At 37.8% G+C, this 72,089-nt stretch overlaps 2 non-coding genes across 2 annotated transcripts; one reads left to right on the top strand and one right to left on the bottom strand.

Annotated features, from left to right (window-relative positions):
- Positions 1-14,711: 14,711 nt before the first annotated feature.
- Positions 14,712-14,818, top strand: LOC141694124 (small nucleolar RNA R71). The gene has a single exon (XR_012563452.1). It is a non-coding gene; the product is annotated as a small nucleolar RNA R71 (small nucleolar RNA).
- Positions 14,819-39,207: 24,389 nt separating this feature from the next.
- LOC141694281 (small nucleolar RNA R71) lies at positions 39,208-39,314 on the bottom strand. The gene has a single exon (XR_012563601.1). It is a non-coding gene; the product is annotated as a small nucleolar RNA R71 (small nucleolar RNA).
- Between the last annotated feature and the right edge of the window lie 32,775 nt (positions 39,315-72,089).

The raw sequence follows: 72,089 nt of genomic DNA on the forward strand, positions 1-72,089 counted from the left end.
ATATTATTATAAAAGCCCAATCAAAGGAGATCTCGGCCTCGTCAGCACTGGTCCCGGACACGTTTAACCCGCTCATAATAGCAACATAATAGCAACGGTCCCATATTATCCAAAATTGCATGAAAACATCTCAGACGTTCATGTGTTGAGCATAATGACCACACGAAAAAGCAAGGTCACCGCCTCCGGTCCAGTTGTAGTCATCATCGCCCCGCCGAGGGATGAAGATATTGAGGAGATGGAAGAAGGGCTCCCCATAACCCGTACTTCATCTCAAGCCCTCTAACCAGAAGATCAAAGGCTGACAATTGAAAATGCAACTCACAAATATGCTGAAACCTCTGCAAACCCTTGGGGGGACATGACCCCGTAACAGATCCAAGTTGCCATAAACTTGTGGAAAGAGAAAAATCAGCCAGAACCTAAAACCCACCCCAGGGATCAAGAAGAGCACTTTGGAGAAACCCGCGGCTCGGTCCTGGATCGGATTGCCAAGAACATGAAAAGACCAGCTGATGATGCCCAGGAAGAGATTCAGAGGGCATCACTCTGGGATCGAATCCGAAGAGAGGAGAAGGCTAAAGCCAAAGCAGCAATTGAGAAAAGAATCCAAAAAGAGGAAGCAAAACTGAAAAGAAAAGCCCATAAAATCCATGTCTCCTCAGATTCTGAGCCTGAAAAGGAATCCAAGTAAGAACAGATGGTTCGGGCACTACGAGACTTGAAGAGAAAAGTTGAAGGTAAGATGGAGGTCGGGGCGGCAGCCACACCTTTTACAAGAAAGCTGGAATCCACTCCAAGGGTATCCGGACTCAAGCATTTTAATTTTGACTCGTTCGATGGGCTTGCTGACCCCGAGGAGCATCTAAACTATTTCGAGAAAATCTCAAAAATCTATGACTACAGTGACCTTACGATGTGTCGCTTCTTTGCTTCAACACTGAAAGGCGAGGATCAAAAGTGGTTCAGCAGGATACCATCCTGGAGTTTAGATTCATGGAAAGACTTCCGGGAGATATTCCTAAAGAGATTCTGAGCCAATCGTATGAACGAGTTACAGATGTGCCATTTGGAAATAATTCAAAAAAGGAGCAAAGAATCGCTCCCCGAATTCATCAAAAGATTCTAAAGAAGCTTTCAACCAACTCTCCAATCTGAAAGAAAATGAGGCAGTTCATATCTTTCGGAGAAACCTACACCCGGTCTGATGTGAAGGTTATATCAAAGACTTGATCCACAGAGAGCCCCAGAGTCTTGCATCTGCCTATGCCTTGGGCTCAAAATTCATAAAGGAGAATGATTTCCTCGTATCAATGAAGATGAATAGAAGGATCAATGATGATGATGAGTACCCGGAGAGACGCTCATCATATAGAAGAGATAAAAGATTCAAGGTTGACAGATAGGCTAACTACATCCAACACTCCCAGGAAACCCCACCCCGGTGTGGTTGCTCAGGACCTAAAAAGAATGACAGGAAACTAAGAGCCAAAAGGGAGCTAAAGTCAGAGACCGAGTGGACGCCTCTCAACATGCCCCGGACTGATATCTTGAGAAAAGTAAAAGGAAAACTCTTTTACTACCCCCCCCCCCCCCCGAAAACCCTTCTCGCACCCCAGGAGAACATGGCAAGAGATAAACACTGTGGGTACCAAAAAAACCACAGACACATAACCAAAAATTATTTCTCCTTCAAGATGTTCATTGAAGATCAGATCAAGAAAGGAAATATGAACCAGTACGTGTAGAGGAAGCCCAATGACGACAAAGCCCCGAGAGGTGGTAATCACGTGGTCAACATCATCATTGGACGCACTACATCCCCGTCCTGGAGCCTAGATATGGACAGTGATGTCATGATGATCCATCCCTTTGAAGATGAACCAATCCTACTTCTCCAACTCCGATTATGAGGGACTGGATCCCGAACACAATCAAGCATTGGTAGTGACTCTAGATGTGGCAGAAAACAAAGTAAAAAGGATTCCGGTCGACAACGGATCTTCTACAAACATCATCTTCGAACACACACGCAACAGGATGAAACTGAGCCACCTGCGTATGGACCCCTTTCTTGAAGTCCCCCTCTACAGATTTGGAAATTCCATGATCCCCATCCGAGGTGTAATTTATTTTCCTATCACATTCGGAACTTCCCCACGGCAAGTCTCTCATATCATGAAATTATATGTAATAAGAGCGGCATCATGTTACAACATGATCTTGGGAAGACACACCATCACTAAGCTCTGTGTCATCCCATCAACTATTCATCTAAAACACAAGTTCCCCACCCCGAGCGGGGTTGGTGAGCTCAAATGAGATAGAGATATTGTGAGCAGGTGATACTGGAAGACCCTGGTAATGGCAGAAACCGAATCTGAGAACAGAAAAAAGTTCATGTCCCTACCCAAGGGTCAAAATCGAAAGAAACACCGGGAACATCTCAGTAAAAGACCAAAGTTGGATTTAAATGTTATAAAAGATTAGGGCTATAGCGTAACCAACGCAGATGCCCAGATACAAAAGTTTATGGATACAAAAGAGAAAACCAAGGTCCAGAACGCCAGCATGCAATTGATGAGGAAATAAAGAAACTCTTGAAGGCAGACATCGTCTGTGAAATTAACTATCCGGATTGGCTTGCCAATGTGGTCCTGGTCAAAAAGGGGAGCGTGAACTGGAGGATGTGTGTTGATTAAGAAAGATTAAATTCTTCATGCCCAAAATGAAATAGATATGTCCTAAGTCCAATCATGTATGAGGATTTTGGAATAACTTTTATGTAATCTGTTTTGATTTCATTGATATTAATAAAAGACATGTTTTGTTTTTATTGCGGGCTCTATCTATTTTAAGTGTTTAAATAAGATATACCACATTTTAGAGTAAAGCTTTTTATGGATTGTGATGAGATCATAATAATGAGACCTAAAAGATGATAACTCTAAACTTAAATAGTTCCTGGTCGTAGGATTACTAACTGGTAATTAATAATCCGTAAAGATCGGTATATACTATGCTTGCTTCATTATGAAGGATGTCTGTTCTCATAGACATTTGTGTGGTGACACTATAGCTAGTATGTAGGTGCTTATTATAGAATAAGTTCACTAAACATGACTCACACAGCTGAATAACTGATGGAGTTCACTCACGTGTCAGCAGTTGTTCACATAGTGATAGTTGTACAAGTATCCTTAGACTTGAGGTCATCATAGCCATCTTGTGTACACTGAACTATGCTTTGGTTTAGTTCTTAGTCTCTAGGGACAATTATAAGGGCTCTACTGGGTATAGGAATTTGTACACGAAGATAGTGTATAATCAATAAAGGATCTACCCCTTCCAGTGAAGGAAGAGAATGTTCAATGCTGATCCACTTATGCTAGTTCAGAAATCTCTGGCCAGAGTGAATGAAATTAGAAAGGAGTTTCTAATTTACATTAAATAGAACTAAGCATAGTGAATGGGAAAGCAAGTGATTAAATAAGATAGGTTTGACACAAGTTCCATGCCTTATATTTAATCATGACATTACAGGGTAGAATGAATTGATTGTACGGTAACTACTCACTGAATAGGTTCTTGGTATTCTAAGCAGTGAATTCGTATTATCCGGATAGTCGCGATATGCTGAGAAGTATCCCTCACGATGTAGAATAAATATGATTAATTAATTAATCATATTTAATGAATTAGAGAATTTATATAAATAACGATAAAATAGTTTTCTTATTATTTATTTCTACTACCGGCTTAATATTGAACCTACAGGGTCACACCATAAAAGAGAATGATTTAATGGTGGAGGAATTAATTAATAATGGCAGATAATTATTTATTTATTAAATAAATAATTAATTGGCAAATTTAATAATTGATTAAATGAGATTTAATTGATTATAAATTAATTAAGAAAAGGTTCTTAATATTATTAATTAAGAATTTAATTTTTGGAAATTAAATCAAGTGAGAGAATTATTTCTAAAGTGTTTAGAAAAAGGATTAATAATTAAAAAGTGTTTTAATTATCAGTGAGAATAATAAAGGGTTAATAATAATAATATTTTATGGGAAAATTTTCAGCTGAAAATTTTGCCTATAAATATACTATTATAAACCCTATTTTTGTCTCAACCTAAAAAGTTTTCAAAAAACCTAATTCTCTCCACCTCCTCTTCCTTCATTATATCGATTTTTTGGTGGATACCGGTGGAGTGCTTCACACTTGAGGAGCAGCTGCTAGGGATCTCCGCTCGTTATTCTTGGATCACTTTTAAAGGTTAGAATCGATCCCATATGTTTTAATCACGATTTTTTGCATATTATATGGAAATCTAGTATCCTTATGCATGAAGATAATCAATTTTATATGTGTAAAAATGTTTTAACATGCTTCCGTGATAGATAAAATCCTACAATAGTATCAGAGCATAGGTTGTATGCATATAGATCTGTGATAAAAATTTCAGAATTTTATGTGCTTGTATGAATTAATTATGATTTTTACAAGTTATACCATGGATTAATTATGATTGATTAGAAATTGTTTCTCAGAATTATTTTGACTGTAGATCTGGGTTCTACAAGTGTTGTAGATTAATTATTTTTACAAGTTTTTCATAATTTTATGATGAATGGATTAATTATTATGAATTTTTGAAGTTGTTTTATTTAAATTCGTAATTATATATATATATAAAATCTGTTATGTGTATATATATTTTTTTTGATTGCTGTTGTTTAAAGAAAAGGACAGTACTTGTGTACTGTTATGGTGGTGGCACGGGATCAGAGAAAAGTCAGCAGAAATTAGTACGGCGGCGACTGTTCAGAACAGGGGGAGAAGCACGCGTCTGACATGCGCGCGTGGGGCACACACGCTCGTGTGTCACGCGCGGCGCGTGTCAGACACGCGCGGGTCAATGGTCAGCCTTGTACTGACGTCATGCTGACATCATCAGATGACGTCATGCTGACGTCAGCTTAGGGTTTAGGGCGCGTGTGCGCGTGGGGGCGCGTGGGCGACAGTCTGACACGCGCCTGACAGTGCGTGTGCGCGTGGCGGCGCGTGGGTTTTCTTCTCGGGCTGCGTGTGGGCGCGTGCTTGGTCAGAATGAGGCGTGCTTGGTGACGTTGGATTCGTCTTTTCGAGACGCATCTAATGGTATATTATATGATATTTTATGAAATTGTTTCGAACTATTTATAGCTAACAGTAGTGTTTTAAAGCTGTTTGACTATTTTAATTGCTTTTAAATGCCTCATGTGATATATATAGATGTATAATGCTTAGACCAATATGCTACATGATGTAACATGCCTACCTTTACGTTTATTCATGCTTATATATGTGATATATGCTTAGTTATCATGCGATGATAGATTTAGGTGAACTTAATTAACATAAGGCGTTTGTTGGACAATCTAGTATAGTGAAATTGTTTCTTAACCTTTATATAAATATTATCAATACGATCATGAGATTCTTGTGTTTATGAAACACATAATTGAATATGAATTTTCAGTATTGAGAGAAAGGATGATTCTGTCAACAACAGATTTCTATCTGTAAGAAAGGGTTATTAAGTGATGCCTCTTGACAATGCTCCACCCGATCTGGGAATCATCTGATTATCGATTATTGATTTGAAATATTTAATTTAAAATGAATAATCTCTTTATAATATGATTATGATTGTAACTGTTAGGGCGAAATCACGCACTAATATTCATGCAAGTATACGCGTTCGCAAGTAATATAGAATACTTTCTAGTTCGTTCCCTCATATACTCAGACTAAGTTATTGTCTAATTTAACTCACTCACCAATGTATGATTACTTCTCAATGTTAAGATAATAACACTTAAAATTGTTGATTAAATATTAACTATAATTAACTACTTAATTAACCACTTAACTAACACTGTAATTTATCAATAATAAAATACTCATGAGATCACAACTTCATTATTACTTCCTTCTATAGCCATAGTTATTACCTTTAGCATGTGACAGTGATGATATTAATCGAATAACACAAAACTGATAAAAGCCAACTTTCATTGTACTAATACCATTCTACCAAACATCCACAATTAAGATAGAAATTGAATAGTCATCAATTATGTTGAGTTCCTATATGTCTACAGAAATTGACAACACAACGATTTAAGCACAAGTTATTCCTTTTGATTACATAGGGCAAATAAAACTGTTAGAGTTACCCACTAATCATGCACAACGTACATGAACCTATGCTAGCATGGCAAGTTCTAAATCTCAAGATCCACTGTCGCTTCACAAGAGATTAACACCCTATCTTATATGTTCGCGACGCACATAAGACGAATACGCACAACCAATACTAGATATCATGCAATCATCACACACTAAAGTATTAAACAATTAACTAAAGAATTCCATAATAAATCTGTTCCAACCCCATGATCACGATTAGCCCATAATAGAACTTATCGCCATCATGGGTTCATATGAAATCATGATAAACGAACACAAGAAAATAACAACTAAACTAATTATATTAAAACAGAGTACGTCACAAGAGTAAATAAGTCAAAGCAAGAAAACTAGCATCCAACGTTACAACGAAACAAGAATCACAAGAATATATGCTTCCTCTTCGTTGCTGTGTGCTAAATCGGTCTTCTTCCTTATCTCCTTCGCTTCTTGCAAAACACAATCTAAAACATAATCCCCTCTTAATACTCTGTGAAAAACGTCTCAAATCTACTTATATAATAGTCCCATAAAACTCAGATTACATAGAAGTTGGAAGCCAAACAGAAGTAGAAGTCTAAAACAATATATTATTTTCCCCGACCCTGCGCGGCCGCTCAGCATTTCTGCGCGGGCGCGCAAGGCTGCTGCGCGGCCGCTCAGCATTGCTGCGCGGGCGCGCAGGACCCTACTGGAAAATTTCCAGGTTTGCTCCGTTTCTTCGCCGTAATCTGCCCGTTCTTTTCCTCTCGCAATGGTGAACACATGCCAAGGCTTATTCTTGATGATTCCTCCTCCGAAATGCAACTAATACCCTGAAATGCATAAACACTAGAAAAATGCATCAAATACACAAAATACTTGATTTCAAGACACCAATTTAAGCCATTTTAAGACGTTCTAAGTGGTATAAAATGCCACTTATCACACCCCCAAACTTAAATCGATGCTTGTCCTCAAGCGTCACAGACTCAAAAACAAATAAAAATATGCATGAATGCAATCTATATGAAAATGCAACGATCCCCCTTTCTACAATTAACCAACCAAATTGTCACGTCTCAACGAATGCAGTTAGACACTAAAGATCAAGAAACTCATGCAAACGGACATACCGCCAGAAATGTGGTGTGTGCAAATGCTTAACAGATATGCTTCGGAACTAGACCAATTACTATGACTAGACTTTCCTCAAGGCAATCCTACGATTATACAAAGAATAAAAATTCTAGGCACAAAGTGATATACAACACTACAAGAACTTTAGAGCTTACTACGGAATCGTGCTTTTTATTTACAACGCAAATGCTTATTTGACCGTGCAGTGAGTGAGGTCCACAAAAGACTTATACAATGGTATCCATGTAACGAGCGTTAGGTTAGCGGATCCCAGACTCTAAAAGCCTTAGGTCACTAGGCACAAAGTCCCCTAAGAACTTAATAACTCGAATACCAAAGAGCCCACTCTTGATCAATTACGCAATTTTTTTTTTTTTTAACTCTGAGCAAGTGCGTTTCGCTCCATCTTGCTCAACCCTAGACTACTCGCATAACATGCGAGCCGGCTACTAGCCATTTGACGCCTAGCCACAACTAGCAACAAATTCCATTTTTACTCCATTTTTTTTCTTTTTCATGCCTTTACCACTAAGAACCTATTATCAAATTCTAAGCATAATAAATAGATTATCCTCAAAAATAATCAGATCATAACAACAATCTAGTCCTTCAGCATTCTCTAAGACTTAGTGACAATACAAGTGCTTCTAGCATGCATATCAACCTACACAACTTAATATCACTTTAATGCTATCACTACACTCGCATCAATATCACAATTCAGTCGATAAATCATTGCAAAAGGGATCATGGTATATGCATGAGCTATATGATATGACAACAAATAAAGCTATATAAAAAAAACTATATGGCAAAAATTATGCAACTATATGAACTAACTATCATGAATATGCAACTATATGACACACACAAAATATTCCTTAACTACCACCCCCAAACTTAAAATCTTCACTGTCCCCAGTGAAGGTAGTAGAAAGGAACACAGGGTATACCTACTCGGAGTCATCATCATCATCACCCTCAGTGGGTGGAGTATCAGGCGGCGGGTATGCAGAGTCCTCACCAAAAACTGGTCACTGGATATCAGCTCCAAGGCCTCGAAAAGCAGTACCTAACGCAAGGGTGAGCTCCTAAGCAAACCTGCTCTGCGTCTCATACATGGCATCCATCCACCGTGAAAGCCTCCTATACTGGGCATCACCCATCCCAGCACCCTCCTGAGCTCTCAAAGAACTAGCCTCACCACGCCCTGGCCTGGCCATAGTAGCACCTCGTGCTGGACGCCCTCGTGGAAGATGATAACCCAGCCCATGCTCCTCAGGCTCACCACCGGTCCACTCCTGCATCCCATTCAGAGTGCCAGAATCTATAGGAGCTGCTGGCAACTGCAACTGCTCATGAGCCGGCCAGTTCACTCCTACTGCACGGCATAGCTTTGTAACCGTGGATGCATAAGCGATGTTCATATGCTTTGCTCCCCTCAAAAACTTCAGAATTCCTTGGTAGATAAACTCACCAAGGTCCACATAGTATTCCTCATTCAGAATTCCCCACAACAACTGTGCTCTCTCAACTGTGACCTCGTGTGCATGTGAAGAAGGCAAAATATTAGCACATATAAATGCGTTCCATGCACGGGCATACCTGTTCATGGCGATCGCCGGAAAGTGACGATACTCATTATTGGCTGGACTGCGGTTCCAAACTGTGCCCGGTCGACAGAGAGTCGCACAAATCAAATCCAAGTCAAAATCCTCAGCAGTCTTTTCATTCCAGTTCTCCTCCTCGGGCTTCCTCTCTCGCTGTCCAATCACTCGGCAAATCGCCGCAGGATGATAATCAACCGTCAGCCCCCGAACTACAGAAAACCCATTCTTTTCAGCCTTCGCGTTCGCGTAGAACTCGCGAACAACACTCATCGGTACTGCTTCGGGTGACTCACAAAAAGCTATCCACCCCATCTCTGCAATCATGGGCAACAACTCACCATCCCTCCCTGATGGTAAAAACCCCCTCTCCTTCAGAATCGGCTTCCCCAACAGCCTAGTGTACTCCTCCTCCGCGGCTCTGTCAGTTAACCGAGGCCTCGCAGCAGTACCCCTTGATGAATCAGTAGTAGGAACTGTGCTGCTGCTGTCAATAGTGCGTGCTCTCTTGGGTGCCATTGATTTGTGAATAGAAGTGTGTAAGAACTGATTTTTGATGTTTATGAGAGGGTTTAAGTGTAGGAAGTTGTGGGAGATATGTAGGATATGTGTATGTATATATAGGGTGTGGAGTAGTTTAAATTAGATTAGGAGTGGGGTTGAGGGATAAAATCATGGGGTAATGGGAAAAGAATTCGTGGGTTTATGGGCTGTAATGGGTTTTTGTGTTTTTTTTTTTTCTGAACTGTAAAAAATTTCTGGAACTCGACCCCTGCGCGGCCGCTCAGCATTTCTGCGCGGGCGCGCAGCAAGCTGCGCGGCCGCTCAGCATAGCTGCGCGGGCGAGCAGAGGGTCTCTGGAAATTTTTTTTTCAGCCCCTGTTTTCTGATTTTTTTATGTTTTTGGATAGGTTATTAACTTCTAAGGGTTCCTGTAACAACAATTCATGGGTTGCCTCCCATGCAGCGCTTCTTTTTCGTCATTAGCTTGACGTTCCGTTCCTTTCTCACGTAGTCAACAAAATGGCACTAACCACCTCTCGGTTTGCCATGTCCCCATAGTAGTGCTTCAACCGCTGACCGTTAACCTTGAATGCTTGGTCCGAATCATTCTCAAAAATTTCCACCGCTCCATGTGGAAACACAGTTTTGACAATAAAAGGTCCAGACCACCTTGATTTCAACTTCCCAGGAAAAAGTCGGAGCCGAGAGTTGAATAACAGAACTTGTTGCCCTGGCACAAACAACTTAGGATGTAGCTTCCTATCGTGCCACCTTTTCACCTTTTCCTTATACATTTTGTTATTCTCGTACGCTTGAAGTCGAAATTCATCAAGTTCATTAAGCTGAAGCATTCTTTTCTTACCAGCTGCATCTAAATCCAGGTTCAATTTCTTCAATGCCCAGTAGGCCTTATGCTCAAGCTCCGCCGGTAGATGACATCCCTTACCGTACACCAACTGAAACGGTGACATCCCAAGTGGAGTTTTGTATGCTGTTCTGTAAGCCCAAACAGCTTCATCGAGCTTTAAAGACCAATCCTTCCTTGATGGACAAACAACCTTCTCTAGAATGCGCTTTATCTCTTTGTTAGACACTTCCGCTTGACCATTTGTTTGCGGATGATAGGCAGTAGCTACTCGATGATTCACATTATAACGCTGCATCATAGAAGTGAACTTACGGTTGCAAAAATGCGATCCTTCATCACTTATGATTACCCGAGGTGTTCCAAACCTTGTGAAAATTTGCTTATGAAGAAAATTTAGCACTGCCTTTGCATCATTTGTTGGTAAAGCTTTAACTTCGACCCATTTTGAGACATAATCGACTGCCAGCAAAATGTACTGATTATTGCAAGATGAGATAAAAGGCCCCATGAAATCGATTCCCCATACATCAAAGACCTCGACTTCAAGCATCACATTTAATGGCATCTCATCCTTCCTTGACAAATTTCCCACTCTTTGGCAACGATCACACCTTAAAACAAACTGATGAGCATCCTTGAACAAGGTGGGCCAGAAAAAACCTGCTTGCAGAATACGAGCTGCCGTTTTCTCACCTCCATAGTGTCCACCATAAACCGTGGAATGGCAGTCTCGTAATATCCCCTCCGTCTCACAGAACGGGATACATCTCCTGATGATCTGGTCAGCTCCCTGTCTAAACAAATATGGTTCATCCCACATATATCACTTCACCTCATGCAGAAACTTCTTCTTTTGCGTGGATGTCAAATTGGGAGGCATTATATTGCTGACAAGATAGTTTACAATATCTGCAAACCATGGTTCTTCCTCCTGAATTGCAAACAACTGCTCATCCGGAAAAGATTCATTGATTAACGTCCTATCTTGTGAAGTAGAATCAGGATTCTCCAACCTAGAGAGATGGTCAGCTACTTGATTCTCGGTACCTTTTCTATCTTTGATCTCTAACTCAAATTCCTGAAGTAAAAGCACCCAACGAATGAGTCTCGGCTTTGAATCCTTCTTAGAAACCAGATAGCGAATAGCTGCATGATCAGTGAATACTGTCACTTTCGTACCAAGCAGATAAGATCGAAATTTCTCAAAGCCAAAGACTATAGCCAAAAGCTCCTTCTCAGTAGTGGTGTAGTTCAATTGGGCCCCATTTAAAGTCTTACTCGCATAGTAGACCACATGGAAGAGATTTTTCTTGCGCTGTCCCAGAACTGCACCTACCGCATAGTCACTCGCATCACACATCATCTCAAACGGTTCTGTCCAATCTGGTGCTGTAATAACTGGTGCCGTGATCAAACTCTCCTTGGGAGTCTCGAATGCTGCCAAACATTCATCATCAAATTTGAAAGGCACATCTTTCTCAAGTAAATTGCACAACGGCTTAGATATCTTTGAAAAGTCCTTGATGAATCGCCGATAAAAACCCGCATGACCGAGAAAACTACGGATTCCTTTCACTGAATTAGGTGGGGGAAGATTTTCAATGACTCCCACCTTGGCCTTGTCCACCTCCAGACCTTTGCTAGAGACCTTATGCCCAAGGATAATGCCTTCACGCACCATAAATGACATTTCTCCCAATTAAGCACCAAATTAGTTTCCACGCATCTTTTGAGTACGGCGCGCAGATTATTCAAGCATTCATCATATGAGTGTCCAAAGACGGAGAAGTCATCCATGAACACTTCGACGTTATTTCCAATCATGTCAGAGAATATAGCCATCATACATCTCTGAAAGGTGGCCGGGGCGCCACATAACCCAAACGAAACTCTACGAAAAGCAAATGTGCCAAATGGACAAGTGAAGGTAGTCTTTTCCTGATCCTTTGGTGCAATACAAATCTGATTATACCCGGAATACCCATCCAGAAGACAAAAATACTCATGTCCCGCCAATCTGTCAAGCATTTGATCAATGAATGGGAGAGGGAAGTGATCCTTTCTTGTGGCTTTGTTCAATTTTCTATAATCCATGCATACTCTTCATCCTGTAACTGTTCGAGTAGGGATGAGCTCATTCTTTTCATTTGCGACCACAGTGATACCTCCCTTCTTAGGAACACATTGTACAGGGCTCACCCACGAGCTGTCAGAAATAGGATAAATGATGCCTGCATCTAGCCATTTCAGAATTTCTTTCTTCACCACCTCCTTCATGATTGGGTTCAGTCTTCGCTGTTGTTCCACAGTTGGCTTACTACCTTCCTCTAACAGAATTTTATGCATACAATATGAGGGACTTATCCCCTTGATGTCTGCTATAGTCCATCCTATAGCCGATTTGAATTCTCTCAAAATCCTTAAGAGCTTGTCTTCCTCACTACTTGAAAGGTCAGCTGAAATAATAACAGGTAACGTAGATGAATCACCTAAAAAGGCATACCTCAAGTGTTCAGGTAATGGTTTGAGCTCTAAGGTAGGCGCTTCCTCTATTGATGGTTTGAGCTTCCCTTCAGCGTTCTTGAGGTCAGAAGTACCAAGAGATTCAAATGGTATATCTAGCTTTCGCTTCCAGGGAGAAGCGTTCAGATATTGTAATTGCTCGTTGCTATCTTCATCATCACTGTCAAATTCCCCCACTAAGGTCTTTTCCAATACATCAGACATTAGCATGTGATCGAGTTCCGAAGTAACCGCAGAATCAATCACATCCACTTTTAAGCACTCCTCATCTTCTGTAGGGAATTTCATTGCCTTGAATACGTTGAAGGTCACATCCTGATCTTGAACCCGCATAGTAAGTTCTCCTTTTTGCACATCTATCAAGGTACGGCCAGTTGCCAAGAAAGGCCTCCCCAAGATTATGGGAATCTTTTTATCTTCCTCAAAATCCAGAATAACAAAATCAGCAGGAAAGAAGAGCTTATCCAACTTGACGAGCACATCCTCAACTATGCCCCTTGGGTAAGTAATGGAACGGTCCGCCAATTGTAGCGACATGTATGTGGGTTTTGGATCAGGTAGGTCCAGCTTTTTAAAGATCGACAACGGCATCAGATTAATGCTTGCTCCCAAATCACAAAGGCACTTGTCAAAAGTTAGATTGCCAATGGTGCAAGGAATGGTGAAGCTTCCTGGATCTTTCAGTTTTGGTGGTAACTTTTGTTGCAGAACCGCGCTGCATTCTTCCGTGAGAGCAACGGTTTCAAGGTCATCCAGTTTCACCTTCCTTGAAAGAATAGTCTTCATAAACTTCGCATAACTAGGCATTTGTTCCAGAGCCTCAGCGAAAGGTATATTGATATGAAGTTTCTTGAACACCTCCAGAAATTTCCCGAACTGTCTATCCAGCTTTTGTTGCTGCAATCTCTTAGGAAAAGGTGGTGGAGGATAGAGCTATTTCTCCCCTGTATTAGCCTCAGGCAGAGTGTGTTCAACAGTAGTCTTCCTTGGTTCCGCCGCTTTCTCCCTTTGCTTAGATTCTTCATCTCGAACTTCAGCTTCGACTTCTTTTGCCTTTTCAGCATCAGCTACTTTTCCAGACCTTAAGGTAATAGCCTTGACTTGCTCTTTAGCTTCCTTCCTGCCTGGTACTTCCGTGTCACTGGGAAGAGTGCCAGGTTGACGATTGAGCACTGCATTGGCTAATTGACCGATTTGATTTTCCAAGGTCTTGATAGAAACCGCCTGACTCTTGCACAACAGCTTAAGTTCCTCAAAATCAGCACTAGTAGGTGCAGCTGCACTTCCCTATTGAGGATATGATTGTCTTGTAGCATACTGCTGTGGTTGCTGGAATCCAGGTGGGTTAAACTGTTTACTCACTCCTTGCTGATATGGTGGCTGAATAGCATTCTGATTATTTCCCCAGCTGAAATTTGGATGATTTCTGTTGTTAGGATGATAAGTCGCTGGCACAGGCTGCTGTTGTCGCTGATAATTATTCACATACTGAACAGATTCGTTGACAAGAGAACACTGATCCGTAGCATGAGAACCTGCACAAAGCTCACAAACCATAGCTATTTGATTAACTCCATACGTAGCCAAAGAATCAACCTTCATTGATAGCGCTTGGAGCTGGGCTGCAATAGCGGTGGCTGCATCAACTTCCAGAATACCTGCTACCTTGCCTGATGTCATCCTCTGAGTTGGGTTTTGATGCTCATTTGCAGCCATCGTCTCAATAAGATTGTACGCCTCAGTATAGCTTTTAGCCCATAAGGCGCCTCCAGCTGCTGCATCGAGCATGGGCCGAGATTGAGCCCCCAAACCATTATAAAAACCAGTGATTACCATCCAATCCGGCATTCCATGATGTGGACATTTTCTCAACATTTCCTTGTAGCGTTCCCAAGCCTCGCACATAGATTCTGTAGGTTGCTGCGCAAACTGAGTAAGAGCACTCCTCATAGCAGCAGTCTTTGCCATTGGATAAAACTTCACCAGAAACTTTTGCGCAAGATCTTGCCACGTAGTGATTGACCCAGCTGGTTCAGAATGTAACCAGTCTTTAGCCTTATCCCTCAGTGAGAATGGGAAAAGCCTCAACTTGATAGCCTCATCAGTCACGCCATTATACTTAAAAGTGCTGCAGATCTCGACAAAATTCCTTATGTGCATGTTGGGGTCTTCAGTTGCCGCTCCTCCAAAAGAAACAGAATTCTGCACCATCTGAATAGTGCCCGGCTTGATTTCAAAGGTGTTAGCTTGAATAGCCGGATGAAGGATGCTTGACTGAATGTCATCAATTTTAGGCCGAGAAAAATCCATAAGAGCTGGATCAGCTTGAACAATATGATCTCCCATGTTTACTGGTTCTTTCTGCTCAGTTCCTGAATCCGAATCCTCAAAATCTAACTTCTCCGGTGTATCAAGAACTTCGTCTTTCTCCTCAGCTGTATCTAAGGTCCTCTTGCGAGCACGAGAACGAGTTTGCATAAACGCACTAAAGTACCTGAAACACAACCGAAAAGAGTAATTAACTACTACGTCCTAATCACTGAGTCCTAATGACCAATGATGGTAAGTACATAAACTAAACAAATACGCCGAGTCCCCGGCAGCGGCGCCAAAAACTTGTTAGGGCGAAATCACGCACTAATATTCACGCAAGTATACGCGTTCGCAAGTAATATAGAATACTTTCTAGTTCGTTCCCTCATAGACTCAGACTAAGTTATTGTCTAATTTAACTCACTCACCAATGTATGATTACTTCTCAATGTTAAGATAATAACACTTAAAATTGTTGATTAAATATTAACTATAATTAACTACTTAATTAACCACTTAACTAACACTGCAATTTATCAATAATAAAACACTCATGAGATCACAACTTCATTATTACTTCCTTTTATAGCCATAGTTATTACCTTTAGCATGTGACAGTGATGATATTAATCGAATAACACAAAACTGATAAAAGCCAACTTTCATTGTACTAATACCATTCTACCAAACATCCACAATTAAGATAGAAATTGAATAGTCATCAATTATGTTGAGTTCCTATATGTCTACAGAAATTGACAACACAACGATTTAAGCACAAGTTATTCCTTTTGATTACATAGGGCAAATAAAACTGTTAGAGTTACCCACTAATCATGCACAACGTACATGAACCTATGCTAGCATGGCAAGTTCTAAATCTCAAGATCCACTGTCGCTTCACAAGAGATTAACACCCTATCTTATATGTTCGCGACGCACATAAGACGAATACGCACAACCAATACTAGATATCATGCAATCATCACACACTAAAGTATTAAACAATTAACTAAAGAATTCCATAATAAATCCGTTCCAACCCCATGATCACGATTAGCCCATAATAGAACTTATCGCCATCATGGGTTCATATGAAATCATGATAAACGAACACAAGAAAATAACAACTAAACTAATTATATTAAAACAGAGTACGTCACAAGAGTAAATAAGTCAAAGCAAGAAAACTAGCATCCAACGTTACAACGAAACAAGAATCACAAGAATATATGCTTCCTCTTCGTTGCTGTGTGCTAAATCGGTCTTCTTCCTTATCTCCTTCGCTTCTTGCAAAACACAATCTAAAACATAATCCCCTCATAATACTCTGTGAAAAACGTCTCAAATCTACTTATATAATAGTCCCATAAAACTCAGATTACATAGAAGTTGGAAGCCAAACAGAAGTAGAAGTCTAAAACAATATATTAATTTCCCCGACCCTGCGCGGCCGCTCAGCATTTCTGCGCGGGCGCGCAAGGCTGCTGCGCAGCCGCTCAGCATTGCTGCGCGGGCGCGCAGGACCCTACTGGAAAATTTCCAGGTTTGCTCCGTTTCTTCGCCGTAATCTGCCCGTTCTTTTCCTCTCGCAATGGTGAACACATGCCAAGGCTTATTCTTGATGATTCCTCCTCCGAAATGCAACTAATACCCTGAAATGCATAAACACTAGAAAAACGCATCAAATACATAAAATACTTGATTTCAAGACACCAATTTAAGCCATTTTAAGACGTTCTAAGTGGTATAAAATGCCACTTATCAGTAACGTAATATAATCCCTCTAAAATTAAATAATATCAAGTAGTAATTGGCCAATGACACAACGGGCTTGTGTCGGTCATAGCCTTCCAACATGATAGAAATTGGTTCTTATTTTTAAATCATTATCGTTTCGTGCTACAGCCGAGGGCTTTGATTTCGAAATAAGAAATACTTGTCTATTACATAGAGATGTGTACATTGAATTAGAATCTAAAGGTCGTTACGTGCTACAGCCATGGGCCGTTGGAGACTGATTCAATTGTACGAAATGTTGGATTAGACTTGACTTAGAATATTGAGTTTGTCGTGCCACAGCCGTGACTCAATTATTCAAGAGATTAAAGTTATATTAGGGAATAACATAAGATGTAATTGACAAGAGTTGTCTGCCTATTGAACATCACATGACGTTTCGTGCTACAGCCGAGGTTGTGTGATGGAATGTAGGATCCCTATTCCCACTAGCATTATGAATGCTTAATTTTCACTTAGGGGTTGAATAAATTAGATAAACTAGTGGGAGACACTTATGAATAAAGACCCGATTTATATAGTGTTTTGAAATGAAATTGAATATTTGCTAAGTGTTGTTATGTGTTTATCATTTACAGATTTACTATATTCGTTATGTCTTCTACACTATCACTCCGGAGCATACTAGATGCTCACAAGTTGACTGGTCCTAATTTAGCTGTTTGCTTTCACTGTAACAAGTTGGGGCACTGGAAGAGGAACTGTAAGGTTTACCTTGCAGAATTGAAGAAGAAGAAGGGTAGTGAGACTACCGCTTCTGATTCAGGCATGTTCATGATCGAAGTTAATATGTCACTAGGTCAAATTTCTACTTGGGTATTAGATACCGCATGTGGTTCTCATATTTGCAATTCGTTGCAAGGACTAAAGGGAAGTAGGACTCTTGAAAAAGATGAGGTGATTCTACGTATGGGCAATGGAGCAAGGGTTGCGGCCATATCTGTAGGATCATTTAGTTTACATATGCCTACGGGTAAGACTATTATTTTGAATAATTGTTATTACGTTCCCTCTATTGTGAGGATTATTGTTTCTATTCCTATGTTGGATTTGGATGGTTTCTCATTTATTATTAAGAATAATGAATGTCCCATTCTTAGAGATAATGTTCTTTATGGACGTGGAATTTTAAATAATGGTCTGTATGTATGTGACGTAGAGCATGATTTACTTCAGATTGAACAAACTAACAAAAGAAAACGAGATGATGAAAATCTGACCTATTTATGGCACTGTAGGCTAGGTCATATTAGTGAAAATAGACTGCGGACATTGCATAAGGAAGGGTTACTTGACCTCTTTGATTTTGAATCATATCCTACATGCGAGTCTTGTCTATTGGGTAAAATGACCAAATCTCCATTTAGTGGACATGGAGAGAGGGCTGCAGATTTGCTAGGATTGGTACACACAGATGTATGTGGACCAATGTCTACGCAAGCCATGGGTGGATTTTCATACTTCATTACTTTCATAGATGATAGATCTAGATTCGGATATGTGTATTTGATGAAACACAAGTCTGAAGCCTTTGAAAAGTTCAAAGAATATAAACATGAAGTGGAGAAACAAACCAAACACAGTATTATAACTCTTCGATCAGATCGAGGTGGTGAATACTTGAATGGAGAGTTTCTAGATTATCTCAAAGAAAATGGTATAGTCTCCCAGTGGACTCCTCCATATACTCCATAGTTGAATGAGGTATCTGAAAGGAGAAATCGAACTTTGTTAGACATGGTTCGGTCCATGATGAGCTATGCGAATCTTCCAGTATTCCTATGGGGTTATGCATTGGAAACCCCAGCATATTTACTGAATAAGGTTCCTTCCAAATCTGTTCCTCAAACTCCATATGAGATATGGAAAGAAAGGAAACCGAGTCTTAAACACGTTAAGATTTGGGGATGTCCAGCTTATGTCAAGAAAGTTGACCCAGATAAGCTGGAATCTCGATCCATAAAATGTAATTTTGTGGGATATCCTAAAGAGACTTTGGGGTATTACTTTTACATCGATCATCGGGTGTTTGTCTCCAGACATGCTACCTTATTGGAAAAGCAGTTTATCCTTGAAGGAAACAGTGGGAGCAAAATTGAACTTGATGAAGTTCAAGAAGCACAAACTACTACGGATCAAGTGGAAACACCTATTCAGACTGAACAACCTTCTGTGGAACAGCCCATTCGTAGGACAGGGAGAGTGTCTCGCCAACCTGAGAGGTATTATGGCCCTGTCATTGAGAATGGCAATGAGTTGTCAATCATTGATGATGACGACCCTGTGACCTACAATGAGGCTATGAGTAGAGTTGACTCAGAGAAATGGCATAGTGCCATGAAATCCGAAATGGAATCTATATATACCAACCAAGTATGGACTCTGGTTGAGGCGCCTGAAGGTGTTAAGCCTATTGGGTGCAAGTGGGTATACAAAAGAAAGATTGGAGCAGATGGCCAGGTGTAGACCTATAAGGCCAGGCTCGTGGAAAAAGGATTCAAACAAAGGCAAGGGATTGACTTTGATGAAACTTTTTCGCCTATAGCCCTATTAAAATCAATTCAGATTTTGCTTGCGATTGCTGCTTACTACGACTATGAGATCTGGAAAATGGACGTGAAAATGGCCTTCCTCAATGGGGAACTTCAGGAGGAAGTGTATATGACATAGCCAGAGGGTTTTCTTTCCAAGGGAAATGAACACCTAGTGTGTAAGCTGCTGCGAACCATATATGGTTTAAGGCAAGCTTCTCGTAGATGGAACATCCATTTTGATGAGACAATCAAAGAGTTTGGTTTTATAAAAAATATAGATGAACCATGTGTCTACAAGAAGGTTAGTGGGAGCGCGGTAACATTTCTTGTATTATATATAGATGACATACTTCTTATAGGAAATGATATACCGATGCTGCAATCAGTCAAAGTATGGCTATCAAAGAACTTCACCATGAAGGACTTGGGAGAAGCATCCTACATTCTCGGTATGAAGATCTATAGAGATAGATCTAGAAGAATGATAGGTCTTACCCAGGGTACATACATCCAGAAAGTGCTTAAAAGGTTTAGTATGGAAAACTCCAAAAGAGGTCTCATACCGATGAGCCATGGAGTGTCCCTTTTCGAGAAAATGTCTCCTAAGACACATGAGGAAAGAGAGTGTATGAGTATGATTCCTTTTTGCTTCAGCAATATGATCTATCATATACATGATGGTGTATACAAGGCCTGATGTTGCTTATTCAATTAGTGTGACGAGCAGATATCAGTCCAATCCAGGTGAAGACCACTGGAAAGCAGTGAAAAACAACCTTGAGTACTTACGAAGGACTCAGGACATTTTTCTTGTTTTTGGTGGTGAATCTGAGTTGAAAATAGAGGGTTATACTGACTTTATTTTTCAATCAGAAAATGATAGCAAATCCATGTCAGGGTACGTGTTTACTCTGAATGGTGGTGCGATTAGTTGGAAGAGTTCCAAACAGTCTACAACGGCTGACTCCTCAGCGGAAGCAGAATATATAGCTACAAGTGAGGCTGCAAAAGAAGCCGTTTGGATGAGGAAATTTGTTTCTGAATTGGGAGTTGTTCCTAGCGTTGAAGAGCCTATTGTGTTGTATTGTGATAACAACGCAGCAATAGCACAAGCCAAGGAACCTAGGTCTCATAAAAATTCCAAACATGTCCTGCGGCGCTTTCATCTGATTAGGGAGATTGTTGAAAGAGGAGATGTCAACGTCGAGAGAGTTGACACACATAACAACATAGCAGACCCTTTAACAAAGCCACTTTCTCAAAGTCACTTTGATCGTCATAAAGACAAGATGGGTATTAGATACCAGAGTGATTGGCTTTAGTACAAGTGGGAGATTGAAAGAGATATGTCCTAAGTCCAATCATGTATGAGGATTTAGGAATAACTTTTATGTAATCTGTTTTGATTTCATTGATATTAATAAAAGACTTGTTTTGTTTTTATTGCGGGCTCTATCTATTTTAAGTGTTTAAATAAGATATACCACAGTTTAGAGTAAAGCTTTTTATGGATTGTGATGAGATCATAATAATGAGACCTAAAAGATGATAACTCTAAACTTAAATAGTTCCTGGTCGTAGGATTACTAACTGGTAATTAATAATCCGCAAAGATCGGTACATACTATGCTTGCTTCATTATGAAGGATGTCTGTTCTCATAGACATTTGTGTGGTGACACTATAGCTAGTATGTAGGTGCTTATTATAGAATAAGTTCACTGAACATGACTCACACAGCTGAACAACTGATGGAGTTCACTCACGTGTCAGCAGTTGTTCACATAGTGATAGTTGTACAAGTATCCTTAGACTTGAGGTCATCATAGTCATCTTGTGTACACTGAACTATGCTTTGGTTTAGTTCTTAGTCTCTAGGGACAATTATAAGGGCTCTACTGGGTATAGGAATTTGTACACGAAGATAGTGTATGATCAATAAAGGATCTACCCCTTCCAGTGAAGGAAGAGAATGTTCAATGCTGATCCACTTATGCTAGTTCAGGAATCTCTGGCCAGAGAGAATAAAATTAGAAAGGAGTTTCTAATTTACATTAAATAGAACTAAGTATAGTGAATGGGAAAGCAAGTGATTAAATAAGATAGGCTTGACACAAGTTCCATGCCTTATATTTAATCGTGACATTGCAGGGTAGAAGGAATTGATTGTACGGTAACTACTCTCTGAATAGGTTCTTAGTATTTTAAGCAGTGAATTCGTATTATCCGGATAGTCGCGATATGCTGAGAAGTATCCCTCACGATGTAGAATAAATATGATTAATTAATTAATCATATTTAATGAATTAGAGAATTTATATAAATAATGATAAAATAGTTTTATTATTATTTATTTCTACTACCGGCTTAATATTAAACCTACAGGGTCACACCATAAAAGAGAATGATTTAATGGTGGAGGAATTAATTAATAATGGCTGATAATTATTTATTTATGAAATAAATAATTAATTGGCAAATTTAATAATTGATTAAATGAGATTTAATTGATTATAAATTAATTAAGAAAAGGTTCTTAATATTATTAATTAAGAATTTAATTTTTGGAAATTAAATCAAGTGAGAGAATTATTTCTAAAGTGTTTAGAAAAAGGATTAATAATTAAAAGGTGTTTTAATTATTAGTGAGAATAATAAAGGGTTAATAATAATAATATTTTATGGGAAAATTTCCAGCTGAAAATTTTGCCTATAAATATACTATTATAAACCCTATTTTTGTCTCAACCTAAAAAGTTTACAAAAACCCTAATTCTCTCCACCTCCTTTTCCTTCATTATATCGATTTCTTGGTGGATACTGGTGGAGTGCTTCACACTTGAGGAGCAGCTGCTAGGGATCTCCGCTCATTGTTCTTGGATCACTTTTAAAGGTTAGAATCGATCCCATATGTTTTAATCACGATTTTTTTGCATATTATATGGATTTTATATGTGTAAAAATGTTTTGCCATTCTTCCGTGATAGATAAAATCCTTCACAAAAGACTCCAACCCTCTCCCTAATATCGATCAACAGATTGATGCAACTGCAGGACATATTATGCTTAGCTTTATGAATGCTTTTTCACGATACAACCAGGTCAAGATGGATCCAAAAGATATTGCAAAAACAACATTCATTACTCACCGGGCTGTATACGCTTTTATTATGATGCCGTTCGGACTCATCAACATTGGAGCAACTAACCAGAAAATGATGAACATAATCTTCAAAGACCAACTAGGGAGGAACATAGAGTCATATGTCGATGACATGATCTTCAAGTCCACAAGGACCACAACCATTCCGGACCACATAAAAGATCTTAAAGAATGCTTCGATAACTTAAGGAAGTACAACATGAAACTAAACCTGAAAAAATGTGCATTCGGGGTTTCCGAAGGAAAATTTCTCGGCTTCTTGGTTTGTTAAAGAGGAATTGAGGCAAATTCGGAAACGATACACGCAATCATGGAAATGAAATATCCCCGAACCCAGAAAAATATTCAGAAGCTAGCTAGATGCCTCGCAGCACTTTGTAGGTTTATCCCAAAACTTGTGGAAATGTGACACCCCTTCTTCGAATTGCTCAAAGGTGCCCGAAATAAGAAGTTGATAGATTGGACCCCGGAATGCAATTTAGCATCTGAAGGAGTTAAAAAAATCTCATGAACCCCCAATCTTATTAAAAGAAAAACCAGGAGAATCTCTCTCTCTCTCTCTCTACATAGCGGCTGGACCAGTGGTCGTCTCTCATGCACTTATTCGGGAGGAAAAGGGAATCCATAACCCAGTATACTATGTCATCCAAGTCCTCAAAGATGCGGAAACTCGGTGCCCAAAATTGAAATTTTTTTCTTTGGCCCTTGTGCACTCAAGTAGGAAGCTAAGGCAATACTTCCAAGGCCGAAAAATCAAAGTGGTCACCGATCAACCCCTCAGAGAAATCATTCATAAACCAGATGCGTCCGGGAGACTTGTTAACTGGGCAATTGAACTAAGTAGGTTCAATATCAAGTTTGTGCCCAGGAAACCAATAAAGGCTCAAGCACTGGCAGAGTTTGTGATGGAGTGCACTTTTCCCGACTCCCCATTAAATACCAAAAATCCAACCAGCATCGAAGGTGAGCAAGAATTTATGGACTTTATATGTGGATGGTTCGACAACACCTGAAAGATCTGGGGCCAGACTCATTCTTACAAGCCTCGAAGGCTTTACCATTTAGCAAGCAATAATCTTCGCTTTCAAAGCAACGAATAATCAGGCCGAGTACGAAACACTACTCTCCGGACTCAAACTAGAAAAATCTCTCGGGGTGACGAGTCTAATTATACATAATGATTCCCAGATTGTGGTTAAACAGACAAACTGGACGTACATCGCCAAAAATTAAAAACTAGCGCAATACCAAGCCATGGTAAGGAGTATCTTGTAAACTATCTCGGATACAACCATCCTACAGATCAACAGAGAAGAAAATGCTAAGGCAGATGAGCTCTCCAAACTAGTACAAAACTTTTCAGATCTAAGCTCCTCGGTTTATTTTGAAGAACTACGGACCCCCAGTACCGAAATGGTTGAGATCTTGTGCATCAACAGCCTAAAAAATTGGATGACACCCTTTATAACGTACTTGAAAGACGGAATACTCTTAGAAGACAAAAATAAGGCTAAGTACTTGAAATAAAAAGATGCTCGCTTTTTCCTGAAAGATTATCAACTTTATAGACGTACATTCTCAGCTTCAACTCTCAAGTGTGTCGACCCGGATGAAGCCAATTATTGCCTGCGGGAAGTGCATGACGGCATATGTGGAGATCACTTAGTTGCAAAAGCTTTAACATACAAGATAATCCGACAAGGATACTACTGGCCAATAATTCACGCAGATGCAATTGAGTATGTAAAGAAATGTAGCAGGTGTTAGATGTTCAGCAATGTCCCAAGGCAAAGTCCAAGCCTTCCTGCTTCTGTACTTTCCTCAATCCCTTTTGTCATATCGGGCATTGACATCATGGGAACTTTCCCCCCGGAAAAGGGCGACCTCCGCTATGTTTGAGTAACTATTATTTACATGACCAAATGGGATAAAGCCAAGGTAATGCACACAATCAATCAACAAGACTGCATAAAATTCATGAATGTCATAGTGATGAGGTTTGGAATCCTAGTGGTCTTGGTCTCAGACAATGGGCCACAATTCATAGGCTCATATTTTGAAGCATACCTGAAGGAGCTCAGGATAAAATACAAAAGGTCTTCTATGGCACACCCCCAAAGAAATAGACACGTGGAGGTAACAAACAGAACAATCCCACGGGGACTCGAGAAAAGGCTAGAAGACTCTAAAAAGACCTGTCCAGGTGAATTACCCAAAGTTTTATGGTCATACAAAACTACCCCAATGACGGGAATATGACAAACCCCCTTTAAGCTGGCATAGGGCTAGGAAGCTAGATTCCCGGTAGAAACTGGATCCCCATCTCATAGAATCATCTATTTTAACGAAATCTCCAACATAGAAGGCCTAAAGACCAATCTCGAGCTGTTTGATGATGTAAGGGACCGGGCTGTTCGGAAAATGGAAAAATACAAAGAAAAGACAAAGTTCTACTTTGGAAAGAAAGCCAAAATTAGGGAGAATGAAGTTGGAAACTTAGTTCTCTGGGACACATAAGCTTCGGATCTGACAAACTAAGGCAAGCTACAACCTAACTGAGATGGACCGTATAAAATCAAAGAAGAATTACGACCGAAAACCTACAAACTGAGCTACCTAAATGACACAGAGGTCTCAAACACCTAGCATGGGGCTTGACTAAGAATACTACCAGTAAAAAGATAAGCTAAATCCCGGAGCAATCTCCCCAGCAAATAAGAACTTAAAAATTGTACTATGTATCTATATTAGAAATTATGCTCCCGAATCTTACTTATGAAATTTATTGTAATGAAATGCTCTATTTTGAACTTACATGCATGTCTATCTCTTGATCTTCGTTTAAACACATTCTATGTGTACTTAGAAAATTTTCACGATTGTAATTTTTAACCCCAACCCGGGGTCGATTAAACACAACTCATGTGTACTAAGAAATTTTTTCTCAATTTAAAATTTTGAACCCCAACCTGTGGTCGATTAAATATAGCCCATGTGTACTTAAAAAAAATTCAATATAAAATTTTTAACTCCAACCCAGGGTCAATTAAACACAACCCATGTCTACTTAGAAATTTTTTCTCAATTTAAATTTTTTAACCCCAACCTGGGGTTGAATAAATACATTCCATATGTACCTAAAAAAATTTCACGATTTTAACTTTTAACCCCAACTCAGGGTCGATTAATCACAACCCATGTGTACTTAGAAATTTTTTCTCAATCTAAAATTTTTAACCCCAACCTGGGGCCGAATAAACACAACCCATGTGCACTCAAAAAATTTTATCAACTTAAAATTTTATGCCCCAACTCGGGACACATCAAACATACTATATATGTACTTCAAAAAATTTTCTCAACTTAAAAATGGTACCCCAACCCGGGGTCCAGTTAGGAAAATGTTCTCACCTTTCAAGTTTAAAACAAAAATAAATATGTAAGGCAAAATATGAAATAAGGCAATGCAATAAATAAAATCTCCGGGGTAAACCAACCCCGGAATAAGTACTGGAAAGAAAGTACTTAAAAGCCATATGCTTAGTTCAGAAATAGAAATACTAAAAAATATTTACAAGGTACAAAGCCATTCACGGGAGACTCGGGTTCTCGGAGGGAGAAGGAGGAGGAGTCTTTTCCCGTTCATGCACTAGAGGAGGAGGTATCTGATCCCCGGAGCCGGGAGGCACATAAGTACTTGCTTCAGCGGCCTTAGCATTTTCAAGACGGAGCTCTTCAGCTATACGCAGCTCCATGAAACCATCCATATTACCTCCCAAGTTCTTGGTAAGATACACAGAAGCTATCTACCAACACATGGTCACCTCATCCAAAATTTTTCTATTCAGCTCCTCATAATAGGCAGGTGTACCACGAAAGGCATTGAGGACATCTTCTTCCCGGGGCCTAAAGTCAAGCTCCTTCTTCAAACCAGCATTCTGCGCATGAAGAACACCTAGCTCCTGGATGGTATCATCTCTTGCTTTTACCACATCAGCATAGGCCTTCTTCTGCTCCCCGACCTCCCTCTCCTTGGCATCATTAAGGGCCTTAAACTCGATATAGAGCTTCCTCAGGTTCTTGGTAGCATCTTTGGTGGTATCACACCCCTCCTTGTAATTAGTCAGGATGGTGGCACAGCCCGATATCTGTGCATTAGCCTGAAATAAAAAAGAACAAAAATTAAACACAAGTACAAATTCAACAAAGCTAGGAAAAAATTTCTCTAGATATCATTTTTACATCTCGAATCAGCCCATCGAGGAAAGTTTCCAGATCCTCCTTGTAGTATTGTTCTAAATTTTCCGGAGCAATATAGTTGTTGAACATTTTTGTTCGAGGATCATCAATGGTTAGCTTGGCCAAGGGATTCTTCAAAGCATCCCTTTTGACCAAGAGCCTACTCTCCTCCTCCACGAGATCAACAGCCGGCCATTTCCTCAACGGAGTCCCAGAACCACTCCCTTCATCTTCAGTACTCTTCCTCTTCTGTGGATTTAACTCCCCACTTCCTCCTCAGCTACAACATCCCCACTCCCGGTATCAACAATAACTACGCGAGGCTCATTACGTGGAGCAACATGACGGACAACTGCACCAGATGAATCAGTATCCCGGAGATTGGAATCATTACCGACATTTGCCCTCATCTTTCCCTTCCTCGAATTCAGCTGCGGAGTACCTCCAATCTTCTTAAATCGTTCAAAGAGATCTCTAAACTGGTTCAACATCTCCTGATAAAACGGGTTCAAAAAAGGAAAACTTGCACAATGGAAGAAAATGTCAAAATGGAGTCCGGGCAATGTAAAAACAAAAATATGCAAATAGACAAACATGAAAACTCTTTAAATAAAAAAACTTACATCCTGCATTGAACAAGGTGGTGTTACAAAAAAAATTATATGGGGTCCACTGCTAACCGAGGGCCCCACAGAAGTCATACATCTTTGCAAGAGCATCACCCCAAGCTGCTGGGTAGGAAACATGTACGTTTTAAGTGCATTCTTATATAATAGCATAAACTCTAGGTCCCCACCCCAGATAAAAATAAACTCTTGATGTCATCACCTGAGAGAATTAAGCATGAAGACCGGGGACTTCTTGGCATCAACAGGAAATCACACTCATTCATATTGAAGGTAAACTCGTAGAGAGGAAAGCTAGTAGGTTTCTTGCTCATAAAAAGATGGTGAAAAAGTTTGAAGGTTGGTAGGTAATTCTTCACATGAGAACAACCCAAAAACCACAAAACCCACTTCATGGAATTTGGGGCTAGTTGGGTGAAAGGGTACCATACACATCCTTACAAAGAGACTTGGTGAACTAATGAAGGTTTGGCCTTATATTAAGAAGACGCTCAAAAGGAATCCCTACCCCACCACCCGCTAGTCTATGGTAAACACGCTCATGAGGCTAGAGCCACCTCCACTCTAACCCATACCCGAAGTGAAAAATAGCCTTTAAAACATCATCTATCTACCTATTAGAATACCTACGAAGATCAGGATGAATAGGGGCACAAGCATACCCCGTACACGCGGTATTAAAGAAAGGTCCCTACCTAAGGTTTGATAAGAAGCAGAAAGGTCCCGAAAATAAAAATCCAAAGGAGGAGTTTTCTCCCGAAGCTGAACAAAATAATGGTCAATATCTACCCATGACCCATCCCTCCTAGCTAAAGTCTGCCCGGGAGGCAACAGATAAGTGGGAACATCAGTAACTACGAGTCTCATGGAATGGGAAGGCATCCTATCAAATTCAGATGAGGAATGACAAGAAGAGAGTTTGGGAAAACCTATAAACTCAGGACTCCCGGAGTTATGACTAAGGTTAGCTAGCTGTTTAAATCTCCTACCAAACATACACCTCCCCGAAGTCTATGCTAAATTTGGATACAAATTAAAACAAAAGCCAAACATTCAGAAACAATAGCAACATAATCAAAACAACCAAATAGGCATTACAACCTATACATACACATATATTCCCACAAGAAAGTGATGAACAACAAACACAAACCCAGACCTCCAAAAACCAAATACGAGATATTTACCAAAACCAAACCCCAAAAATAAAAAAAACAAATACAAAAAACACAAAATAAACCTAGTTTCATATAACCAAATCATAAGTGAACAATAAAACCAAACCTACAGTTTGAATAATAACGATTCGTATGCATTCGTAAAACTGAGCAACAAGGCTCAATAAATTGAAGACAATTATAGAAATGAAGTGCACAAGAAGTGGTCAAAAACTTACAGAAAAATAGGAGATGAAAAGTGGCTTCACAAAGAACACCGAAGAAAAAAGCTTCAATTCCCCTTGAAGAAACTAGAGAGTGTTTGCTTTAACATTTGGGTTTGCATAAAGAAAGACAAGAAGCAGTATTTATAGAAGGAAAAAAAGGGTAAAAATAACCCGATCGACGTGCAATTGTTTCTAATAGAGTGGGACACATGACACAATCCTGGCCCTTCAAAAAGTAATCGCGGTAGTTAATACACCAGCTGTCAAACCAATAATTGCACCGCTATAATTATTTAACTGGCACAGCTTTTGAGGAGAACAAAGCAGGGGGGAGAATTGTAATGTTTAATTATATATATACATAAAAAGTACAACACGGAACTTTAACCGTCACCTGACATCCTGAGAAAGCGTCAAAAGCTGCATAATCCAGTCACTTTGAGGATGTCCCAAGCTTATCCTCTCAAATCAAAGGGCCTACCCAAACATAACTCCAGGGTCTTATAACCAAAAACACCCCGGAGTTGGGGGCTACAAATCAAAAAAATAATTCAAAATATTTCTTAAGTTACACAAATCAAAAGGCCTGCCCAAACACAACTCTAGGGCCTTATAACCAACAACACCCGAAGTTAGGGGCTACAAATAAAAGAAAGATACAAAAATTTTATTAAGTTACACAAATCAAAGGGTCTACCCAAACACAAATCCAGGGCCTTGTAACCAAAAACACCCCGAGTTAGGGGCTACAAATCAAAGAAAAATACAAAAATTTTCTTACATTACACAAATCAAAGGGCCTACCCAAACACAACTCTGGGGCCTTGTAACCAACAACACCCCGGAGTTAGGGGATACAAATCAAATAAAAATACAAAATTCTTTGTAAGTTACACAAACCAAATGGCCTACCCAAACACAACTCCGGGGCCTTGGAACCAACAACACCCCGAAAGCAGGGGCTACAAATCAAAGAAAAAATACAAAAAGTTTCCACCTAAACTACAACACGAATCCTCTATTCGGGAAACCCACATAAGGGAGTGGGAGGAAAATGATAGCACATAATACAATTAAGCCCAAATACTACTACAAAAGCACAATAGAAGGAGACCCCATGCCTATATAGGAGTGGTCTCCGGACACGAGGCACCCACTCAGGATAGCAACAGTCCCATATTAACTGAAATAGCATGGTAACATCTCAAGCATTCATGGGTCAAAACCTCAAGCTATCCCATCAATCAGGGGACAGCTGGGCCCTGCTTCCCATCTAGAGCGTCCAAGTGTTCACCAACGAAGAATCATCAACGGCCAAGATGAAAAGGTATAAACCCCCAAAACCCTAAACTGGGAGCCTATAAAAGGCCCCAAGAAAAGGATTTTGGGGGTTAGTTCCTCTATTCTATTACATAGATATACACACACCACATATATATTAAAAAATAACTCATTTTCTATTATTATCTTTTCCATACACTTTTTTCTCATCCTCACGCTGGAGGTGTCGCGGGGACGCCATCCCCTCCGGTTTTGTTTTGCAGAAACCCAATCTACAACATAACCTCACACACCCACATCTCTGCATAAACGAAATCCAAGTCTGAATAAGAAAGGGAGAAGAGCCCAGGAAAGAAAGGGAGTTATCACTCCACACGCTTATATCCGAAATATTAGAAATATAAAAAAATAAATAATCCCCCTTATGATTATATTATCGGACAACAAAAACATATAGATGCACTTTTTTGAATATAAATTAAAGGAATCTCTACACCATATTCAAAAATGATCATCCTCTTGATTATATCAACGAACAATTAAAATCATATAGATGCACCAAAAAAACATCATCGTAATATGCAAAGAAAACTAGAGGAACTATTATTTGGTAAAAACCTTGAATATAAATAAAAGGATTTATTTTCTAGAAAAAAATTTGAGCGTTAAGCAAAATGTGTAATTAGATTTTTTTAATGGTTACATGTGTTCCTATGGATCATAAGAAGAGACCTCAATAACAATCGAAAATTTTTGTTCAACAGTATAACATGTACATTACCTCATTTATCTCTCTTAACAGATATAGGTAGTCGAAAAAATGCTTCATATGAATGAGCTATAACTACTTGATATATTCTCTATACTATGCAGGGTTTGATGGTCGATGGTCATTTCGCAAATGTTTGACAATACCTAAGACGTCCAATGATGCAGAAGAGCATGTTGATGTTCAGGTAGAGGATTAATAACCGGGTAATATAGTTTAATTCAATAAATTAAATGGAAGGTACAACGTGAAAAATTAACTATCATGAAGTAGTGCCTAATAAAGTAACGGTTAAAGCCTCATATTTTAACGGTATATCATAATTTCACCTTAATCTGGTGCCTCAAACTTCGACTGGCAGGCTGCAAGCGCTAAATTGAAGATGATTTGTTTGAGGACATTTTATTGTGACCATGAGGCCTAAGGAAACAAAAATCATACTAAGAAAATGCTTGTTGTAAAGCCTATCATGTAAGAGATATGATGAGAATTAAACATTTACATGATTACCATTTAATACACTTTATATTACAATGTAATATGTAGTTAGTCTTCAGTCTATTTTTTGGTCGCTTGAAATATTGATTTTACCATGATAGTTGGATTTTTTTAAAGTAACAAACAGTTTGCAGGTGATTCCAAATGATGATTTCTTTGGATAATGCAAAAACAGATGGAAAACATTTGAATCTTCTGGGCTCATAAGATATAATCATGACAATGCACCAGATTAATGAGAATGGAAAATTGAAGGAAGAGTGAGACGGTATTGCATTAATTTCCTGCTTCATTATATTAGGTTACTTTTGTCACATTAGGCCATAATGGTGCTAGTAAGACAGATTAAGGTGCTATTAACATTGAAATATCATAAATTGTTAGATGAATAAAATGTGGCATATTATTAAACCTCTGATAAATTTTTGTCATTTACTTGACTTAGCAGATATGAGTAATACTGAAACTAATAAGATAAAGCAATTTAAATGAAGTAAGTTTGAGTTTGCTATAAAAACCCAAATTTGTAGTTCTCTATATATTAGTAATGTAAATATCTGAATATCTTGTTACAATCCAAATTCATTAACATGCCCTTGCATTGTGCATTCTAACACAGCCAACTCAAAACTAAAAAACTGTCAAAGTACATTCATATCTAACATGCTTAATCTCTGAAACTACTTATGATAATCTTAAAGAGAATGAGTTGTGTAGCACAATGCTCAAACTCAGTATTCCATATATGATGTAATAACCCCAATTTTTGGAAATTTTTGAAACCCTTATGAATAGTGATTTTGCAGATTATGCTGAATAAGAAAACTTTTCATGCCACACTATGTAGGGGTTCTGTTATTGATATTCTGAGATTTTATTAGTACTCTATATGGTATATAAGTGTATGTAAAGATCGTCGGAATCCAATTCCGAACACTTTGATTTTCCCAGAAATCCACTAGATACGGAAAGAATTGAGTATAAGGTAACAGGATAAAAAGGATTTAAATTAAAGGATTATAAGAGAGGATCATAAAAGGAATATAATGTATTGAGAAAGGTTAAGGAAACCCAAGTAATAAGATCCCGGGTATGATCCCTCAAACGATAAACGAAAACGAAAGTTAAGCGAACCGTATAACAGATCCGCGGTCATTAGGCAAACAATTAGGAAGTTAATCAAGGAGGTTAGGGATGATGAGGTCATCCAACCAATAAGGAGAGGACAAGTAAGAGAAGATGACATCATGAGCATGACATAAGCATGACATAAGGGGAAGGAGATGTGGTTAGTTTATAACCACACAAAGACAAGGTTAATAAGGTAATTAACCAAAACAAATCAAAAGAAAATCAACCAACCAAAACAAAACAAAGCAAACACAAAAATCATTTCATCTCTCCCACCTTGCTCTCGGCTTTTTCACATTTCAAAGAGAAGGAATTTCAAAATCCAAGATCCAAGCTTCCTAAATTGGTAAGATAATTCTCTAGTATTCCTTATGCATAGTTATGGCTATCTTATGAGTTTAAGCCTCTAATTCATTCTCAATCTTCTCCAAGAAATCAATGAAGAAGACAATGAATAGTGATTTCAAGGTTTTTAACTTGATTTTTCTTGTTTTTCCTTTAAGATCCAAGCATCCCTAAGACTCCTCAAGGCTTCTTAAGGCTTCCTAGCTACTCACACCACTTCAAGGAAGGTATATCATCTCCAAACCCTAGCTTTACTTTATATATTAGGATGATTTTGATAGTTATGGTAAAGAGTAGCTTGAAGCTTGTTTGTTTAGAGTTTGGGTTGGAATGGTGGTGAATGGAGTGTTGAAATCTTATGGTTTGGTTAAAGGATTTAGTATAGTTTAAATTCAAGTTTTAGGAATAAGTATAATTGTTAATAATGAGTTGGTTGGGGCTGTTGTAATGTGATATGGATGGGTTTTGGTTGTAAGAATGGATTGGGGTTGTTTGGTGATTGAATTGGAATGGTATAAAATTGGGAAATCGCGTAAACATAGCCGTCGTAATGTCCGATTTACTTTAGACTGCTTTTGTTCATAACATTAGGACCCGAGAACTCCCTGATAGGTTTTTACCATTGCCATGTTTAGATATTTCATGTTACAAGCTTCGTTTTGATATGTGGTTCGTTTGATTCCGATGTACGGTTTAGGAGAAACGGCCGTTTTAAGTAACGACATTTCGCGAACGAAACATTACCCCTCGCCTTACTTTGAAACATAGGTTAAAGACCTAAAAAGGGTTAATTAGTGTATGAATCAATTGTGTTAAGTGTGTTAGGCAGTTGGTAAGACACTTGCGAAGGAATCACCTTAAAACTCGTAATGGGTAATTTATTAAAAATGGTGGAGCCGAGGGTACTCGAGTGACTTAAGAGAATCAGTAAGCGCAAAACGAGCGTCAGAGTCTAAGTTGGTTAGAGTATAGATTTACAAGTGACTTTGGTTTAATTCCAACTTACTTGTTGTTTATAGGTTACCAGACTCGTCCTGAGCCATTAATAACCTTCAGTCGCTCAGGCAAGTTTTCTACCCGCTATACTGTTGTTGTGATGTATACATATGTATATGCATGATCTTGTGATAAATGCATATTTGTTATTGGCAAATTCTTGCGTTATATTGTAGCATGTGATATGGTACATATGCATGCCTGTTTTGTATTCTTGCCATATATATCTGTTGGTTCAGTTGATAATACCTATGCTAGAGAATAGCGGTAATTTGCATATATCCTTAGTATAGGGACCCAAAGGTGAAAACATTTTCTAAAACCGGGAGTCGAGGATCCCGAGTAGATTTTGTATATATATATATATACTTTTATATATATGGTTATAGTTTTCAAAACTATTAATCGAATAAGGTTTATTCGATAACTTTAACTTTATATTATGTAATGAATATTATTTCGAATATTCATTCGAGGGCTTATGACTCGGCTTATTTTATTTATTGAATATTATTTCGAATATTCATTCGAGGGCTTATGACTCGGCTTATTTTATTTATTGAATATTATTTCGAATATTCATTCGAGGGCTTATGACTCAGCTTATTTATTTATTGAATATTATTTCGAATATTCATTCGAGGGCTTAAGACTCAGTTTATATTATTTAATGATTATTAATTGGATATTCATTCGAGGATGTATGACTCCTTTATTTATTTAATGAATATTATTTATAATATTCATTCGAGGTATTATGACTCCGCGTATTATTTAATATTCTTTATTTTATTAAAGAATAATGTTCGATAATCAAACTTACTTTTGATTATTCAAATAAAGATATTACTTTCGTATAAGTATATCTTTGATTATTTACTATTCATTTCAATTATAAGTTTTCCAACTTCTACCTCAATTATTCTTTATGGGAATATTATTTAAATAATAATATTCAGATATTTTCTAAATACATTGGGACTGATTTATTTTATTAAATCAGCATTGCTCCAACCACTCCTTAAAGTGTTTTCGAGTCTTCAAAATGATTTTTAAAAGTTAGAGCGGATCCCAAAACTCATTTTTTTTATATTTAAGATCTTCCTTTTAAAGGGGATTTAAATACTCGCTCAAAACTTGAGGGATCCGGCTCTATGGTGTATTTTATATTCGCAACAAGGTTGCAGTTTTGGTAAATGAATTAATTACTTAACCAACGTTCGGGAAGTAAGTCCATCTATCGAGTCGGCATAAGCAACATGGGCTCAGTGGGCGTCCATGATAGTGTAAGTGGCTCAGTGGGAGTCCATCAAATGCGTAAGTGGCTGAGTGGCAGTCCAGCATAAGGTCCTATTGGGACCAGGGTGATGACCAGTGGGGAATTCATCCATCTACTAGTAGAAAAGGTTACTTATTGGTATCTTTGCCTGATCAGCAAGATATCGGGTTTATGCCACAATTCTTTTTCCTTCCAAAAATTCATTGGATGTTACAAACTCTGTTCATACCTTACATGACAGAGGTTTTCAGGAAATGTATAAAGAAGATGTATATGTGGATATATATATATATATCAGAACTTAATGAAGTATATCATAACTTCATTTCCTTCAAAATATTTCAAAGATTGAATCTATTCAAGTCTTATCTTGTAGTCTCATCAGTGTGATGAACTTTTGAAACTAATTATAACTTGAACGGTGGTAGTTCAAGTAGTATTCGGAAAAGATATAAGTATATTGGAGTATCTTGTAACTTCATCTTTTAAACTTATATCTAGTAAATGATTATCTTATGCATGACAAAGATTTTCAGAAAAACGTTGAGACAAGGTTAGATATATGAGATCACCTTGCAATGATATTTTTATACAGTTATACACTGGAACTCTGTGTGTATTATGCATGGAAGAGGACTTCCAATATTTTGAAAAGTATATATGTATATATACTGAATATTTTGCGACTTCATCGCATTAAGATATCAAACTTGGTTCATTTCTTTTGACCAAGACTTTCATGAGTACTATGAGAAGGCTCACATATTGTAAATCATTATACATATTATTTTGGTGGGCTTGCTGCTCACCCTTGTTTTCTTCTTTCATCACACAACAACAGATAGAAAAGATGAACAAGACCAAGTTTCCAATTCGCAAGCGGTTAGGAAACGTTCCACAGTTTTCTGGAAGCGTTGATGCTGCCGTAGCTGAGGTAGGAGCTACCAATAGGCTAGGCTTTCAACTTTTGATGCACCAGATTATGTATATTTATGAATTGTGATAATGGCAAAGAAATGTAAATTTATTCAGAACCCCTTTTAAGGTGTAATGGCATAAAATTTTGGAATAAAATGACTTGTGATTATTTTTGGATATTCATCTCTGAGACTATAACTTGTGGTGTGTGTGTTTATTGTGGGGTCACACTACAGAGTAGTTGATTAATTATTAAGATTGGGTGTTATTAAGGGAAATGGAACTCGTGACAACCCGGATCCCCGACCCCGGATTTGGGGGTGTTACATATGAGCCATCTTTAAGTTTTTGGTATAAATTTCACCCTCAATGCGAAATTCAGACTCAATAGCCTTATCGTAAAGTGATAGCCATAATTCTTCTCCATAAGGATGACCCTCTAACTGGTATATTTGGTCTAAATTTCGTGCGTTTGGGAATTATATACATGTAGAAGATAGTATTTGTCTATAATGTAAGCATACATATCTTCAATAACATAATTACTTCTATCAGTTTCAACCTCATATCAGTTTTATTGAGCAATTACAACATTTCGTGACAAGTCTGTCTTCTTTCAAGGCTTCTATAAATTACTTTAAAGAAAATATATACGAACAAAAAGCTGGACAATATAAATAGCCGAACAAAAATTGCTTTAAAGAACAGACCAGTATACACTCAAAAATTTATGTACGAATTTAACATGGCATCAAATTTAAAATCCGCACAACCTGAAGCAAATATTTAGGATTTAACATTAGTTGGACAATAGACATCATCTCAAATATTGGAACAACATTAGTTTCCAAACTCTGACCATCATCATTAATAGACGACTTATAACCATCTTCTTCAAGTCTTAGAATAAATCATGTATATTGTGTATTAGTCAAGTATAACTGAGAACTTAAACATTACATAGGAAAAATATATTTCTGTAATATCTTGGTAGCTTTATGATAAGTGGCATTTATATCCACTTCAAACGCTTCGTAAAGGCTCGAATTGGTATTTTATACTCAAGCATTTTGTGTTTTTGATGTGTTTTCGTAGTGTTTTGCATTTCAGGGCATAGTTGGAAGAATAATAGATTTTACATTATTTTTATGCTAAAAGGGTGTTAGGATGGAGCCTCGGTCGATTGAGCGAAAGAAACCAACAAGTGAAGTCAAGAAACAGAAAAAAACCAGTTTTTCCAGAAGTTCAGAGCGGCCACGCTACCCTTTGGAGCGGCCAAACTCGTTTAACCAAAAAGTCAGGGCGGCCGCGCTAGGTCAATTTTCCAGAATCCTGATTCTAATAGAAGATTGATTTTCTGGACTTCTGCTCTAATTGGGCTGGTATTTAAAGACTCTTAAAAAGACGTTTTTCATATACGAGAGCAAGGAGAGAGCAACAAGAAGGCCTAATAGCATATTACAATGAAGGAGAAGAAGATCTAGTTTTTACTTGTGATTATTTGCTTAAGTTGTAATCTTGGATGCATGTTTTCTTTGTTGTTTGAACCTAATACTCTTGTTAACATACTTTGCTATTATTATTCAGTTTATAAAGACTTAGTTTATTTACCATGCTTTCATTGGAACCCATGGTGATGATGAGTTTGGTTATGAACTAATTGTTATCGTGGGGTTCTAACGGATTTACTTATGGATTTCTATAGTTAATTTATTTCGATACCTAAGTGTGTGGTGATTGTATGATATCCTAGTATTGGTTGTGCTTATTCGTCTTATGTGCGTCACGAACATATAATATAGCATGTTAATCTCTATTGAAGTGACTGTGAATATAGAGGTTTAGAACTTGCCATGCTAGCATAGGTTCATGTATTTGTTATGCATGATTCATAGGTAATTTTAACCATCTTACTTGCCCTATGTAATCACGATAAATAACTTCCGCATTAAACCTTTATGTTGTCAAATTCTATAGACATATAGGGTCTCAACATAATTTGTGTCTATTTAGCTTCTATCTCTTTTTTGGATATCTGGTAGCAGGGTATTTGTGCAACGAAAGTTGGCATTTACTAATTTAGTGTTATCTGATTAGTTTTCATCACCATTGCATCTAAGGTTAAGAAAAATGACTTTGAATGAAGTATTTAATGAAGTTAAAATCCCATATTTGTCTTATATAGTTAATTCAATCACTTTTAATCTCTTAGTTAATTGCATGTTAGTTTAATCTTAGTTATAAATATCTCAACTTGTTATTGTCTTAGCATTGAGCAATAGTCATACCATTGTTGTGTAGGTGCATAATCTTAAGTTAAGTAAAAAGAGTCTCTGTGGGAACAAATCTGATTTATATCTTATACTACTTGCGAATGCATATACTTGCGTGTAATTTTAGCGTGTGTTTTCGCCCTAACAAGTTCTTGGTGCCGCTGCCGGGGAACTCGGTGTTAATTTTTAGTTTATGTTCTTGACATCAATGGTCGTTTAAGTTCACTGACTCAGATATTTTACTTACTTATTTGCTTGATTGTGTTTCAGGTACTCTGAGAATGTTTATGCTAACACGTTCTCGATCTCGCAAGAGAACACTAGATAAAGCGGAGGAAGAAGTTGAAGTAGTGGAAGAAGTTTTTGCAGAAGTTAAGAAAATTGAAGAAGAAGCAATCATTGCAATGGGAGATCAAGCAGCGAATCCGAAAGCTTTGATGGATTACTCTCAACCGAAGATCAATGACATTCAGTCTAGCATTTCCAGACCATCCATCATGAAAAATACGTTTGAAATCAAGGATAACACGATTTTGATGGTGTAGAACTCAGTCCAGTTTGGGGGTTCTCCAACGGAAGATCCCAACATGCACATTAGAGATTTCATCAAGATCTGCGACACCTTCAAATTCAACAATGTTTCTGAAGATGTTGTTAAGCTGAGGCTTTTCCCATTCTCTCTGAGGGATAAAGCTAAGTGTTGGTTGCATTCTCTACCACCAGGCTCTATTACTACTTGGGAAGATCTTGCTCAAAAGTTTCTTACTAAATTCTTTCCTATGGAAAAGACAGCTGCAATCAGAAACGCTCTTACTCAATTTGCGCAGCAATTGGGAGAGTCTTTATGTGAATCTTGGGAGCATTAAAAGGAGATGCTTAGGAAGTGTCCTCCTCATGAGATGCCCGACTGGATGATTATCAATTGCTTTTATAATGGTTTGGGAGCACAATCTAGACCCATGCTCGATGCAGCATCAGGGGGAGCCTTGTGGGTTAAGAGCTATGATGGGGCTTATGAGTTGATTGAACGGATGGCTTCTAATGAATACCAGAACCCTTCTCAGAGACTACCTTAAGGCAAGGTAGCTGGAATTCTGGAGGTGGATGCAACTACTGCTATAGCTGCTCAGCTTAAGGCTTTAACGATGAAGGTGGATTATTTGGCTAATTATGGAGTTAATCAGATCGCAAGTGTTTGTGAGCTTTGTGCTGGTGCGCATAAGATGGAGTAGTGTGCTATATCTAGTGAATCAGCTCAGTTCATGAGCAACTTTTAGAGGTCGCAGCAACCAGTTCCAGCCACTTATCATCCCAACAACTGCAATCATCCTAACTTCAGCTGGAGCAACAATCAGAATACAGTGTAACAGCCTTATCAACAGTATGTAACAAAGCAATTCAACCCTCCTGGTTTTCAAAAACCGCAATATGCACCAAGACAACATCTCCAACTCCAATAACTACTGCATGGAAATACAAGTCAATCTAATAAAAAATCTTAATTGGAGGAGTTAAGGCTCATGTGCAAAAGCCAAGCGGTTTCTATTAAGACTCTAGAGAACCAAATTGGGCGGATTGCCAATGCTTTATTGAATCGTGAACCTGGTACAATCCCTAGTGCCACAGAAGTTCCAGGCAAGAGGGAAGCAAAAGAGCAGGTTAAGGCAATTACATTGAGGTCTGGGAAGGTTCTGAACCCCGAAAAATCTCAAGTTCCAGAATCTGAAGTTGTAGCTGAAGAAGATATGCAGAAGGAAGTAGAAATGGAATCAAAGAAGAAAACTGTGGAACGCACTCCTCCTGAGGGTAATACAGGGGAGAAACAGGTCTATTCTCCACCTCCTTTTCCTAAGAGGCAGCAGAAGCGAAAGTTGGATAAGTAATTTGCTAAGTTCCTGAAGGTGCTAAAGAAACTTCATATCAACATACCTTTTGCTGAAGCTCTTGAACATATGCCTAGCTATGCGAAGTTTATGAAAGGTATTCTCTCTCGGAAAGTGAAGCTCGATGACTTAGAGACCGCTGCTCTTACAGAACAATACAGTGCTGTGCTACAACAGAAATTGCCTCCCAAGCTTAAAGATCCTGGAAGCTTCACTATTCTTTGCACCATCGAAAACTTGTCGTTCGACAAGTGTTTATGTGATTTGGGAGCTAGCATCAATCTGATGCCTTTATAAATAAGTTGGGTTTACCTGATCCAAAGCCTACATATATGTCCTTGCAGTTAGTCGATCATTCTATTACATATGCACGAGGCATTGTGGAGGATGTCTTGGTCAAGGTGGACAAACTCATCTTTCCTACTGACTTTGTAATTTTTGATTTTGAGGAGGATAAAAAGATTCCCGTAATCTTGGGAAGATCATTCTTGGCTACTGGCCGAACCTTGATTGATATGCAGAAGGGTGAGCTCACTATGCGAGTGCTGGATGAGGATGTGACATCTAATGTTTTCAATATCATGAAATTCTCTACTAATAAAGAGGAGTGCTTAAAATTGGAATTGGTCGATTCTATGGTCACTTCATAACTTGATCAAATGCTAAGGTCTGATGCCTTAGAGAAAGCCTTGATGGGGAATTCAGATAGTGAAGATGATGAAGGTGATGAGCAGTTGCAGTATTTGAATGCTTCTCCTTGGAAGTAAAGGCTGGATATGCCTTTTGAATCTCTTGGATTTTCAGAACTCAAAAATGCTGAGGGGCGTCTCAAGCCATCTATTGAGGAAGCTCCTACACTCGAGCTTAAACCTTTTCCTGAACACTTGAGATATGCATTTTTAGGTGATGCATCTACTTTGCCTGTTATTATTGCATCTGACCTTCCGGGTAATGATGAGGAAAAGCTCTTGAGAATTCTGAGATAGTTCAAATCAGCAATTGGATGGACTATAGCAGATATCAAGGTAATCATCCCTTCTTATTGCATGCATAAAATTCTGCTAGAGGAAGGAAGCAAGCCGACTATTGAGCAACAGAGAAGGTTAAATCTGATCATGAAAGAGGTTATGAACAAGGAAATTCTCAAGTGGCTAGATGCAGGGATCATCTATCCTATTTCTAACAGTTCTTAGGTAAGCCCAGTTCAGTGTGTGCCGAAGTCGTTACTAATGAAAATAACGAGCTCATTCCTACTCGAACAGTCACGGGGTGGAGAGTGTGCATGGATTATCAAAATATGAACAAAGCCACGAGGAAAGATCACTTCCCTCTTCCTTTTATGGGTCAGATGTTTGACAGGTTGGCTGGGCATGACTACTACTGTCTTCTAGAGGGCTATTCGGGCTATAGTCAGATTTGCATCGCTCCAGAAGATTAGGAAAAAACTACCTTCACTTGTCCGTTTGGTACTTTTGCCTTCAGAAGAGTTTCTTTTGGGTTATGTGGTGCACCTACCATATTTCAGAGATACATGATGGCCATCTTCTCTGACATGATTGGTCAAAATATGAAGGTGTTCATGGACGATTTTTCTGTGTTCGGGGATTCTTTCAATGAGTGCTTGCAAAATCTTGGCGCAGTTCTTAAAAGATGTGTTGAGACCAATTTGGTTCTCAACTGGGAGAAATGTCACTTTCTGGTGCAACATGGCATCATTCTTGGGCACAAGGTCTCTAGTAAAGGTCTTGAGGTTGACAAAGACAAGGTGGAGGTCATTAAAAACCTTCCTCCACCAAATTCTGTTCAGGGAATCCGCAGTTTTCTTGGTCATGCAGGGTTCCATCGGCGGTTCATCAAGGATTTCTCTAAAATCTCTAAACCATTGTGCAATCTACTAGAGAAAGATATCTCTTTCAAGTTTGATGATGAGTGTCGAGTTGCTTTTGAAAGCTTAAAGAAGAGCTTGATCACGGCACCTATCATAACTGCACCTGATTGGAATGAGCCTTTTGAAATGATGTGCGATGCGAGTGACTATGCAGTTGGAGCAGTTCTTGGGCAAAGGAAGAACAATATATTTCATGTGGTCTACTATGCTAGTAAGACCCTCAATGGTACTCAACTGAACTACACTACTATTGAGAAGGAACTTTTAGCCATTGTCTACAGTTTTGAGAAGTTTCGATCTTATTTGCTTGGGACGAAGGTGATAGTCTTCACTGATCACACTGCTATTCGCTATCTCATCTCAAAGAAGGACTCAAAACCTAGATTAATTAGATGGATTCTTTTTCTATAAGAGTTTGAGTTGGAGATCAAGGATAGAAAAGGTACTGAGAATCAAGTCGCTGATCATCTCTTTCGGTTAGAAGATCCAAGTACAACTTCATAGGATAAGACATTGATAAATGAGTCTTTTCTCAATGAGCAGTTGTTTGGGGTGCAAGAAGAAGAACCGTGGTTCACAGACATTGTGAACTACCTTGTGAGCAACATTATGCCTCCAGACTTGACTTCTGATCAAAGGAAGAAGTTTCTTCATGAGGTGAAGTGGTACATATGGGATGAGCCATTTTTGTTACGGCAAGAAGCTGACCAAATCATCAGGAGATGTACTCCGTACAGCGAGATGGAGGGTATCTTGCGAGACTATCATTCAACTATTTATGGAGGCACGCTATGGTGGAGAAAAGATAGTAGCTCATATCTTTCAAGCAGGATTCTTCTGGCCTACATTCTTTAATAATGCGCATCAGATCATTTTGAAGTGTGATTGCTGCCAGCGTGTCGATAATATGTCCAAGAAGGATAAAATGCCTCTTAATGTGCTTCTCGAGGTTCAGGTCTTCGATGTTTGGAGAATTGACTTCATGGGGCCATTTGTCTCATCTTGTAATAATCAGTATATCTTGTTGGCGGTCGATTATGTGTCAAAATGGGTCGAAGTCAAGGCTTTTCCAACGAATGATGTGAAGGTAGTTCTTAATTTTCTTCACAAGTAGATATTCACAAGATTTGGAACTCCAAGAGTCATAATTAGTGACGAGGGATCGCATTTCTGCAATCGCAAGTTCACTACTATGATGCAGAGATATAATGTGAATCATCGTATTGCTATAGCTTACCATCCCTAGACTAATGGTCAAGCTAAGGTATCTAACAGAGAGATCAAGCAAATTCTGAGGAAAGTTGTATGTCCATCGAGAAAGGTTTGGTCTTTGAAGCTAGATGAAGCTGTTTGAGCTTATCGAACAGTATTCAAGACTCTGCTAGGCATGTCACCGTTTCAATTGGTTTATGGTAAAGGATGTCATTTTCCTGTGGAGCTAGAGCACAAGGCATATTGGGCTTTGAAGAAACTGAACCTTGGTCTGACTGCAGGTGGTAAGAAAAGGATGCTTCAATTGAATGAACTTGACGAGTTTCGACTTCAAGTGTATGAGAACAACAAAATGTATAAGGAGAAAGTAAAGAGGTGGCACGATAGGGGTCTAGTGCTCAAATCATTTATGTCGGGGCAACAAGTTCTTTTGTTCAACTCTCGTCTCCGTCTTTTTCCTGGAAAATTGAAGTCCAGATGGTTAGGGCCGCTTGTTGTTAAAACTGTGTTTTCACATGGAGCGGTAGAAATTTTTGAGAATGATTCAGGCCAGGAATTCAAGGTGAATGGATAGCGTTTGAAGCATTACTATGGAGATACGATAAATCATGAGGTGGTTAGTGTCGTTTTATTGCCAACTTGATCTCGGAATTCTACGTCAAGCTAGCGATGTAAACCAAGTGCTTCTTGGGAGGCAACCCATGTTTGTTGTACATTAGTAGATGAAAGAAGGAACAAAAACCAGAAGAAAACAAAAAAATAGAAGAACAAGGGATTTTTTTACAGGAGCACGGCGCGCCCGCACTGAGAAGAGGGGCGGTCGCGCTGAAATAACAGGAGTTGCGCGCGCCCGCGCTGGGAAGCGGGGCGGCCGCACTGGATCAACAGAAACATGGCCCGCCCGCGCTCCCAGGCGGGGCGGCCATGCTGAGGCCCTGGACTAGAAAAAATAGAAAAAAATAGAAAATCAAAAACATAAAAAGAGTTCAACAGAAGTTACCCTCCTTCCTTGTACCCGAATTTATAGCCTCAAAACATCCCATTACCCCCACTAAACCTACAATCATATCGCACTTCTAATTCTAATTCTCTATATATACATACAATTATATACATCTATCTCCAACTTACTCTTATTCTCTCAAACCCTAAATCTCTCTACACACATCTCTTATCTCACTTTATTAATTCCAGGAGTCGACTGAACATCTCATCCATTGGCGGGAATATCGCCCACATCCGATCCCCAATTCTTGTTCACCCCGTAGGATCGTGAATGGCACCAAAGAGAGCTATTAGGTAATGAATCACACACAGGGGGGTGAATGTATTTTTCTGAGTTTAGGGTTTTCTTGAAAGTTAATGATTGAACAAAGTAAATTAAATCTTGGATAGAAAAGTGTTCATGCAGACTATAAGCTTGCAGAAAATAAAGAACACAGATCTTCAAAACTCACTTAATTTTTATTTAAAAATTAAGATGTTTTGCTACAAAATTTCTAAGCTCTTTGAAGTTAAAGAGCTCAGCTTCTTATCGAGAGTGTTACAAGAATTTTGATCTAAATTATTGCACCTAACTAGAGGACCAATGTTAGCTTTATATCTCAGTTAACTGCTGATTTACACAATGGATAATAAACATGCTATTAACTTTTCTAAACTGTCACTTGTCATTTCTATTTATAGAAAAGCAAATCTTCCATTTCTGGCTTAGCAGATCTTTGGCATCCCGTGTTTACTTTAATCTTCCTCTGTCAGTTAATCTTTGCCATTGATCTTGCACACTCTTCAAGCTGCTTTTTGTAGACTTGTCAATCCAGCTGTTGGATTGGTTGTTGATTGTTTATCTTGGATATTAAACTGATCTGCAATTCTGTACTTTGAGACTGTACTTCGAGATCTCCAGTTTGAATTGATAGAATACTTGACATCTCGATAAGTACATAGGCTTATCGAGATCTCTAGCTCTCTATAATGAGTTTGGCTTGTAGAGGTCTTCAGCTTGTCGAGATCTCTAGTCATCATATCTTCACTTTGACTTGTAGATATCTCCGAGTTCTCGAATGAATAACTCTGAGTTCTCTAGTGAAGAAATGACTTGTCGATATCTTCTTGAGTTCTCGAGTAGCTTTCTTGACTTCTCTACTCCCGATGGATAAGGCTTATCCGTCGAGTAGACATTGCTCATCCGTCGAGTAGACATTGCTCATCCGTCGAGTAGATGTTGCTGATCCATCGAGTAGACACTGCTCATCCATCGAGTAGAAGTTTCTCATCCATCGAGTAGACACTGTTCATCCATCGAGTAGATATTGCTTATCCGTCGGTACTCTCGGGATTTTGAATGACTTCTCGATAAGCCATTCTAGAGTTCTCGAATGACTTCTCTATAACATTAAATCTGTGACTTGTAGAGATCTTGACTTAGAACATTTTTCTCCAAACAGATTTATTCAACTTCAAGCTTCTTCAAAATTCTTCTGAGGCCTGATCTTCTTGATCTTCTTCCAGATAGAATCCTTATGCTTGATATTGTTTTAGGAAAAAGGCTCCAGTCTGCTCCTTTGCATTTTTACAGACTTTAAGTGTTACAAGTACAAAATATAAATTTAGATAACAATACAACTTACTTAGGGTTGACCCCAAGCTTAACTAATTACTGAAAATAACTATTCATTAATCTTCTACTCAGATCATAGATGCTAATGACATTGTTAGCTCCAGTAATCTTTGACATCATCTACTATATATTACAAGAGCCCGCACTCAAGCAGCAATACTAACCCCGCCACTACTGATTCTTCGAGTGTTAGGGGTAAGAGGCCTCAATTTGTTACTCTGGAGGCTGAAGCGGAGTATGCAAGGTTGTTGACTAAGCAGATAGCAAAGGGGAGGGGTTTTCTACCTTCGGGTAAGGATGGTAAGCTTCTCGAGATGATCTTGGAGATGGGATGGGTTTCATTTTGTGAGCCACCCGCGGCTGTGCCTATGAGTATCATTCGCGAGTTCTATGCGAACATAAAAGCTGATAATAATGGGTATTCAGTGGTGCTTGGGTTAATAGTGGACTACAACCCGGAGGCTATTTGCAGGGTTATCAACCAACCTAAGAGACAGCCTACTCAGAAGGAGTGGGTTAATAAGACGGGGGAGGACTTTGATTTGGATTTGAGTGTGGCTACGCTATGTATCCCGAATACACATTGGAAGTTCAAGAGGGGATCTAACGATTATCTCAATTTCCCTGCTTCATGTATGAACAAGTTTGCTCATGCTAGGAATGCTTTTATTTGTGTGAATATCATGCCTTCTTCTCATGTGCATAATTTGACTGTGGATCATGCGAAGTTGTTATGGGGGATTTTGCAGGGAGATTATGTGGATCTCAGTTCTGTTATTCATCAGGGTATTTTGCGATTTTTGCGTGGAAGCACTACGGGGTCTTTTCCTTATGCCTCGATTGTGACCAAGCTTTGTGTTGCGGTGGGAGTTCATTGGCTCGCACACGAGCAGCTTCAGTTACCGAGCGCCCCCATCGACAATTTGATGATTTTGAGCATGCAGGAGTGGTATGGTGGCAAGGCTGACGAGAAAGGACTTTGCTACACCTATGATCATTTTCCGGGTGGCCAGCCAGCCGATCAGACGTATGCTGATGGTTCGACTCAGGCACGCAGAGTAGCGTGGAGACATCAGATGGGTGAGGGTAGTTCTTCGTAGCAGTAGCAGGAGATATAAGATAGTGTTGGTTTAGGATCGATGCAATATAGGCGTTTGATGAGGCGGATGGATGCGATGTATGACATCCAGAGCAAGTTTGTGCAGGATATTACTCAGGCATTGGGTACAGATTTTTGAGCCGCGACAGTTGACATACAGTGGCCAGTTTTTGGAGAGGATTCTGTGTACCCGCCTCCTGACAATCCACCCATGGAGGGTGATGATCATTCTTCTTCTGAGTAGGTATTTCTTGATTCCTTACTATTACCTTTACCGAGGATAGTGAAATCTTTAAGTTTGGGGGTGGTAGTTCAGGAATATTTGTGTGTGGGTCCATAAGATGCATATTTATGATAGTTAGTTCATATAGTTTACATATTTGTCATTTAGTTATTTGTTTTTTTTATTTTTGTTTGCGTATTTGTTATCATGTTAATATGTTGCATATAGTTGCATTGGCATAATATCATGACCCCTTAGGTTGCTTTTCCGATTAATTGGTGATGTTAATTCGAGTGTAGTTATGCCGTACAGAGGAATGCTAAGTCCTAACGAATTGCTTTGCATGCTAGAAACAAGGAAATTTTCACTAAGTCTTATAGGTTGCTTGAGTGCTAGATCATGATCATGACTTGTTTGTTTGTCGAGGTTTAATAACTTGTTTATGTCTAGAATTTTTGCTATTCTCTTGGTGATGGAATAACATGGATTTTTTTAAATTGGAGAAAAACTTGGATTTTATTGCTAGTTGTGGCTAGGCGTCAAATACTCAAATGTCTAGTAGCCGACTCATATTTATATGAGTAGTCTAGGGTTGAGCGAGATGGAGCGAAACGCACTCGTTCAGAAATTGTGATAAAAAAGAAAAAAAATGAATAAAAAAAGAGAAAAAAGAGAAAAGAAAAAGAAAAAGATATGTGTTATGCATAATTGATCACGAGTAGGCTCTTTAATACTCGAGTTATTAATTTCTAGGGGACTTTGTGCCTAGTGACCTAAGGCTTTTATAGTCTGGGATCCGCTAACCTAACACTCGCTACATGGGTATTATTGCATAAGTCTTTTGTGGACCTCACTCATTGCACGATCATATAAGCATGTTTGTGTTTTGTTATGTGTTATCAATAAAAGCATGAATCCTTGTATAACTCTGATAAAATTGAAGTGTTGTCAGTTATTTTGAGTTTATCATTTATTCTGTTTATACCCTTGTGATTGTCTTGACGATAGGTGAGTTATGATTATTGATCTAGTTGCAAGAGTATATCTGTTAAGCAATTGAACACATGCACGTTTCTGGCTTGTGAGTTGATTTATGGGATTTGATTGAACTTTGTGCGAATAATTGCATTCTTTGAGATGTTGCTTATTGATTGGTTTGGTTATTCTGAGGGGATCATTGCATTCATGTTAGTTGCATATATGAATTTTTATTTCTTGTTTTTGAGTCTGTTATGCTTGAGGATAAGCATAGATTCAAGTGTGGGGGTGTGATAAGTGGCATTAATATCCACTTAGAACACTTCGTAAAGGCTCGAATTGGTGTTTTGTACTCAAATTGTTTGTGTTTTTAATGTGTTTTCGTAGTGTTTTGCATTTTAGGGCATAGTTGGAAGAAGTATAGATTTTATATTGTTTTTATGCTAAAAGGGTGTTAGGATGGAGCCTCGGCCGATTGAGTGAAAGAAACCAACAAGTGAAGTCAAGTAACAGAAAAAACCCAGTTTTTCCAGAAGCTCAGGTCGGTCGCGCTACAATTGGGAGCGGCCGCGCTCGTTTAACAGAAAGTCAGGGCGACCACGCTAGGTCAATTTTTCAGAATCCTGATTCTAATAGAAGACTGATTTTCTGAACTTCTGCTTTAATTTGGCTGGTATTTAAAGACTCTTAAAAAGACGTTTTTCATATACGAGAGCAAGGAGAGAGCAGCAAGAAGACCTAATAGCACAATACAACGAAGGAGAAGAAGATCTAGTTTTTACTTGTAATTCTTTGCTTAAGTTGTAATCTTGGATGCTTGCATTATTTGTTGTTTGAACCTAATACTCTTGTTAACGTACTTTTCTATTATTATTCAGTTTATAAAGACTTAGTTTATTTACCATGCTTTCATTGGAACCCATGGTGACGATGAGTTCGGTTATGAACTAATCGTTATTGTTGGGTTCTAGCGGATTTACTTATGGATTTCTATAGTTAATTTGTTTCGATACCTAAGTGTGTGGTGATTGTATGATATCCTAGTATTGGTTGTGCTTATTTGTCTTATGTTTGTTGCGAACATATAAGATAACGTGTTAATCTCTATTGAAGCGACAGTGAATATAGAGGTTTTGAACTTGCCATGCTAGCATAGGTTCAGGTATTTGTTATGCATGATTCGTAGGTAATTTGAACCATCTTACTTCCCTATGTAATCATGATAGATAACTTGCGTATTAAACCTTTATGTTGTCAAATTCTATAGACATATAGGGTCTCAACATAATTTGTGTCTATTCAGCTTCTCTCTCTTTTGGGGATGTCTGGTAGTAGGGTATTCGTGCAACGAAAAGTTGGCGTTTACTAGTTTAGTGTTATCTGATTATTTTTCATCACCATTGCATGCTAAGGTTAAGAACAATGACTTTGAATGAAGTATTTAATGAAGTTAGAATCCCATGTTTGTCTCATATAGTTAATTCAATCACTTTTAATCTCTTAGTTAATTGTATGTTAGTTTAATCTTAGTTATAAATATCTCAACTTGTTATTGTCTTAATATTGAGCGATAGCCATACCATTGTTGCATAGGTGCATAATCTTAAGTTAACTAAAAAGAGTCTATGTGGGAACAAATCTGATTTATATCTTATACAACTTGCGAACGCGTATACTTGCGTATAATTTTAGCACATGTTTTCTCCCTAACACTTTATAACTATTTTTAAAATCTATACATTTGTCTAAATTCAGTAATATAATCATCATGTGGGTTAAAATACACTCTGGACGATGGTAATGTGCTTATTTAGACAAAATCTATAAAATATAAGATAAATATAAGGTTATTACAAATTTTTATATGGGCTGTTAGAATGAGACGTCTGAAAAAGTATCCAGAAGAAGTGCAAAACATAATGTTGCCAATTGAGAGGTTGTTAAAATAACAATGACATGCTTCTCAAATTCAGCAGAATACTCATTATTAACAATCTTGGCATGCTCTCGCCAAATAGCAACTCTATAACAAACACTACATTGTAATATAGAGAAAAAAATGTGTTGATTCATAACAGTTTAATTTAATGAAACACAAAAAAAATTCATCAATAACTCAACATACGTAGCATGACATAGCTTAAATTGGACAATCTCATTGTCTTCGTATCTGGTGTTAATAATCCTCATTTTTCAAATTCCTTAACAACTCCAATAACATCTAAATCAGTTTAAAATCTAAAACATTACAAAGTCAATAAAACATGAATACGATAATAAAAACATTGTATGAAATTAATGATGTATATAGAGTATATGCGGCGTCCTCCGGATTTTCATTAGGCGCGTACATAGCAGCCTAGCTGCAGAGATCTCCAAGGTCAAGGAATTCAAATTTCTGCATGGGTATCATTGAGTTATCAACGGTAGGTTCAAAGTTAGTACCATTATTGAATCTAATAGTATGCTTCGATGATATAGGCCTCAAAAGGCCAATCACATCCTTCACAGCAAAATCTTGTATGACGTAAACACCACCCTTTATCACATTATTTCCAGTAACATCCCAAGTGTCAACATATGTAAACGCATGGACATGTGTGTTCTAAAAAAATTAAAAATAATCATCAAAGATTTATGTTATCTAACAATGACATATTATTTAGTGTCATACAATAACATAAATAAAATGAATCATATATTTACAACTTTAAAAAAGGATATTACTTACGTCATCATCTAGGATAATAAGATGGCCTTTGGTAATTTTATTGTCAGGAGAAACGGTTGGCCACATCCTTGTTACTCTTGCTCTAATATTTCAGTCCATTCTTGATTTCTTAATAGCATTAAAATGATCAAACGCAAACATGACCATTTCTAAAAACCTGTTAAGAACATAAGAATGGAAAATAAATAATCATATATGCATATGCTCTATAAGACGGTGAGAAATATACGTGAAACTATAAATATCAACCTCATGAATGACTGTGGATAACTTGAGAATTAGATAAGAAAATTGCAATGATTTGTAGTACTTGTGATGAACTGAAAGACATTAAATGTATAGGAAAACATGTGAGCAGATTAGGGATCTTAATTGATAATGATTAAAGTAAATTTCTAACAAACTATTAGATCAATGAAAAACAGTTTGTTAAGATATGGTCTTATCATACAATTATTAATTTATTAATTTTTATACTTGATATCAATTCATGATTCTAAAGATATGTTTTATCCAAATAAAAATATTCCAAAAAATATTATAACTTCATAAATTTAAGTATTTTAGAGTTGTTTTAGCGTAAAATTATATCACATTTACTATATCTTTAAAAATTAGATACATTATAAAATATTAAAAAATATTAACAGATTTATCGGTTATAGAACATGTTATCAGTGTTATTAGAACATGTTTTGAGTTTTGCTACAAGTGTTATTTGATTCATTCATCAATGCATAACCATCTAAATCAACCCATTTTCAGTATATATTATTGCACGCAATTTTAATCGATGTTAAAAGTTACATTATTTTTAAAAATTGGATAAGGTTTGTAGTCAAAATATATATGTTAATATAGTATACTTGTTAAAATTTGAAAACATGATTTCTCATTCTTCATCATCTATAATGATATACAATTTTATATTTTCTTACAAAATTTTATATCCTATATTACACAATTTTACAAATATTTGATATATTTTTATCAAACTGTGTTTTCAAAGAGTGTTATTTGATGTCGCCTACTGGCGCCGTGTCAAATTTAATTTAAGAAATTTATGTTATTTATGTTATTATGTGGAGGATTCTGTTAGTGGTGATGGATGGTCATTTAACCCGCTTCACACATTATTGATCCGATTTCCACTCCGAACTGGGAAGTGATTCACTTATTTTTCGGGTTTCTCCGTACATGCCCATTTTTCCAAACACAACCGTTCAAATCTTATTTTCCATCTTTTATGTACATACATCCGTTAAAAAATATAAATTGTTAATTTGAAAAATTATTTATTTCGAGAATATAAATGTTTTAAAATTAAATATTTCTCAAACTGAAACATGTAATTGTTGAACCCTAAAATATTAATAATGGTTCAATTAGGGTCCACTCTATTATTTTTAAAAAAATTAGGGTCCACTCTTAAAAGGCTTAAGAGTTTTGAGCATTAAAACCTAAATTGTTATACATTTTATTCATTTTTTTACGAAATATTTTTAAAACCCAAATGGGGGTTGTTAAACCTTAAATGTTAAAAACTGTTGAATTAGAGTCCACGCTTATATTATAAAATGTAAAATAAAAGAATTTAATATTTTTATAATAAAAATTTTAAAAACTAAATATTTCTAAAACCCAAATTAGATTTATGCTTAAATTAGGGTTTGGACTCTCGGGACCCTAAACCGTACTCCCTAAATCCTAATTTTTTGTACCTTTTATTTATTTTATTTCAAATATTTCTAAATCTCAAATGAGGATTTGTTGAATTCTAAAATATTAAAAAAATTTAAGTTAGGGTCCCTGCTTCAATTATAAAATATTTAATTTTAAAAAATTTACTTGTAAAATTTAAATTTTTAACAACTAAATATGATTTCTAAATCCCAAATTAGGAATTGGTAAGCCACATTAGGGGCGAATATGGAGGAGATAAAACAAAATCAACAGGGGGGATGGGGCGGGGATAACGCTTCTGGAATCCAAAGTATGTATTTCTATTATCAAAGTTAACTTAAAAAAATAATATGATTGTGACGCCCTCTAACTTGGGGTTAGGAATGAGGACCCATAACACCTATAAAGTAATATAATGATATCAGAAATATAATAAACCCTGAAACTAATATGATCTAACAGGATAAAGTATGAGACAAGATTACAACTACCAACCAGAATAATATTATTACAACCCAAAATATAATCAAAACCAAATTATCCGATTCCGACTTGGAATCGAAAGATAACCCAAAAGTGTCTGATTCAGTTAATATATTTCCCACCATCTTATTGTCGCTTACTCACATAGCATCTACCTGATCTGGCATCTGGAATCCCACAACACGATAGGGACTGCCAGGAACGCTCTTGCGAGTGGTGCGCCTAAGTATGGCCATCTTCTTGCTTAATTGCCATTGTTAGATCAAAGCAAATGATAGGGATAAATAAATCATGATTACATAATTAAATATTACAGTTTGGGCTGCAAGGCCCAATAAGAAGATGTATGACATTCAGACCAGAAAGGTTAACATGTTGATCAGGCCTGATGGACCAGATCAGGCCTGATGGAACAAAGAAGGCCCAAAAACCCTGATTATTTATTAATTTCGTAATTAATAAATAAGGGAGAAAAAAAGCTAATAAGATAAGTCCTAGTGGGGATATAAATCATTGTAGATTGGCCTCCAAGGAACCTCATGGGATAAGGAATCAGCTTCCTACCCCCTAGGACTCCTAAGTCTATCCTAATTCAGAGACTTGACCACCAAGTCTCCTATACCAAGTCCAATTCAAGGACTCCCACATCTATATAAGGGGTCTCACCCCACAAATCAGAACTACGTTTTTTGGCTTGATTCTCTAATTCACAGAGATATGTAGGCATCTCGTAAAGGCAGAGTTAAGCTACGAAACACGAGAGCAGCCATTAAAGGCCTTGAGCTCCTGTACCTTAGTAATAAATACAGCAATTATATATATTAGTTTTTTTTATCCATAACATTTGGCGCCATCTGTGGGAAAGCACAACAACAACTATGGTGAGAACACGGAGAATAATTAGAGCTCTGGAAGAAGGAACACCATCGGGGACAACCTAGGTGATTTCATCAACCGTGGAGATACCTCCCCACTCAACTTATGCATCTAATCAAGCGGAAGCCCAGATAGGGGCAACTCGATCTCACCCACAAGGGACGACTCCCCCGACTATTCAAGGTACGAATCCTCAAGTTCAATAAGTACATATACCTGTGAATTCTCGACCCGTCGGGTATGAATATTTAACTGTTGTTACTACTAACCCCCTTATGGGATGCCACTTTACCCCGAGGTTGGAGGAAGTGGATATGCTGGGCGAAGTGAAGCACGAGGGTAATCGCCCCCTATATACGAGGGTTGGCTCCTATCCCCGAGGATCGGGAATTTTTTGGTCCTTACACCGAGAGAGACTCCGAATCATCGGATGATGAAGTGGCCCCAAGAAGGAGGCGTCCTGGCAAAGAGCCGATGGCCGATGGCAGGCAACGCCCTCACAGCACCCAAGGGGCGAATCCCCAAGAAGTGCAGGAAAGGATCAGGGCTCATGAGGCCGAGATCCAAAGGCTGAGGCGTGACTTGTGTTGGGAACCACAGACTTAGGGTGTTACTACGTTTTACGATAAAGATTACGAAAAGAGGATTACCTTGTTAATGGTTGATTCCACGCTCTTCTATTGTATTCCCAAATTCCCTTGAGCAAAGTGTAGCCTCCGTCTTCTCAAGTTATCCTCTCTTCTTGCTCCTTGGTGGCTACAATGTGTTTTCACATAATTCCAAGCAAGAAGAGAATAAGAATATATATAGGCTACAATAGAGACCATGGATAATTAGGTTGGGCCTTCTAATTACATCTTGAGCCTAGCCCAATGTAATTAAATATTAATTCAATCCACTAAAGAATTAATATTTGCACTACCTTTCCTAATACCGTAATTTAATTAATTCGGTTCAAATATTATTTGCTTATTAAATTCCCCATGTTTAAAATATCATATGTCCATTAATTAAATAAATTACTGATAATTTATTTAATTAATATTTTTTATCCTTGATCATCCACTCAACCTTTATTTAATTATGCCAGAATAAATTCCACCTGCAGGGTTTCACATAATTAAATCTTTTTGAGCTTTCAAGGGGACATCATTAACCCGAATATTATCAGGACATGGATTCCTTCAATAAATAATATCCACCATGTATATAATTCCATCAATCAAAATATAATGATATAATTCAAAAGAATTATTTCATATATAAATCAAAGCATGTAAATAATATACACGTGTCAATTACTATTTTCGGATTAAGAACCTAAGCATTAATAATAACATAGAATCTTAGTTCTCCTTCTTAATTAGTATTAAGGGAACAATTCTAAATTTGATCCTGTTCAATATACACAAAGTATACTAGCATTATTTATTAGTCAATATAAACTAATCTAAATAATACTACAGCCATACCAGTGGATTGTCCAACACCACCTGTGCTGTGAACCTTATTATATTATATAACCGTATTTAACAATCTAATATTCTGTATCCCATTTGATACTAGATTGTTCACAATATATAATATTAGACAACATGTAAACATTCAAATGATTCTCAAATAAACTGGCCAGAAATAAATGTACATACTTCAAATAAATATTTTCAGTATACACTAACAATCTCCCACTTATACTCAAAATATTCTATGTGTACATCAGTGTTTATTTAATCCACTATTACATAAAAATCTATGTGTCCATCCATCTGACTCCTATCGCTTCCACATGCTTGTCAAAAACCTTGGTTGGCAAGCTCTTTGTGAAAGGATCTGCTCGGTTGTCTTCTGATGATATGTGAGCCACAATTATATCCCCTCGCTTTACGATTCCTCGTATGAGATGATATTTACGTTCAATATGTTTAGCTGCTTTGTGGTCTCGCGGTTCCTTTGAATTTTCCACAGCACCAGTGTTATCACAATACACCGTCAAGCTCCTAGGCAAATTAGGTACCACATCTAAGTCCAAAAGGAAGTTCCTGAACCATACAGCCTCCTTGGCAGCCTCAGAGGCCGCCACGTACTCGGCCTCCATGGTGGAGTCTGCAATGCATTTCTGCTTTACACTCCTCCATATAACGGCTCCACCTCCCAAAGTAAAAACATATCCCGAGGTTGATTTCCTCTTATCCCTATCTGATTGGAAATCTGAATCAGTATATCCTAAAGGAAATAGATCTGAGGCCTTGTAAATTAACATATACTCCTTAGTCCTTCTCAGGTACTTGAGTATAGTTTTTACTGCACTCCAATGTTCCTGACCTGGGTTCGACTGATATCTACTAACCATGCCTACAGCAAAGCAGATGTCATGCCTCGTACATAACATAACATACATTAAGCTTCCACATGCTGAAGCATAAGGAACTGCTTTCATGCTCTCTATATCCTTAGGTGTCGAAGGACACTGCTTCTTAGATAGAGCAACTCCATGCTTAAAAGGTAGAAAACCTTTCTTGGAGTTCTGCATGTTAAAACGAGCTAATACTTCATCAATGTAGGGCTCTTGAGATAAAGCCAACATCCTTTTCTTGCGATCCCTTATAACTTTGATCCCAAGGATGTATGCCGCTTCACCTAAGTCCTTCATGTCAAATTGTTTGAACAACCATGCCTTTACTGATGACAACATCTCAACATTGTTTCCAATGAGTAAAATATCATCTACATATAGTACTAGAAAAACCACTACATTACCTTCACTTCTCTTATACACGCACGATTCGCTTGGACTTTGATCAAATCCATATGACTGGACTGCCTGATCAAAACGAATATTCCAGTCTCTAGAAGCTTGTTTAAGTCCATAAATAGACCTCTTAAGCTTACATACCAGATGCTCTTGGCCTTCCTTAATGAATCCTTTTGGTTGCTGCATATAGATGGTTTCTTCAAGACTTCCATTAAGAAAAGCTGTCTTGACATCCATTTGCCAAATCTCATAATCGAGATGAGCTGCTATAGATAAAAGAATACGGATTTACTTAAGCATGACTACCGGTGAAAAGGTTTCCTCATAATCGATACCTTCTTTCTGAGTATACCCTTTCGCAACAAGTCTTGCTTTCCAGGCTTTCACCTTTTTATCTAATCCCCTCTTTTTCTTGTAGATCCACTTACATCCAATAGGTTTTATACCTTTGGGTGGTTCCACAAGCTCCCAGACCTGATTAGAATACATTGATTCTATCTCAGATTCCATCGCCTTTTGCCAAAGATCTGCATCTTTGTCTTGTGCTGCCTCTTCGTATGTACGGGGATCATCATCATGTTCACCAGAGACCAAGTCTGAAGACTCTCCCAAAAACATGAATCTATCAGGCTGTTGAACAACCCTCCCACTACGACGAGGCACTGGTGCGGTATTAGTGACAGGTTGTACATTATGTTGTGGTTGTTCTACTTGTACTACAGCTTCATGGGTATTATTTGTCCCTCCCACTAGTTCCTCTAAAATGATACTACTCATGGGTTTGTGATTCATTATATATTCCTCCTCTAAGAATCTTGCATTGGTGCTAACAATGACATCCCGATTCTTCGGACTATAAAATAAATATCCTTTCATTCCCATGGGGTAGCCTACAAACAACCTTACTTCTGTACGAGATTCTAACTTAGTCGCGTTCTTGTTCAGCACATGTGCTGGACAACCCCATATTCGAATATGTCTTAGACTCGGTTTATCCCCGGTCCACAATTCTAAGGGGGTTTTAGGAACCGACTTAGAAGGTACTAAGTTTAGAAGATAAGCTGTTGTCTCTAAGGCATGTCCCCAAAACGACTTGGGTAAATCCGAATAACTCATCATCGATCTAACACTCTCTAAAAGAGTCCGGTTCCTTCTCTCTGCTACACCGTTCTGATGGGGTGTGCCTGGTGCATTAACTGGGATTCTATCCCATTTTCTGATAAATATTCCCTAAATTCTCCAAGCAAGTATTCGCCACCACGATCTGATCGTAGTGACTTGATACTTTTATTAAGTCGCTTCTCCGTTTTAGCTTTGTACTCTTTGAACTTATCAAAGCACTCAGACTTACGGTGCAACAAATAAACGTACCCATATCTAGAATAATCATTAATGAAAGTGACGAAATATTCATAACCACCTCTTGCTTGGATATTCATGGGTCCACATAAATCAGAGTGAACCAATTCTAACAGTTGTTTGGCTCTATTCCCTTTTGCCTTGAAAGGCCTATTAGTCATTTTACCTTCCAAGCAGGATTCACAAACTGGAAATGGCTCCACTGCCAATGAGCTTAAAGGCCCGTCTACTACCAGTCTTTGAATCCTCCTCAAGTTAATATGACCTAATCTCAAGTGCCAAAGATATGTTTGGTTCAAACTAGAAGGTTCCTTTCTTTTAGTAGAGTTAGAAGATGTGTTGTTCAATTCCCTAAATTGCAGTTGTAGTGCAGGTTGACTAGGATTAATTATATACAAATTGTCTTGCAATGTACCAGAACATATAATTCGTTTATTCATCATAATAGAAACATTACGATCCAAACAAACATTATAACCATCCAAAGCAAGTTTAGAAACTGAAATTAAATTCCTTCTATAAGAAGGTACATAAAGACAATTGTTCAAAACCAAAATCCTATCAGAACCAAAAGATAAATGAATAACTCCTACTGCAACTACTGCTACTTTCGTAGCAACTCCCATGAACACGTATATCTCACCATCTCTAAGCATTCTGGATAGTTGGAACCCCTGCATAGAATTACAAACATGATCAGTGGCTCCTGTATCTACACACCAAGTGCTCGTAGATATAGCCGCTATAAATGTTTCTGTAACTAGAGAAAGAGACATACCAGTATTGTTTGTCTTCTTAGGAAGAGGACAATCCTGTTTCCAGTGACCTGACTGTTTGCATCTGAAGCACTTTCCCTTAGGCTTTTTCACACCACCCTGAACTCCCACTGCCTTCACAACTTTCTGTGTCTGAGCCTTTTTCTTCTTCTTATTACCTTTCGGCTTAGAGGAAGAACCTTTCTCAGCCACATTCACTTGAACACTCTGCCGAAATAATCCTTCAGCTGCCTGAAGTTCTGTCAGCAGTTCCGCGAGACTATACTGCCTCTTGTTCATGTTGTAATTCAAGTGGAACTGCTCAAAACTCTTGGACAAGCTCATAAGGATAATGTCAATCTGGGTTTCCCCGTCAAGTTCAGCACCAAGGATCTCTATCTCATTCAGATGCGACATCATCTTGAGAACATGATCCCTTACAGGTGTGCCTTCAGCCATCTGAGTGTTCATTAAAGCCTTCATGGCTATGTTGGATTTTTAACGCAGCGGGGCGTGGAAAAACACTTTTACACATACAAAATCCAAATAAAAACATATAAATCGTGAATAAAAATTTGAGGGATCGAATCTAACCTTTTAAAATAATTCGGAGACAACGATTAGAGATCCTTAGCAGTTGCTCCTCAAGTGTGAAGCACTCCACCGGTATCCACCAAGAAAACGATGTTAAGGAGGAAGAAGGAGGTGGAGAGAATTGGGTTTTCCAAACTTTTTGGGTTTTCGGGTTTAATGTGGGTTCGAATAAAATAGGGTCTATAATAGTGTATTTATAGGCAAAATTTTCAGCTGAAATTTTCCCATAAATATTATTATTATTATCCCATTTATTATTCTCATTAATAATTAAAACACCTTTTAATCATTAATCCTTTTTCTAAACACTTTAGAAATAATTCTCTCTCTTGATTTAATTTCCAAAAATTAAATCCTTAATTAATAATACAGTATTAAGAACTTTTCTTAATTAATTTATAATCAATTAAATCTCATTTAATCAATTATTAAATTTGCCAATTAATTATTTATTTCACAAATAAATAATTATTAGCCATTATTAATTAATTCCTCCACCAAAAAAACATTCTCTTTGTATGGTGTGACCCTGTAGGTTCAATATTAAGCCGGTAGTAGAAATAAATAATAATAAAACTATTTTATCATTATTTATATAAATTCTCTAATTTATTAAATATGATTAATTAATTAATCACATTTATTCTATATCGTGAGTGATGCTTCTCAACATATCGCGACTATCCGGATAATATGAATTCACTGCTTAGAATACCAAGAACCTGTCAGTGAATAGTTACCGTACAATAAACTCCTTCTACCCTACAATGTCCCGATTAAATACAAGGCATGGATCTCGTGTCAAGCCTATCTAATTTAATCACTTGCTTACCATTTACTATGCGTAGTTCTATGCAAATTAGAAACTCCTTTCTAATTTCATTTACTCTGGCCAGAGATTCCTGAACTAGCATAAGTGGATCGGCCTTGAACATTCGCTTCCTTCACTAGAAGGGGTAGATCCTTTATTGATCATACACTATATTCGTGTACAAATTCCTATACCCAGAAGAGCCATAATAATTGTCCCTGGAGACTAAGAACTAAACCAAAGCATAGTTCAGTGTACACAAGATGACTATGATGACCTCAAGTCTAAGGATACTTGTACAACTATCACTAAGCGAACAACTGCTGACACGTGAGTGAACTCCATCAGTTGTTCAGCTGTGCGAGTCATGTTCAGTGAACTTATTCTATAATAAGCACCTACATACTAGCTATAGTGTCACCACACAAATGTCTATGAGAACAGACATCCTTCATAATGAAGCAAGCATAGTATGTACCGATCTTTGCGGATTATTAATTACGAGTTAGTAATCCTATGACCAGGAACTATTTAAGTTTAGAGTTATCATCTTTTTAGGTCTCACTATTATGATCTCATCATAATCCATAAAAAGCTTTACTCTAAACTATGGTATATCTTATTTAAACACTTAAATAGATAAAGCCCGTAATAAAAACAAAACAAGTCTTTTATTAATATCAATGAAATCAAAACAGATTACATAAAAGTTATTACTAAATCCTCATACATGATTGGACTTAGGACATATTCCTTTCAATCTCCCACTTGTACTAAAGCCAATCACTCTGGTATCTAATACCCATCCTGTCATTATGACGATCAAAGTGACTTTCATAAAGTAGCTTTGTGAGTGGGTCTGCTATGTTGTTATGTGTGTCAACTCTAATTCAATACAATACAAGAAATGTTACCGCGCTCCCACTAACCCTTTTGTAGACGCATGGTTCATCTACGTTTTTTGATAAAATCAAACTCTTTGATTGTCTCATCAAAATGAATATTCCATCTACGAGAAGCTTGCTTTAAACCACATATGGTTCGCAGCAGCTTACACACTAGGTTTTCATTTCCCTTGGAAAGAAAACCATCTGGCTATATGCCAGATCACATAGTCGTAGTAAGCAGCAATCGCAAGCAAAATCCGAACTGATTTTAACAGGGCTACAGGCAAAAGGTTTCATCAAAGTCAATCCATTGCCTTTGTTTGAATCCTTTTTCCAAAAGCCTGGCCTTATAGGTCTCCACCTGGCCATCTGCTATAATCTATCTTTTGTATACCGTATACATAGATTCCATTCTGGATTTCATGGCACTATGCCATTTCTCTGAGTCAACACTACTCATAGCCTTATTATAGGTCACAGGGTCGTCATCATCAATTATCGACAACTCATTGTCATTCTCAATGACAAGGCCATATTACCTCTCAGGTTGGCGAGACACTCTCCCTGATCTATGAATGGGCTGTTCCATAAAAGGTTGTTCAGTCAGAACAGGTGTTTCCACTTGATTCGTAGTAGTTTGTGCTTCTTGAACTTCATCAAGTTCAATTTTGCTCCCACTGTTTCCTTCAAGGATAAACTCCTTTTCCAAGAAGGTAGCATGTCTGGAGACAAACACCCGATGATCGGTATAAAAGTAATACCCTAAAGTCTCTTTAGGATATCCCATAAAACTATATTTTACGGATCGATATTCCAGCTTATCTGGGTCAACTTACTTGACATAAGCTGGACATCCCCAAATCTTAACGTGTTTAAGACTTGGTTTCCTTTCTTTCCATATCTCATACGAAGTTTGAGGAACAGATTTGGAAGGCACCATATTCAGTAAATATGCTGAGGTTTCCAATGCATAACCCCATAGGAATACTGGAAGATTTGCATAGCTCATCATGGACCGAACTATGTCTAACAAAGTTCGATTTCTCCTTTCAGATACTAATCTGAAGGAGTCCACTGGGAGACTATACCATTTACTTTGAGATAATCTAGAAACACTCCATTAAAGTATTCACCACCTCGATCTGATCGAAGAGTTATAATACTATGTTTGGTTGTTTCTCCACTTCATACTTATATTCTTTGAACTTTTCAAAGGCCTCAGACTTGTGTTTCATCAAACACATATCCGAATCCAGATCTATCATCTATGAAAGTAATGAAATATGAAAATCCACCCATGGCTTGCGTAGACATTGGTCCACATACATCTGTGTGTACCATTCCTAGCAAATCTGCAACCCTCTTTCCATGTCCACTAAATGGAGACTGCAGTGCCATAATGAAGTAAGATTTTCATCATCCCTTTTCTTTTATTAGTTTGTTCAATCTGAAGTAAATTATGTCACATATATACAGACCATTATTTAAAGTACCACGTCCATATAGAATATTATCTCTAAGAATAGAACATTCATTATTCTCAATAATAAATGAAAATCCAGCCAAGTCTAACATGGGAATAATATTCCTCACAATCGAGGGAACAAAATAACAATTATTTCAAACAATAGTCTTGCCCGTAGGCATATGTAAATGAAATGATTCTACATCTTCAGCAGCAACTCTTGCTCCATTTCCATCAGTAGAATCACCTCCTCTTCCTCAAGAGTCCTACTTCTCCTTGGTCCCTGCAACAAATTGCAGATATGAGAACCACAGGCGGTATCTAATACCCAAGTAGAAATGACATATTCACTTCTATCATGAACATACCTGAATCAGAAGCGGTAGTCTCACTACCCTTCTTCTTCAATTCTGCAAGGTAAACCTTGCAGTTCCTCTTCCAGTGCCCCACCTTGTTACAGTGAAAGCAAACAACTTTGCTCTTGGGGTCTTCAGCTTTTGGTGGAACCGGCATTTTCTCACCTACTTTCTTCTTCTTGGAAGAGTTCCTCTTCCTTTTCTTAGGATTGGAACCTTCACCAATTAGAAGAACAGAACTCTTCTTAGGGGGAAAATTCGATTCCGCAGTCTTCAACATGTTGTGGAGTTCAGGCAGGCTGACATCCAACTTATTCATGTGAAAGTTCACAACAAACTGCGAGAACGAACTCGGAAGCGATTGCAAGACCAAGTCTTGGCCCAGCTCCCCATCCATGACAAAACCAAGTTATCCAAGACGTTCAATCAAATTGATCATCTTAAGTACATGGTCATTCACAGATGATCCCTCAGACATCCTACAACCGAACAGCTCCTTCGATATCTCATATCGAGCTGTCCTCCCTGCCACATCATACAACTCTTGTAGATGCATGAGGATAGTGTGAGCATCCATATGCTCATGTTGCTTCTGTAGCTCAATGTTCATGGAAGCTAGCATGATGCATTGAGCAACATTTGCATCATCTATCCACTTACGATACACAACATGCTCATCATTATGTGCATCACTAGCAGGTTCAGTAGGCTTAGGTGAGTCAATCACGTATTCCAACTTCTCAATCCTGAGAACAATTCTCAAGTTTCGAAGCCAGTCAGCATAACTAGGACCAGTCAATTTGTGAGCATCTAGTATGCTCCTGAGTGATAGTGCAGAAGACATAACGTACAAAGTAAATCTGTAAATGATAAACACATAACAACACTTAGCAAATATTCGATTTCATTTCAAAACACTATATGAATCGGGTCTTTATTCATAAGTGGCTCCCACTAGTTATCCTAATTTATTCAACCCCCTACATGAAAAATTAAGCATTCATAATGCTAGTGGGAATAGGGATCCTACATTCCATTACACAACCCCGGCTGTGGCACGAAACATCATGTAATATTCAATAGGCAGACAACTCTTGTCAATTACATCTACTGTTATTCCCTAATCAAACTTTAGCCTCTTGAATAATTGAGTCACGGCTGTGGCACGACAAACTCAATATTCTAAGTCAAGTCTAACCCAACATTCCGTACAATTGAATCAGTCCCCAAAGGCCCACGGCTGTGGCACGTAATGACCTTTAGATTCTTATTCAATGTACACATCTCTATGTAATAGACAAGTATTTCTTATTTCAAAATCAAAGCCCTCGGCTGTGGCATGAAACGACAATGATTCAAAAATAAGAACTACTTTCTACCATGTTGGAAGGCTATGACCGACACAAGCCCGTTGTGTCATTGGCCAATTACTACTTGATATTATTTAATTTTAGAGGGATTATATTACGTTACAATCATAATCATATTATAAAGAGATTCTTCCTTTTAAATTAAATATTTCAAATCAATAATCAATAATCAGATGATTCCCAGATCGGGTGGAGCATTGTCAAGAGGCGTCACTTAATAACCCTTTCTTACAGATAGAAATCTGTTGTTGACAGAATCATCCTTTCTCTCATATCGAAAATTCATATTCAATTACGTGTTTCACAAACACAAGAATCTCATGATTGTATTCATAATATTGTTCTTAAGGTTATGAAACAATTTCACTAAACTAGGTTGTCTAACAAACGCCTTATGTTTATTTAAGTTCACCTAAATCTATTATCGCATGATAAACTAAGCATATATCACATATATCAACATGAATAAACATCAAGGTAGGCATGTTACATCATCTAGCACATTAGTCTAAGCATTATACATCTCTATGTATCACATGAAGCATTTAAAAGCAATTAAAACAGTCAAAAAACAACTTTAAAACACTTCATGGAAATATAAACAGTTCAAAACTTTTATATAAACTAAAATTGATCATACCATTAGATCCGTCTCGAAAAAACGAATCCAACGGTATATTGCACGCCCAAAACGGAGTTACGAAACTCCCAGAAAATCAAATTTAATATGGACAGTCGGGCTGTAACGCATTATAGGAACGCGTTACTAGCCCTGTAACGCATTCCGGTGAAAAAACATATAAATCGTGAATAAAAATTCGAGGGATCGAATCTAACCTTTTAAAATAATTCGGAGACAACGATCAGAGATCCTTAGCAGTTGCTCCTCAAGTGTGAAGCACTCCACCGGTATCCACCAAGAAAACGATCTTAAGGAGGAAGAAGGAGGTGGAGAGAATTGGGTTTTCCAAACTTTTTGGGTTTTCGGGTTTAATGTGGGTTCGAATAAAATAGGGTCTATAATAGTGTATTTATAGGCAAAATTTTCAGCTGAAATTTTCCCATAAATAGTATTATTATTATCCCATTTATTATTCTCATTAATAATTAAAACACCTTTTAATCATTAATCCTTTTTCTAAACACTTTAGAAATAATTCTCTCTCTTGATTTAATTTCCAAAAATTAAATCCTTAATTAATAATATTAAGAACTTTTCTTAATTAATTTATAATCAATTAAATCTCACTTAATCAATTATTAAATTTGCCAATTAATTATTTATTTCACAAATAAATAATTATTAGCCATTATTAATTAATTCCTCCGCCAAAAAAACATTCTCTTTGTATGGTGTGACCCTGTAGGTTCAATATTAAGCCGGTAGTAGAAATAAATAATAATAAAACTATTTTATCATTATTTATATAAATTCTCTAATTTATTAAATATGATTAATTAATTAATCACATTTATTCTACATCGTGAGTGATGCTTCTCAACATATCACGACTATCCGGATAATATGAATTCACTGCTTAGAATACCAAGAACCTGTCAGTGAATAGTTACCGTACAATAAACTCCTTCTACCCTACAATGTCCCGATTAAATATAAGGCATGGATCTCGTGTCAAGCCTATCTAATTTAATCACTTGCTTACCATTTACTATGCGTAGTTCTATGCAAATTAGAAACTCCTTTCTAATTTCATTTACTCTGGCCAGAGATTCCTGAACTAGCATAAGTGGATCGGCCTTGAACATTCGCTTCCTTCACTAGAAGGGGTAGATCCTTTATTGATCATACACTATATTCGTGTACAAATTCCTATACCCAGAAGAGCCCTAATAATTGTCCCTGGAGACTAAGAACTAAACCAAAGCATAGTTCAGTGTACACAAGATGACTATGATGACCTCAAGTCTAAGGATACTTGTACAACTATCACTAAGCGAACAACTGCTGACACGTGAGTGAACTCCATCAGTTGTTCAGCTGTGCGAGTCATGTTCAGTGAACTTATTCTATAATAAGCACCTACATACTAGTTATAGTGTCACCACACAAATGTCTATGAGAACAGACATCCTTCATAATGAAGCAAGCATAGTATGTACCGATCTTTGCGGATTATTAATTACCAGTTAGTAATCCTATGACCAGGAACTATTTAAGTTTAGAGTTATCATCTTTTTAGGTTCATAATCCATAAAAAGCTTTACTCTAAACTATGGTATATCTTATTTAAACACTTAAATAGATAAAGCCCGTAATAAAAACAAAACAAGTCTTTTATTAATATCAATGAAATCAAAACAGATTACATAAAAGTTATTCCTAAATCCTCATACATGATTGGACTTAGGACATATTCCTTTCAGGCTACTTGCCTAGCAGCCCTATTCTGATCTCCAAAAAGTTCCTTGAGATTAAAGAGCATATCCGAAGCAGTGGCCATAGACTGATGCTGATGCTGCAAAATACCCGACATTGCTGCCACAATGTAACATCGCGACATCTCATCAGCCTTAATCCACCGTTTATAATACTCTTTCTCATCTTCAGGAGCATCAGCAGCAGGCTGTTCAGGCTTGGGTTCAGAAGTGCAAAATTTGTACTCCTCAGCAGTCAACACAATGTCCAAATTTCATTTTCATTCAATATAGTTAGGTCCGGTAAGTTTGTTATCCTTAAGTATGGTGAATAGTGGATTAAAGCCCATTTTATCCTGAGAATCATGCATAAAAACATCACATAAATAAGGGTGCATTAATTATTAAGATCTAAATTATTAAAATTTAATGCACTAACATCTAAACACCATAAGCTTCTGGTACGCCACGATGTGTGACATGTATACCACCTAATTTTGTTTAAATGTTACTTCGGTCCTATTACTAAACAATATGCCATGTTGGGGTGGACTATATTATTTTTCATAGCTAAGTGTATACCATCATCAAATCTTAAATTATTCGAAATCTATGGAACTTGGTACGCCACGATGGGTGGCGTGTATACCTTCCAATATTCGTAATTTTGCCTTGAATAGAATACTTCAATTCAATATTCATCAATGGTTTGATTTCCAGGTAGTGGAGGAGTCACATCGGTCTCGCTTAAAACCCACAGCCTTACAAGTTCGATGAACCCGTTTTTGACAAAATCGCCCCAAATCAGAAATAAAGAAAATCCGTATTTATTCCTTTCAAAATTTATTAATTTAAGAAGTTTGTTCTAGTAATTTCTATAACATTCTAGACACCACAAATTACATGCCACGATGGGTGACGTATATATAATTTATATTCGTCTTTATGTTAAATTACCTAAAACCAATAATGGAGACCATGGGATTTAATTTCATATTAATTCCCTCTCCCACTTAGAATTTTTTTTATTAAAATTGAGGAATTTTAAAATTAAATGGGGCCCTATGTTGTTATAATTATGTCTAATCATGCATTCAAAATACACACATAATTTTAGCAACATATAACATTTAATTAAAACAATAAATAAATTTTATGTCCATGTCGTCCTAATTAAGTTAAACATGCAATTTTAAAAGAATTACACACGTAATTAATGACACACATAATTAATAAATTAAAGCAATAATTAAAATTTAATGGAAAAAATTAAAATCAATTTCCCACTATTATGGCCCTTGAAAAAAAAATTCAGCTCTCAAAAAAAAATCTGCCCTAAGCGCGCCCCGACGCACCCAGCAGCCCCAGCAGCCCCAGCAGCCCAGCAGTCCCAGATGCCGCAGCGGCCCCAGCAGCCCCAGCGGCCGTAGCACGCGCGCGCCTGTTGCTTTTCTGTGAGTTTTGTTTTGATTTTGTTCGATCCAAACATCAACAGAAGCCCCTTGTAATCGCAAAGCGGAACAAAAAACTACCGGAATTGATTTTCGATCGCACATAGCTATTACAAAATACCGAAACAATTACAAAAAAATAGATCTAATACAAAACTAATTTTGTAAAATCTATTCTAACACGATCAACCCTCGTGTAAATTACAACCACGATTAAACCACGTGGAAACCAAAACAAAAATTAACCACGATTAAACCATGTGGGATCCAAACACATAATTAAAATATACATGGCCATAATAGTGGATTAACAACCTGCATCAAAACCAATACAAGCAAAATACTATATACACGCATATATAATTACGACATGGACATTATATCATAAAACGTAGAACCCATTATCAGGCTCTTGATACCAATTGTTGGGAACCACGGACTTAGGGTGTTACTACGTTTTACGATAAAGATTATGAAAAGAGGATTACCTTGTTAATGGTTGATTCCACGCTCTTCTATTGTATTCCCAAATTCCCTTGAGCGAAGTGTGACCTCTGTCTTCTCAAGTTATCCTCTCTTCTTGCTCCTTGGTGGCTACAATATGTTTTCACACAATTCCAAGCAAGAAGAGAATAAGAATATATATAGGCTACAATAAGGACCATGGATAATTAGGTTGGGCCTTCTAATTACATCTTGAGCCTAGCCCAATATAATTAAATATTAATTCAATCCACTAAAGAATTAATATTTGCACTACCTTTCCTAATACCGTAATTTAATTAATTCGGTTCCAATATTATTTACTTATTAAATTCCCCATGTTTAAAATATCATATGTCCATTAATTAAATAAATTACTGATAATTTATTTAATTAATATATTTTATCCTTGATCATCCACTCAACCTTTATTTAATTATGCCAGAATAAATTCCACCTGCAGGGTTTCACATAATTAAATCTTTTTGAGCTTTCAAGGGGACATCATTAACCCGAATATTATCAGGACATGGATTCCTTCAATAAATAATATCCACCATGTATATAATTCCATCACTCAAAATATAATGATATAATTCAAAAGAATTATTTCATATATAAATCAAAGCATGTAAATAATATACACGTGTCAATTACTATTTCCGGATTAAGAACCTAAGAATTAATAATAACATAGAATCTTAGTTCTCCTTCTTAATCAGTATTAAGGGAACAATTCTAAATTTGATCCTGTTCAATATACACAAAGTATACTAGCATTATTTATTAGTCAATATAAACTAATCTAAATAATACTATAGCCATACCAGTGGATTGTCCAACACCACCTGTGCTGTGAACCTTATTATATTATATAACCATATTTAACAATCTAATATTCTATATCCCATTTGATACTAGATTGTTCACAATATATAATATTAGACAACATGTAAACATTCAAATGATTCTCAAATAAACTGGCCAGAAATAAATGTACATACTTCAAATAAATATTTTCAGTATACACTAACAACTTGGAGGCTCACCAGGCCACCAGACCCCAGATACCTCCTAGGGGGAGAAATCCTTCTCCTGTCATAGACCTGGATGGTCCGGTACGGAGAAGGGCTGTTGTCCCAAGAACTGATCCAAGCAATCTCCTTCCCCTTGGAGATCCTGATGATCTAATTCCGCCCTTCACTGAAGAGATAATGAATGCCCATATCTCAAGGAAATTCAAGATGCCCACTATCAAAGCCTGTGATGGCACGGGAGACCCCGCTAATCATGTTAGGACATTCTCTAATGCACTGCTACTGCAACCCGTGAATGATGCTATAAAGTGTCGGGCCTTCCCTCAAATCCTGTCGGGTATGGCTCAAAGATGGTACAGTCGCTTGCCCCCAAATTCTATTGGATCGTTCAGAGAGTTAAGTTAGGCTTTTATTATGCAGTTCATCAGTGGGAGAGTCAATGAGAAAAGTTCAGCATCTCTTATGAGTATTGTGTAGGGAGCTAAGGAATCCTTGAGAGATTACCTGAATCGTTTCACAAAGGAGGCTTTAAAAGTCCCGGACCTTGATGATAAGGTAGCCATGATAGCACTGCAACAAGGAACTAGGGATGAGTTTTTCAAGATGTCCTTGGCCAAATGTCCCCCTGAAAGCATGTTGCAGCTCCAAGAGAGGGCAGAGAAGTATATCAAGGTTGAAGAAAGTATGAGGAAGACCGTAGTAAGTAATGAGCCCACTGGAAACAAGAAGCGGAAAACTGATTTAGAATATATTGCTAAAGACAAGTATCCTAGAACCGAACAAAATTCTGATTCAACCCCCAAGAAGGGAGGACCTGGGCAAAAGTTCACTGAATATGCTAAGCTGAATGCTCCTAGAAGCCAGATTTTGATGGAGATTGAGAAAGATAGAGATATTCGCTGGCCTAAGCCCTTGAAGGCTGATCCCACAAAACTAGATAAGAGCAAGTATTGCAGATTTCACAAAGATGTTGGCCATGACACCGATGAGTGTAGGCAATTGAAAGACGAAATTGAGTTTCTAATTCGAAAAGGAAGATTGGACAAGTATACTGGAGAAGGAGGGGACATGAATAATAATGGAAGGAAGAACTTTGAAGATCGTAGGAGGGACCAAGACGATCAGGGGTGGAATCCCCAACCTAGAGGGCCGGTTATAAATGCAATTTTTGGAGGGCCGCGACCTCGAGAACCTGTGATAAACACGATCTTTGGGGGTCCAACTGCTGCTGGATTGTCCAAAAATTCCAGAAAGGCATGTACCAGAGAGGTTATGCATATTGTTGGAGAAGCCCCGAAGAGGGCCAGGACAGAAGTAACATTGGCTTTTGATGATTCTGACCTAGAGGGTGTAAAGTTTCCTCATGACGACCCGCTGGTCATAACACCGATAATAGGAAATAGCCCGGTTAAGAGGGTCCTTGTGGATAATGGTGCTTCTGTGGATATCTTGCTCCACGACACATTTCTAAGGATGGGGTATAACGACTCCCAGTTGAGACCAACCGACATGCCGATATATGGATTTGCTGGAGTAGAATGTCCTGTAGAAGGGATAATCAAGTTGCCAACCACCATAGGTACGGAACCAAGGCAAGCAACGCAGATGTTGGATTTTGTGGTAGTAAAGGCTAGTTCAACCTATAATGCTATCATGGGAAGAACAGGAATACATGCCTTCAAGGCAGTCCCTTCTTCCTACCATTTAGTCATGAAGTTTCCCACCCGGAACGGGATTGGAGAAGAGAGAGGAGATCAAAAAATGGCTAGAAGCTGTTATGTGGCCTCTTTGAGGGCAGATGGAGTCGGGGGGCAGGTTCTTCCTATTGAAGATATGGATGTCCGAGAAAATGATGAAAAGAGAGGAAAGCCAGCAGAAGACTTGGTTTCCGTTCCTTTAGACCCCGAGAATCCTGAGAGGATGACTTTCATTGAAGCCACATTAGAGGAGCCCCTTAGAGGGAAGTTGGTGAAATTTTTGCAAGAAAATAGTGATGTGTTTGCATGGTCAGCAGCTGATATGCCGGGCATAGACCCAGAGCTGATTACTCACAAGTTAAACGTGGATCCAAGCCGGAAGACAGTGAAACAAAAGAAAAGAAATTTTTGCCCCGGAAAGACAAGAGGCTATAAAACAGGAAGTGGAAAAGCTCTTAGAGGCTGGTTTCATTGAGGAGATTCAATTTCCGGAGTGGTTAGCAAACCCTGTAATGGTGAAGAAGGCTAATGAAAAGTGGAGGATGTGTATAGACTTCACTGATCTGAATGATGCATGCCCTAAAGACTATTTTTCGTTGCCAAGGAT

This window comes from Apium graveolens, chromosome 10, assembly GCF_009905375.1.
Source record: "Apium graveolens cultivar Ventura chromosome 10, ASM990537v1, whole genome shotgun sequence".
Lineage (NCBI taxonomy): Eukaryota > Viridiplantae > Streptophyta > Magnoliopsida > Apiales > Apiaceae > Apium > Apium graveolens.